The sequence below is a fragment of the Euphorbia lathyris genome, chromosome 4, assembly GCF_963576675.1.
Source record: "Euphorbia lathyris chromosome 4, ddEupLath1.1, whole genome shotgun sequence".
NCBI lineage: Eukaryota > Viridiplantae > Streptophyta > Magnoliopsida > Malpighiales > Euphorbiaceae > Euphorbia > Euphorbia lathyris.
Window position 1 is genome coordinate 29,006,088 of NC_088913.1, and position 72,089 is coordinate 29,078,176.

At 35.7% G+C, this 72,089-nt stretch overlaps 3 protein-coding genes across 9 annotated transcripts; all 3 read left to right on the top strand.

Annotated features, from left to right (window-relative positions):
• Positions 1-26,032: 26,032 nt before the first annotated feature.
• Positions 26,033-31,763, top strand: LOC136226823 (beta carbonic anhydrase 5, chloroplastic). The gene is made up of 9 exons (XM_066015481.1): positions 26,033-26,225; positions 26,320-26,387; positions 28,771-28,932; positions 29,021-29,069; positions 29,202-29,315; positions 29,406-29,459; positions 29,605-29,687; positions 29,777-29,882; positions 31,302-31,763. Exons 1-9 carry the CDS (start codon positions 26,121-26,123, stop codon positions 31,503-31,505), a joined length of 945 nt encoding a protein of 314 aa, XP_065871553.1. The 5' UTR covers positions 26,033-26,120; the 3' UTR covers positions 31,506-31,763.
• A 2,701-nt stretch (positions 31,764-34,464) lies between these two features.
• LOC136226434 (uncharacterized) lies at positions 34,465-36,457 on the top strand. Of its 6 annotated transcripts, none has more exons than XR_010687734.1 (6): positions 34,465-34,584; positions 34,678-34,769; positions 34,853-34,962; positions 35,216-35,503; positions 35,590-35,775; positions 35,956-36,457. XR_010687734.1 is itself a non-coding variant. In XM_066014913.1 (5 exons), the coding sequence occupies exons 2-5, from the start codon at positions 34,726-34,728 to the stop codon at positions 36,018-36,020; spliced, it is 468 nt and encodes a 155-aa protein (XP_065870985.1). In that variant the 5' UTR covers positions 34,465-34,584; positions 34,678-34,725; the 3' UTR covers positions 36,021-36,457. The 6 variants fall into 6 exon arrangements, 2 of the variants coding, with proteins under 2 accessions (XP_065870985.1, XP_065870986.1); XR_010687733.1 differs by having other exon boundaries at positions 34,892-34,962; positions 35,590-35,856; XR_010687732.1 differs by having other exon boundaries at positions 34,892-34,962.
• Positions 36,458-65,374: 28,917 nt separating this feature from the next.
• On the top strand, positions 65,375-67,449 carry LOC136226435 (uncharacterized). Of its 2 annotated transcripts, none has more exons than XM_066014915.1 (6): positions 65,375-65,492; positions 65,586-65,680; positions 65,803-65,872; positions 66,128-66,415; positions 66,502-66,687; positions 66,848-67,449. In XM_066014915.1, exons 2-5 carry the CDS (start codon positions 65,624-65,626, stop codon positions 66,504-66,506), a joined length of 420 nt encoding a protein of 139 aa, XP_065870987.1. In that variant the 5' UTR covers positions 65,375-65,492; positions 65,586-65,623; the 3' UTR covers positions 66,507-66,687; positions 66,848-67,449. The 2 variants fall into 2 exon arrangements, with proteins under 2 accessions (XP_065870987.1, XP_065870988.1); XM_066014916.1 differs by having other exon boundaries at positions 65,381-65,492; positions 65,583-65,680.
• The last annotated feature ends 4,640 nt before the right edge of the window (positions 67,450-72,089 follow it).

The following is a 72,089-nucleotide window of genomic DNA, read 5'->3' on the forward strand; positions in this document are numbered from 1 at the left end:
AGCAGTATCCTTGGCTTCAAGGTCTCGAGACCATCATTCCCGGGGAGGATAGAGGACCGGGCGACTACCTAAAGGGGTATTTCACCATTTTCGTCGCCTAGATTATCTGCGGTTTCACGTATCCGCTGGCGGATGAGATTGCTTCCGTCCTGGGCGGTTACGGAATCGCACCCGGTCAATTGCATCCCAATGGATGGGCCGACTTAACTCTGGATAAATTTCTGGCGGATTGTTTGGAGGTTCCCTTCTCGCTCAAAATTTTCTCCAAGCTTTATCATTTCAAGAGTTCGGTGGGGTATTTCACTTTCATCCGTCAGAGCGGTTACTATGGTTTTGACGAGAAGCTGAACAAGATCCGCGAGTGGGACCGATCTTACTTCTTTATCAAGTTTAATGAAGGGAATCCAAACTTCCTTCGCTGCTGGGGCCGACCCAATGTAAAGAGTTTGAACTTCGGTTACCCCAGTGAGGAAGAATCCGCTGTTATAAAGTTCTTGAAGAGTACGCCTCCTTTTGTATGGACGTATGATCAGGCCTTCCACATGCTAAGAAGTCGAGTGGCGATTGCCTACCGCGAGGGAGATCGCGTTGTCTATATCCCTTATCGCGTTTTTGTTCAAGGTACTTTTCTTTTTTTTCATTTCCAAGTTGATGATTTCTTTTAACCCTTTGCAGGGGTGATCCTTTATCTCAACTCACTGCAGATCGGGAGGCGAAAGCTCTAGCAAGAAGGAAGAAGCGGATGGAGGGAACAACTTCTGTTGCCGGGGCGAATTCTCCTGGGGGTGCGGCTCCTTCTGTTGAGGCCTTCCAATCGATTCCGTTTCACAAGGTCCCACTTCTGTTTTTGAGGACATTCTTTTAACTAGGAAGCGAAAGAATAATGCAGATACGGAGTCTTCTCATCCCAGGAAGAAAAACACATCTGTATCTCCTACTGTTGGCGGTACACCCATATCTGCTTCATCAAAAGGAAAGAGCAGTACACCAATCCATGAGGTATCTTGATTTATTGTAATGTTTATTGTTCTTTATAAGCTATATGCTGTTCTTCTGATCTCTTTCCTTATGCGTTCTCAGCCTATTCCCGATATTAGCGGGTGGTGGACTAGGACCTTTGGCATGGCCGTGAGTTTCTCCTGTAAGGACATTGTTTCTTCCATATGCAATGTCCTTGGGCGACTCCCCTCTGCTTCCCGCGTGCGAGAACAAGTACCGCTTCCTACTGCTATGGCGGGGATCGAGAAGCGCGCCATAGAGGTATATTGTTGTTTTGGGGGTAGAAGCTTGTCATTCCCTTTCAAGGATTTTGTGTCCATAGTAATCGCATGTTTTTATTCGCCCTTTTTATTCGCGAGCCGTCTTATATGTAGATTATCAATTTCATGGAGGGCGCTCTCCGAAGGGATGCTGAACGAGCCAAAGAGTTGGAGAACCTTGGTACTGAATTGGCGACTCAGAAGTCGCTTTATGATGATGTCCAAGGGAAGGTAAAGGCTCTTGAAGGCGCTTGTCAGAAGGCTATGAGCGAGAAGGAGGAAGCTCTCAAATCCCTCCAGGCTAAGTCCGACGAGCTGCAAAAGGTCCTTGATGATCTAAATTCATCCAAGGAGGCTCTGGAGATGCAAAAGAAGAGGGCTGAGGAGATTCTAGCTGAAGATGGTGCTCGCATCTATTGGTATGGTGAGCGAATTCATGCCGCTTATGAGCATGGACATCCAGATCGAATACTTAACCGCCCCAAGGTTCCCATCCCTGAAAAGGATTTAACTGAGAAGTGGGACAAGCTGGAAGCCGAGGATGCTGATATGGATGAGGTACTCCTCTTAGATTGGCTGAGGGCGAGGAGGGCAATAGGGGTGAAGGAGAGGAAGCCGTAGCGTAGTTTGATTTATATTTTGAACTGTTGTATGTAACAAACTGCCCGCATATATTAATTTTCTTTTACTTGCCGCTTTACCTACATGTGCGATTGTCGTTTTATTCCCTGTTGCCCCTTATTTTCATATGTTACCCTTGTCTTTTGCCGACTTCATCCTTGTAATTCTTTGTAGTTAGTTTCGTTTTCGCTAGGGTGGCCAAACCCTTTTTGCAATTTTTTGAGTACTCGTTTATTCGCTTAATTTTATGCCTTATCTTATGATTTTTCTTTCGAAAATAATCATAAGGTTAATCATAAGGTTTTGCGAGTGATGCGTAATCATGCATCCGCCTTTCTTTAATAGGCAACACATTTATGTGTTTTTAAGATTAACCATAAGGTTTTGCGAGTGATGCGTAATCGTGCATCCGCCTTTCTTTAATAGGCAACACATTTATGTGTTTTTTATGATCATGTTGAAAAGGATCCGCATTTGGACGTAGTATATTGAATAAATGTAATAATTGAATACCTTTATTGATAAAGAAAAAAGGCTTCTTATTACATGGGTACATAAACTGCGTGGGATCAAAGCCTCATTAAAACCTTTTATCAGAAAACCCATTGGGAAAAACTCATAAAAGGAAAAAGAGTACTCGTCATTTTCTTGAACTACTCGGCCTGTTTATATAGGCGTAGATTCTCTAGATTCCAGGTGCGCGGGAGCTTTTTGCCGCTCATTTCTTCTATTTCAAAAGTTGATGGTCCTAGCTTCTTGGATACTTTGTATGGTCCGATCCAGTTGACGCCTAATTTGCCTTTGCCTTCTCTGGATTGTATTTTATCCGCTTTTTTCAAGACCAAGTCGTTCTCATTGATTATCACTTTTCGCACCCTTCTGTCATGATATTTCTTGATTCTATTGCGGTACACTGCCATTTTCATGTAAGCTTTTTCCCTTCGTTCTTCAACAGAATCCAATGCATCCCTAATATTGATAGGATTTTGTGTGTCGCAATAATAAATTATCCGATCTGTAGGCGACTTGATTTCAACAGGCAGGACCGCTTCGGCTCTATAAACCAGCGAGAAAGGTGTTTCGCCCGTTGCTGCTTTTACAGAAGTTCTGTATGCCCATAGCATATGGGGTATCTCATCTGCCCAACCTGTTTTTTTATCACCTAGCCGCTTCTTGATTCCCTGAATCATGACCCTGTTGGTAACCTCTGTCATACCATTCGATTGAGGATGATTTACAGAAGAAAAATGATCCTTGATTCTCATGCTTTCGCAGTATGTTTTGAATTTGACACAGTTGAACTGGGTGCCATTGTCGGTTATAAGCTTTTGTGGGATTCCAAATCGCATGATAATATTCTCTCGTAAGAACTCGATCATTCGCTCAGGTGTTTGAGCGGTTACTGCCTCTGCTTCTACCCATTTGCTGAAGTGGTCAACTGCGACTATCAAGTACTTCCTTTTCTTTGTCGTTTCTGGGAATGGGCCCACTATATCGATTCCCCATGTTGCGAATGGCCATGCCGTCATTATAGTGATTTGTTCGGCTCCGGGAACATGCTTTTCATTCGCATGGATTTGACAGCTGCGACATTTCGCAACCATCTTCTGGGAATCATCCACCACCTTGGGCCAGTAATATCCCATCAACTTAACCTTTCTTGCCAACGCCGCCGAGGCTTCATGTGCGCCACAAATTCCTTCATATAGTTCTCGCAGCACGTAGTCTCCTTCATTGCGGCTAATGCATTTCAACCATGGACATGTATATGATTTCCGATACAAAGTTCCATCTCGAATTGAGTATCTCGCTGACTGCCCAATTAGCTTTCTGGCTAAGCTTTTATCAACCGGCAAATCTCCCTGTTCCAAATATTGGCGAATGGGCATCCGCCAATCTTCATCATCTACCAGTTCTTCGATGACCATAATCTGATTGACTTCAAACGCTGGTGCCGATCTTATCTCCAAATCGCATGCTTTTTGACTCCATGGTTCTCTACTCGCCGCTGCTTTTGCCAATTCGTCAGCCTTTGTGTTTTGGCCCCGCGGAACATGCACCATTTCCCAAACGACTCCCTTGCGTGTTAACTCCTGCGTCAATCTGCCGACCTCTTTATGGTATTTTACTAGATCCTCCTGTTTCACCAGATAATTTTTTATGATCTGATTTATCATAAGTTTAGAATCGCTGTAGATTACCACTCTTTCTGGCGTAAGTTCATTAAGCAACTTCAATCCGCATATCATTGCCTCATACTCTGCGGCGTTATTGGTAGTTTCGAAAGTTAACTTTGCCGCATAGTACAGGCGAATAACCTCCGGGCCTTTGATGACGACTCCCAGTCCAGCTCCCTCTGTGGATAATGCCCCATCTGTGAACATGCTCCACTCTTCTTTTTGTGCCTTTGGACATTCATCATCATCCCACGTGAACTCATTCACGAAATCGGCGAGTACTTGACTCTTTAGTGCTGGTCTTCCTTCATAGCGAATATCGAATTCTCCTAAGCGAATTGACCATTCCATCAATCGGCCGGATGCGTCAGGTTTCTGCAGTACCTTTCGCATTGGAATACCAGTTCTCACAATGATAGTATGCGCCTGAAAGTATGGCTTTAATCTAGCCGCCGTGGTTATCACCGCGAGGGCCATTTTGTCTAACTTCGAATACCGGAGTTCTGCATCCTTCAAGACTTTGCTCACATAGTACACTGGATATTGTTGTCCTTCTTCTTCTCGCACCATCACAGTGCATATCACCATACTGGTGACGGATACATAAAGAAATAAATCTTCTCCATCCTCCGGCCTGCTCATTAAGGGCGGATAACATAGTAATCGTTTTATACCCTCAAATGCCTCTTGACAATCCGGCGTCCATTCAAAGGACTTAGATTTTTTAATGGCATTGTAGAAAGGTAGACATCTCCTAGCTGAGCATGATATGAATTGCCCTAATGCCACCAACCGCCCATTCAGTCTCTGTACTTCTCTTACGCTCCTCGGTGTTTTCATCTCCATCACCGCTTTTACTTTCTCCGGATTCGCCTCAACTCCCTTGCCGCTAATAATGAAACCCAGGAATTTTCCTGCTCTTGCTCCAAACGTGCATTTTTCTGGGTTCAATTTGAGGCCATATTTGATCAGCACTTCCAGGATTTCTTTAATATCCTGCGGGTGGTCTTGCATCTTCTTGCTTTTAATGATCATCATCTACGTAGATCGAGAAGTTCTCGCCTGACTTGTCTGAAAATATCTTGTTCATCATCCGCTGATATGTTGCTCCCGCGTTTTTCAGTCCAAAGGGCATCACCTTGAAGCAATAAGTTGCCTGATGAGTTATAAATGATGTCTTGATTTCATCCGCCTTCTCCATGGGTATCTGATGGTAACTGGATTTCACGTCGGTGAACGATAAAACTTCAAATCCGGCCGTCCCATCTACCAATATATCAATGTTAGGTAGCGGATACATATCCTTCGGACAAGCTTTATTCAGATCTTTGAAGTCGACGCACATTCGGTACGTTCCATTTGGCTTTTTGACTAGCACCACATTGGCTAGCCACTCCGGATAGGTGACTTCTCGAATTGCATCTGATTTTAGCAAATCCGCCTGTAGACACCAGGGTCGGAGGACCGATGAAGAAAAATTATAAAAGGGGGTCTAAATCAGTCGATTGGAATAAATGATGAGTCAATAAATAATAATAATAATAATAAAACATTATTCGAAGGAACCGTGGAGACCGGTTTGATCGAATTCGGAAATCGAATTGAGATGACGGGCGAATCGGTTCCACAAGTGAAATCTTAAATCGTCTCGCCGAGTTCGGGGTATTTCACGCCCTTTTCTTATTAATTTTATTATTAATAAAATCTCGGGATGATAGAGGATTTTATTTCGGTATTCAAGCAATCCAAAAAATATATATATGGTTTTGTAAAAAGATCAATTTTATAAAAGCTAATTTTATAAAATCGGTTTTGACGAAAATCAATCGTTATTGATTTTGGTTATTTTTAGATGTATATTATTTAGTTAAACATTTTTGTTTTTTTAGTATATATAAACGCGGCCCCGTCGGGGCCGGTATTTACGTCACGGGCCGTTGGACGGCCCGTGACAGGGCTGGGCCGCCCAGGCCCAACCCTCCCTGCACTTGGCATTTGGCCAAGTGCAGCAAATGCACTTGGCCGAATGCCAAGTGCACTTTTTACTCTTTATTTATAAAAAAAAAAAAAAAAAAAAAAAATTAAAGATACAAAATCACAAAATAAAAAGTAAAGTAACATCATGATAATAATAATAATAACAATAGCAATGATAACAATTAGCCATGGAAATTTCCATGAAATTGCCTAGGCTAATTTAGCTTGTCTTTAGCTCCAAGTTGGCTTGGAGCCAAAAATAAACTAAGTTTAGGGCTCCATTTGCCTATAAATAGGATGGAGCCCAAGACATGAAGGGAGGAGAAAAAAACCCGAACCCCTGGAGAAATTCGACGAGACCCGAACAAAGCCAAAAAACACAAAAACCAACTCAAAACACGATCAATCGACTTGATTTGGATTTTCATTACCGATTGAAGAGGTAATAATCTGAGGAACTAGACCCGTTTAATTTTTATTGCATTTTTTGTGGTTTAGATCTATTTATTTATTTGTTTTTTTTACACTTTTATGGTTTAGATTTGTTAATTTAATTTTTGTTTTGCATTTGAACAAGTATTTGGGTTTTGGTTTTGAAATAAAAACTTCGTTTGGATCCCAATACGAACCGTGACCCGATTTAAGGGGAGTTCGGGATCCAAACGTCGTAGATCCGTTATTTACGAATGTTTTTAAACTATTTTTGGGGATAAAACTTCGTTTTGGGGTTCTCCGTTGCGAACCATGACCCGATTTGGATAGTTCGGGGACTAAAACGATGAAATAGAGTAGATCTAATAGGTTTTGATAAATCCAAAAAAAGGAAGGACTGATCCGGAATTTTAACATTTTTTTGGTTGTATTATATATATATATATATATATATATATATATATATATATATATATGCATGCGGAAATGGGGTGATTTAAATGGCAAAATTTGGATTAGTAGGGGATTTAGTTGTAATAGTTTGGATTAGTTTCATTTTTCTGTTTTTTTTAAATAAAAACAGGAATTAACCCTGATATTTTCCATTTCTATTATACTGTTCATGTAGTTATACGTATATATAGGTGGTTGGTTTAGGTGATTTAATTTGTCTATGGGTATAGGGGTAGTATATATTTATTTCATATATGGGCTTAGTTATGGTTATTATTTTGGGTTTTTGGCTTCTTCATTAAAGTAGGGATTATTTTATACTTTTTGGGTCATTAGTATATTATTTATGCTTATAGGTATATTTGGGTTAAATTAGAGGTCATATATGTATATAGGGGTATATTAGGACATTAAATATAGTCTTTATGCTTTTTGTTTTCTTAACTGTTTTTAATAATAATCTACTTATTAGGTATAGTATAATAGCAATTTTTCTATTTACATCTCATTTATGCTAAGTTAGCTTTGTAAAATTATATGTATTTATATATATATATTTTTCCTTTAAGGCTATTTAAGCTATATTAGTCATTATTTTGGGGTGTTTATTTGGGTCTTTTGGGTAATTAATTAATAAATATTTTTGGATTCATTAAACACTATTTTGGGTGTTAATATTTTAATGTACATTAGGGGTGGGTTATTTTCTATATATTTATTATGCAAAAACTATTTTGGGTCAAATGTTATTTTTCTTATTTATGAATCTTATTCATTTTTTACATGTTATTAATTAAAATAAAAGTGTATTATATCTAGTATTATTTTCATTACTATCTTTACCTATTAATCATCATAATAATATATATATATATATATATTCTCTTTACCTCATTTTTAATATATAGGTATAATTACCATTTCTACTAAAAACGTATATATATGTACATATTTCTCCTTTTCTTTTTGAATTTCCTATATATATATATATATATATATATATATATATATATATATATATATATATATATATATGTTTTGAAAGTGTTTTGGTTGGATGAATTTGGGTTTAATTCATTAATTGTTGTAATTATGTTCAAATGAAGGTTAATTGAGTGAAAAGGGGAAAATAAAACACAAAAAGAGAGTTCAAGTTGCTTATTTAAATTAAAGCTTTTCTAGATATTCCTAAAGTGTAAATAAAAGGTTTTTTTTTATCATTTTAAACCATTTCTGAAATATCATGTTTTAAAACCTTAATTCGTTCCAACGGCGGATTAAACGAGCCTTGTAATTAAAATCGTTTTCTTTGTGAATAATTGAAATTTTGAATCATTTTCTTAAAGGATTTGTACAAAATAAAATTGACTTGTATGTTTAACCACGTTTTCTCATTAAAAGGTTTTTATCTCAAACGTTTTCAAATACTCGAGTCGTTCCAACGGCGATTCGGGTAAAACTTCATCAAACGGGGCTTTAAAACGCACCTAAATCGTTCCAACGGCGATTAAGGTGTGAACCATGTAAATAAACTCGTTTTGGGGGAATAAGTTAGTATAGAATAAACACACAACATGACTTTTAAATACGGTTGTAAATAAATCACTTCTTTCTCCCCCCTCTCTGTGTATGTATAACATAAATGGGTGATTCTTTACTAATATGGCTTTTCAATAATATATGCTCAAAACGGTTTCTAAAAAGAGAAAGAAAAGGGTTTCAAATGAATTTTAAACTTAAAGAAGTATACGATTAGTCCGTTATCGCCTAACATGCTGAGTAGGAGGCCGGTGGTTCATAACCGGGCGATGTCGGGGTGCCTAGTAGCCTTTCTCCGGAAAGGAGCTAGCCTTCTCGGCTCGTACCTAAGTTTCCCGAACCCACATCGGTCTCCCGCAAGGGATCGGTGTTCATTTTCCCATTCGTGGGTGGCGACTCTTCCATATCTCCGAGCTCCAGTCCTGCCGAGCAGCTTGATTCCACGATTGGTTGCTTTCGGCGCCAATCACCGCTTACGTCGCCATGAGGTTGTCCACCCCCCGGTCCGCCCGGGAGATTAGGCCGCGGCACCTCGTCTAACACCGCCACAGCTTTTTCAATCGCCTTCTGCCTCTCCGGAGCGTGTCCTCTCTTTTTTTGTCGCACTAGGGTTGCACCTTTGTCCACATTCAAACGATGGGTTGCTATGTCTGGACTTATTCCCTTCAGCACTTCATTTGGAGTTGCGAATGCCGACTCGCATTGGATCAACACCTCGGTAATGGCTTTCTTCGTTTCTTCTGGGAGTCCTGCCGCTATTCGTACGTTCTTGTCATTTGAGATGGCGAATAGTTCCGTTTCTCCCAATGCTTCCGCCGGCAACTTCTCATCAACTTTATCCTCTTCATCTGGTCTTGGTTCAAGTGACAATGTATAGGCTTGTTGAGACACAAGTTGATCACCTTCCACTATGACTCGCCATTGGTGTGTTGGCAAATGTAACGTCAAATGCTTCATTGATATGAGCGATTCCGTTTCCGATAGGAACGGACGCCCCAGAATTATGTTGTAGGCCAATGGGAGATCGATAATTGCGAATTCTAGATCACCTCGCCATTTTAGATTCTTATCACCCATTTCTGCCTCCAGTACCACCTGTCCACTTGTTTGAGATGATTGACCTCCAAAACCAGTTACATCCATGAACGTATGTTCCACTCGTTCGTCATTAATTCCCAGCTTGTTGAATGCAGTCCGAGTAATAACATTACAAGAACTGCCTGTATCAATAAGGACCCGCTTAACGTCCCATCCTTCTACGGCCATTGTAATCACCAAAGCATCCGCATGTGGCTCCGTGATTCGCGCAAATGAGTAATTGAGGGCATCCCCCCTATGTGTGTTGTTTTTTCGCTGTTCACGGTGAGCCCTTTTTGTTGGAGGCTCATAGATCCCGCCTGCTATCACGTTTATCACCCCTTTTTTCTGCTTCTTTTCTGGCCTTGCATCCACTTCATGCGGGAGCGTTGTTTTCTCGTCACTCGCCTCTTTTCTTACGAATTGACTCAGTTTGCCTCTCTCGATCAGCTTTTCAATCTCCTTCTTCAATTCATAGCAATCGTTTGTGTCATGGCCATTCTATCTGTGGAACCTGCAATATTTGTTAAGATATCTCCCCAAATTGGTTCGTCCCTTGGCCTCAGGAAACTGCACATCCTTTTTCAGGGGGCTTTTCTCAATCCAAAGTAGCACCTCATGACGAGTCGTGTTCAATGGTGTTTGGTATCCCCCCCCTTGAGAGGAACGATTGCCCTTTCGAACAAAATTATCCTTGTAATGTGTTTGGTTTTGATGTCGTCGACCATCTGAAGTGTATCTAGCCGCCTCCCTTTCTCGCCTTGTTTGAGCTCTATGCTCCCTGTTAACGTCGTCCACTTCCATGAATTCTTTTGCTATCTTCATGAGTTCAGCCACGGTGCGTGGCTTGTTCCGGATGATTTCCTCCCGCATGCTCCAATCCGTGGTTCCATCCGCCATGATGTTGCGAATGCTCACTATATCCGGGTTCTGTAACCGCACCAGAATATCATTAAATGCGACAACAAATTCCCTTAGGGAATTATAATTTCTCTGTTTGATCTCCTTCAGCTGCCTATCCGTCACATCCGCTGCTTTACAGCCCACGAACTTTGCACAGAAATCACGACTGTATTGATTCCAGTTGTGAATGGATTCAGTAGGTAAAGACCGAAACCAATCAGATGCCGCTCCGCCCAAAGTGGTCGAGAATAATCTGCAAATTATGCTTTCACTCGCTCCTGCAACATCCATTAATTCTCTATAGTTCCTGACATGTGCCTCAGGATCAGAATTTGGGTCCCCATAGTATTTAGGTATCGCCGGCGCTTTTATCCTGTGATCTGGAATAAATTCCCGCAACGATGGAGCGAAGGGCGAATCGCTCTGCACCTCTGCTCTCGCCCTTGGTGTGTACCCCATTCGCTCCATCATACTCCGCAGTTGATCTTCCAATTCAATATGGGGTATTCGCCGATCCACTTCCACCCGCTGCTGGTGAACTCTAGGTGGCATCCACCCGCCAATTGGTGTTGAAAGTTGTTCCCACTGTGGTTCTAGCCGCCGTCCAGTTATAGGATCAAAGTTCCAAGTGTGCTCCTGTCCAGACGTATTCGCCCCAGACATCATCAACTCTGAATATCCGTGAACAAAGGGCTCCGTTTGTCGTAGCGGAAGGATTCCTGGCATTCCCGACATCTGTTGGGATGTTTGCCAGGTCGGATGGATCGTCATACTAGGATCGTAATTCGAGTAGTTGCCTGGGTGGCTGTGTGGGTTCATGCGACTACTCTGACCTATCTGATTTGGCTCTCGAGATGGCTGTGGAAGCGCAGATATGGTGGCAGTAGTCGATGGTTGTGTGGAGATGACAACAGGTTGTTGAGGAGCAGCCGCCACGGCGGTATTGCGATCAGCGATTGCGGTTAGCAAACTAATCATTCGATCCCCCGCCGCTTGGCTCATATTTGAAGCCAAAACTTGTCCTGCCATTTGGACGAAATCGCTATTGGACATCTCCATCTCAGTTTGCACTTGGACTTCCAATAATGGACTCAATTGTCCCGAAGGGTTCGTCGAGCTAGGCACCATAGGTTGTGTACTCGCAGGCTGCGAATTCACAATCCGTGGACCCCTTGAGTTCATACTAGTTGATCTGGTTGTAACGCCGGTCGTTCGTGATGGTTCTGACATGTTCTTTGTGTACCTTTAACCAAATGTTGGTAAAAAAGGTCCACGTTCACCGCACCAATGATAACTTGCTGGATCCGATTAGATGATCTCCACCGTAGTTACCTGCAAAACAGAACCGGAGACAGGATCTCTGGGAAAACTCTCCGACGATCAAGTCAGTTTTTGTAGGAGGGTTGGTAAATTGATAATAGTATTGTTGGAAAAATATGAACATACCTCCCCCTCTGGCCTTATGTCTTTTTATAAGTGTTCTGAAGTAACCGCCGAGGGCGGTTACTCCTTCTAGGCCACGTCCCTTACGTGGCAACAAACGTGTTTGAGTGGGAGTTTTAATGCTCCGTTTAGGATGTCGGGGTGGTTATTCGCTTTACCCGCTTCCTTTATTCGGAGCCCGTTTGATCTTGGACCATGGGTCTAAGTGTAGATTGGGCCCGTGTTTATGATTCGGCCCGTTTTGGCTTCGCGGATCATCAATCATACCTTTTAATATTAATTACCAAAGGACCGAACGAAATACTTTTATCAAACAGATTTCATGATAGAGATTTCAAAATCAAACAAATAGTGTCATGAACCATAATTACCACTCACCTTGAACTCCAAATAATAGCCAAATCCAAATCTTAGCTATCAATCTTCCCAGTCCATCCGAACACCGTCAAATTTCCTATTCGATCAACATATCCAACTAAATTACTCTAAAATTTTTCTATCGGACTCAATGAAATCTACAATCCACATAAGATTGAGTCAAACTAAACTATTGGGAAATCGAAGTAAGTAAATTTAAATGGTATTTAAATACGAGTTTAATGAAAACTATGATACATAGAGAAAATATAATTTTCTAATACCATGAAAAACAAATACTATATATAAATATATGGTTTTATAAAAAGGACAAGAACTAACGAGTAAATTACCTTTTGTTGTTTGAAGAGTTAGATCAATGGCTTCTCAACTTGCTCAAAATCGATGAGTACGGCTAAAATAAAAGAAGTCTTGGTGCAAAAGAGAAGAACTCGATTTTTTTTTTGCAGAAAACGATACCCTTTAAAAACTGCTTTTATTTGATTATTTATTTGTTAAGAGTTTAAACTAAAATAGATAACTTAAATATAGGAGAAATAAAAAGGTATTATATTAACAAAAGAGTTATTGTTGACAAAATAAAGTAATTAACCCAAACCATGATTTTTAAAAAAAATCGAAACACTGTACCTTTTGTTTATTTTGTTTTTTTTTTTTTGTTTTTTTATTATATAGGAAGTGCATAGAAAAATATTAATATTAATTCCATAGTTGATAAATTATTATAATATGAAAAAACCCAAAATTACTAATTAACACATTATTTTCAAAGCCAAATAATTAAAATTATACATCTAATTAGATTTATGTTTAAAGAATCATTTCGAAAATTTGGGATATTACAGGTATACTGGAGTTCCTCTATAACTCTTGTTCTAATTAAATTAATTTGTTATAATTAGTTAAACTTAAAGATTTACTAGATTATGGATGTTAAATTTCATTTAAAAATGTTTACTTCAATATTTGTTTGTCTTCCTACCCTTTTTAAGGTCATAAGAGCGATCCTGCATACATCAGAAAAAACTTCAGTACATAAATGGTATCAGAGCCTTAAAAGGATGTCACATATAGTTAGAACTTGTTAAAATCACTATGTCATCATCATATACCAGTATATTCGCATCACAAATTAATATTCATAAGAAACCAGTCGATAAACTCATAAACAACATAATTGAATTAGACTTAAGCAGTAGTTTAGAAATTTCTATTCTCTTAGGCAAATTAATCTTATTATTAGAATATTACCAACATCTCCTTAGTATAGGAACTAATGATCTAAATAGGCATATACTGTTAACAAGAAAAATAGAAATGATTAAATGTCTAATTAATTTCACAATCATGATTTTTCAGGCTTACACACACTAGATAATGGATATACAGTTGAAAGTCTTAGGATTATTGCTGAAAAACCATTTGTTTATAGTCAGGATATTAATCAACATATTATAAGTTGTAGACGAGCATTACAAATCATGGAATTAAAAGATAGACAGTTAGAATTAGCACAAGGTGCTTTAGACGCTAAGCGTATTGAAAAGATAAAACTACAAAAATGAGTTTTAGACTTAGAAGATGAAGTAAAAAGATTAGAAGAAAAACTTAGGGAGCAAGAAGAGACAATAGAAATTCAAAAACAAATAATCATTGAATGTTACAGACATATTCAAGCTTTAATCAATGGAAGAGAATAAAGAAATAACAGAACAACCCCATACAGATAATACTAATATCTATTATCAAATGGATACTTATGAAGGTGGTATAACTCAAACTTCAAGTTTTAAACTAGATATTTATCAAAAAAAATACAGGATGAAACTGAAGAGATATCTCTAAATAAGACATTTAAAACTAAATGGTTTGATAGAAATAAAAATATAAGATATATTGTGCAGAAGCATGAGAATATTATAGATAGAACTACGATAAATGGTAGAGCAATGATAAATTTAATAACAAATGACGTAATAAAAAAAGAATTGTCAAAATTATCACATAAAAAATCGAAGAAATATAGGAATATTTACTTTGGAGGAATAGAATTCACTATAAAAGCATATTTTCAGAAAAATATCGATACTCCTATTCAAATATATGTATTAGATGATAGAATATTAGATAATATACAAGATGCCTTAATATCAGTAGTAAGAGGAAATTTAATTTATCAGAAACTTAAATTCACAATTCAACCAGATTTTAGTGTACCACTAGAAGATAAAACATAAAGATTTAGCTTTAACTCTATATTATAAATTAGAAGGAATAAGAATGCCCCTAGGAAGTAAAGTAATTAGTATAGAAACAAAAATGATATATGCCTGTTAGACGAGGTGCTGCGGCCTAATCTCCCAGGCGGACCGGGGGGGTGGACACCTCATGGCGACGTAAGCGGTGATTGGCGCCGAAAGCAACCAATCGTGGAATCAAGCTGCTCGGCAGGACCAGAGCCTGGAGTATGGAAGAGTCGCCACCCACGAATGGGAAAATGAACACCGATCCCTTGCGGGAGACCGATGAGGGTTCGGAAAACTTAGGTACGAGCCGAGAAGGCTAGCTCCTTTCCGGAGAAAGGCTACTAGGCACCCCGATATCGCCCGGTTATGAACCACCGGCCTCCTACTCAGCGTGTTAGGCGATAACGGACTAATCACATATTTCTTTAAGTTTAAAATTCATTTGAAACCTTTTCTTTCTCGCTTTGAAAACCGTTTTGAGCATGTCATTGAAAGCCACTTTAGTAAAGAATCACCCATTTTGTATGAATTTAAAGTATATAGGAGAGAGAGGGGGAGAAGAATTTGATTTATTCACAGTGCGATTTTATGCTTTAGACTATACACTAACTCTAAGCTAATCTCATTCCCCAAAAACAAGTTTATTTACATGGTTCGTACCTTAATCGCCGTTGGAACGATTTAGACACGTTTCAAAACCCCATTAATGACGTTCACTCGAATCGTCGTTGGAACGACTCGAGCGTTTGAAAACATTGAGCAAACATTTTTAATCTAAAAGCGTGATTAAGCATACAAGTCAATTTATTTTGTACAAAACCATTTAGTTAGGAAAGCAATTCAAAACTTCATTATTTACAACGAAACAATTTACAATGTTCGCTTAATCCGTCGTTGGAACGGATTAAGGTTTCAACACGTGATGTTTTGGAAACGGTTTAAAAATGACAAAAAAGTTATTTACACTTTAGGAATATCTAGAAAAACTTTTAATTTAAACAAACAACTTGAAATCTCTTTTTGTCTTTTATTTTCCCCTTTTCACTCAATTAACCTTCACTTGAACATAATTACCACACTTACTAATTAAACCCAAATTCACCCAACCCAAATACTTTTTAAAACATATATATATATAGGAAATTCAAAAAAGAGGAAATAAATATACTTATTTATATGAATATACACTATGACAAAATAATAATAATATTTATATAAAAAAGGTAAAATAATAATGTATATATAAATTAATAAGTAAAAATGGTAGTAAGTATAATACTAGATATGATACACATTTTATTTTAACTTGAGAATATGTAAAAAGTAATGGATAAAGTTTATAAATAAGAAAACCATATTTAAACTAAAATAGTTTTTATACATAATAAATATATGGAGGATAACCCACCCAAAACAATAAAAGGAAAATATACATATATACATATAGCCTTTATAAAACTAAATTAATGAAAATCATACCCAAATATACAAAATAGGTATTCAATAGTAAGTTATTACTAGTCATATACTTTGAAAATAATTTTAATAATCCTATTACATATTTATACATATACCTATACAAGAATAAATGTAAAAAAAGATGAGAAAAAGGTTGGGAAAATGGATTTTTTAAGTTCCAGCAGCTTTACGACGGAAAATCCGTCGGTAACCCGCTTTTAGTGACAGAAAACGGCAATTTACAGAAATAGTCCAACAGTTTCCAGATTTTATAAAAAACATTAGATCTACTCTATTTTGTCATTTTAGCCTCCAAACTACCCCAAATCGGGTCATGGTTTGTAACGGAGGATTCTAAAACGACGTTTTATTGAAAATAACGGTTCAAAACATTTATAAAACAACGGATCTACGACGTTTGGATCCCGAACTACCCTTGAATCGGGTCACGGTTCGTATTGGGATTTGAAACGAAGTTTTATTTCAAAATCAAAACCAAATACTTATTCAAGTGCAAAATGAAAAATTAATTTAACAAATCCAAACAATAAAAGTGCAAAAACAAATAAATAAATAGATCTAAACAACAAAAAAATGAAATAAAGATTAAACGGGTCTAGTTCCTCGGATTATTACCTTTCAATCGGTAATAGGAATGCCAAATCAAGTCGATTGATAGTGTTTTGAGTCGGATTTTTTTGTGTTTTTGCTTTGTTCGGGTCTCGGGGAATTTTCCCAGGGGTTCGGGTTTTTTTTTCTTCCTCTAAATGCATTAGGCTCCATCCTATTTATAGGCATGGAGCCTTAACAATTAAGATTGCTTTGGCTTGGAGCCTAAGGGTAGGCTCCAAGCAAAGCTAAATTAGCTTACTCTTGTCTTGGAGCCAAGGGTAAGCTAATTTGGCTTAATATATATCATTATAATTATTATTATTATTAATGTTATCATTATTATTTTTTATTGTTATTTTTTTTTAAATAGTAGTGCACTTGGCATTCGGCCAAGTGCAGCAAAATGCACTTGGCCGAAGCCAAGTGCCATGGGGCTGGGCCTTGGGCGGCCCAGCCCCCGTCACGGGCCGTCCAACGGCCCGTGACGAAAATGGCAGCCCGAGTCGTATATATAAAAAATAAAAATATTTAAATAAATAAAAATACACTTAAACTTAACTAAAATCCAAAAATGATTTTTTATCAAAAATGATTTTCGTCAACACCGATTTTATAAAATTAGCTTTTACCACATCGATCTTTTTACAAAACTAAGTTTTTATTGTTCGAATTCTAAAACAAAACCCCTATCGACCCGAGATTTTATTAATAATGAAATACTCTGAATTTGGCGAAATGATTTAAGATTTCATTTGCGGAACCGATTCGCCCGTCATCTCAATTCGATTTCCGAATTTGATCAAACCGGTCTCCACGGTTCCTTTGAACAACGTTTTTTATTTGTTATTTTTACCGACTTATCGTTTATTTCAATCGACTGATTTGGATCCTTTTTTATAATTTTTCTTCATCGGTCCTCCGACCCCGGTGTCTACAATGCCCTTACAGGTAATCATCATATAAGAAAACAAAATGATAGGGATATATTAGTACCAAAATTATACCAGGAAATATTAGAACCACTAGAACATAAAGAAAACTCAATAATAACAATCCCAGACGAAATATGTATAGATTTTAATTCTAGAAAAATACAACCAATCCATAAATTATTACCTAAGATAGAAGGAGGAAGGTTAAGTTTTAAGAAAGAATTAATAAGACAACCGAGAACCTTAGATTTATTACATACATATTATGAAGATAAGTTACGAATAAAAGTAATATTATTTAATGAGCTACTAGCAACTGAATGTATAGCTGAAATTAATACTGAAACCAAAAGTTTATTACATATTAGCAAAATAAATGAGAATAAATGTGAACTAATAGAACCACAAACTTATAATTGTCCGAATAGTACTAGAGAAATAATCATAACTAGAAGCATAAGAATTAGATTTAAGATTCAAGATCTAGAATATTAGATAATTGTAGGAGTAACAGAATATGATAGTACATATGCACTATTATTAGGATAGGACTTTTTTTTTAAAATTTGCGCACAATGCGCTTACATTAAAGAAGAAATATTAGGATATGACTTTTTAAATAAAATAAAATATAAGATAAATAATGAAGGAATTACGATAGAAGACCAAAACAAAATACGGTATATAAATAAAATATGAACATACGACAATAACTTGATAAAAAAGAGAGAAAATTACAAATAATAAAAACTATTATGGCGGAAACAATAATTGAATCTCAACTAAAATATTTAGAAATTGAATCTAAACAGCAAAGATTAGAATGTGAGATTAAACAATTAAAATCTTTATTAGAGAAGCCTAAAAAAGAATGGATCAAACTTGAAGACGGATAGATAAAAAGAATTTACAAAGATGAGTGATCCAAACCAAAAATTGGACCAAATATGGACTGAAATTGTAGTAAAAGAACAATTGAAAGAATACTCTTAGTTTAATACAAGAAAATCAGATTCAAATCCAAGAAATGATAACACAGGAATTAACAAAACTATGGAATACATCGGAAATACCAACATTTAAGTTGCTAGTAGGGCTTATGAATGTGTGTTTATTGGGTATGTTATGAATAGCAAATCATATAGGTTCTATGATTTGAATGCACATGTTATTTTGGAATCAAATGATGCTGAATTTTATGAAGATAGATTTCCCTTTAAATCGAGAAATAGTGGGGGTGCATCGTCTAGTAACATGCCTGCTATTAGACCTATAGTGCAAAAGGAGAGTGAGGAATCTGAACCTAGGAGAAGTAAGAGACCTAGAGTCTCTAAAGACTTTGGTTCTGACTTTTATGCATTCACAGTAGAAGAGGATCCACTTACTATTCAAGAAGCCTTAACCTCCTTAGGTGCTTATTTATGGCAAGAAGCCATTAATGATGAAATGTACTCACTTGAGTCAAACCAAACTTGGCAATTAGTAGACTTACCACCAGGTTGCAAACCAATAGGTTATAAATGGATCCTCAAAAAGAAACTGAAACCTAATGGTTCATTTGATAAGTATAAGGCTCGCCTTGTAGCTAAAGGCTTTAGACAAAGAGAAAATGTTGATTTCTTTGACACATATTCACCAGTTACAAGAATTACATCAATTCGTGTTTGGATTGCTATTGCTTTTGTACACAATCTTATGGTGCACCAAATGGATGTTAAAACTGCGTTTTTGAATGGTGAATTAGAAGAAGAGGTTTATATGGATCAACCTGAGGGCTTTGTAGTTTTTGATCAAGCTGATAAGGTATGTAAGTTAGATAAGTCTTTATATGGCCTAAAATAAGCACCTAAGCAATGTCATGCAAAATTTGATAATCTGATTATCTCAAATGGCTTTAAGGTGAATGAAAGTGATAAATGCATCTACTACAAATATGAAAATGGTGTTTGCACCATTATATGCTTATATGTTGATGACTTGCTTATTTTTGGATCTAATATCCATGTAGTGAATTCTGTTAAGTCGATGCTATTGAAAACTTTGATATGAAAGATCTAGGAGAAGCAAACGTCATTCTTAGCATCAAGATAACTAGGTCTGAAAATGGAATTTCTTTAGATCAATCACTCTACATTGAGAAGATTCTAAAGAATTATAATTACTTTGAATGTAAACCTACAAGTACACCTTATGACCCTAGTTTAAAACTTTTTAAGAACACTGGAGATAGTGTAAGACAATCAGAGTATGCTAGCATAATTGACAGCCCTCGTTATGCCACTGATTATACTAGACCCGACATCGTGTTTGTCATGGGATTGCTATGCAGATTTACTAGTAGACCTAGTGTGGAGCATTGGAATGCTATAGAAAGGGTCATGAGATACCTTAAAAGAACCATGAAACTTGGATTACATTATCAAAGGTTTCCAGCAGTCCTTGAAGGATATAGTGATGCTGACTGGAATACCTTATCAGATGATTCCAAGGCTACTAGTGGCTATATTTTCAATATAGCTGGTGGTGCTGTTTCATGGAAGTCTAAGAAACAGACTATTCTAGCTCAATCAACTATGGAATCAGAACTTATTGCACTAGTTGTGGCTAGTGAAGAAGCAAGTTGGTTGAGAAGTCTGTTAGCTGAGATTCCCTTATGGGAAAAACTGATTCTAGAAGTATTGATCCACTGCGATAGTACCGTGGCTATTGCTAAGATTCAGAATCGTTATTACAACGATAAGAAACGACAGATACATCGTAAGCACAACACTGTAAGAGAGCTACTCACTAAAGGAGCTGTTAGAGTGGATCACATACGCTCAAAAGAGATTTTAGCCGATCCTTTGACGAAAGGATTAACTAGAGAGAAAGTCCAAAATACGACAAAGAGTATGAGACTTATGCCCCTGCAGTAATGAGTTACACACAATGGTAACCCAACCTATAGACTGTAGATCCCAAGAAATAGGTTCAATGGGTAATAACAAGTTGTGATGTAATATGTGTTAGATCATGCATTTTGAAGCATGAATATCCTGAAGCGATGTTAAGTTGAGATAATAGAAACTCTTAATGAAGTCGATACTCCGTTTGGAGTGAAGTACATAGCTACATGAGTACTTTTGATAGACTCACCTCTATGACTGTGGAAGTGAGGCCGCTTCCTATGAGTTTAGGGCAAAACTTTAGAACATTCATTATACCGGGATAGACGTGCATGGCCATAAACGCACGGGCTACGAGAACTACACTCTGAAAAGGTTATAACATGGTACAATGTCAGAGATAGAGTTCAAGACTACGAGTCACTCTAGTAAAATATGAATTGTACTCACTAGGCAAGGGTTCAAATCGAAAGATACATTTGTCTATGCTTGACCTTATGTTTCTACTCAATAAACAAAATTTTAAAAATTCAAGTGGGGGATTGTTGGGCTAGGCCCTTATATGAATTTTCCTTTTGAGACTAAAAATATTCTCTAAGTCACTTTGAGTCCCTCAAAAGTTTTGAAAAGTGTCAAAAGATCCACACAATTGATATGGTATATGGACACTTACATATTTTAGAATATTTGATTTTCATTTAATTAAATAATCCTTTTATTAAATAGCTTATTTAATTATTTTGGATTATATTAGGAAATGACCATGGCATGTTTTTATTTGTTGGAGTGTTGTTGGAGTAAATTAATTATTTAATTCAAGGTTGATTTGGTCTTAATTGTGATCTCCCTTTACTTCTCCTATTCTTCAGTCTATACTCCTATTATTTCTCCAGTTGACCTCTTCTCTTTGTATCAAAACAGATTTTAGTGACGTTGCACTTTCATTTTTTCTTCTTCTTTCTTTTGGAGCAGCTCCTCCACTATAAATAAATGAGCTTTTGGTCGAATTAAAGACAAAAAACGAACAAATCTTGGTTCTTATTATTTTGTTCATTCTTTTGATATCAATTTCTTTTTCTTTCAAAAACTATCGAAATTGAGCAATTAATTTGAGTTTAGAGAGACCGGGTTCGTACTGTGCAATACGAACTTGTATTACGAGTGGGCTGTTTTATCCTGGAGGTGATCGGAATTTAATCTTCTTGCACTTTCTGGCAGTTCCACGAATGTCTTAAAGAAAGCGACATAGTCCGCGACTCTACCCATTATTTTGTTCGGTCAATTTCTGCGTTTCCTTGTTCCGGTTCTAACAGTTTCTACGAATGATTCAGAGCATACCCAACTAAACCCATACTTGACATTTACTCACAGGTCTATTAGGTGATTAATCTAAGCATATAGTGTCTCATCTAGGATCCATGGCGACTTCGGGTCTATGGTGTCGACTATAAGTATTACATGAGTGACACCTTTGACACATGACCATATGGTGTTCTGATAAGCAGTTTGATCCAATGCTTATTATTTCATAAGCACATATACCATTGGCTGACCTCTAATGTCCATGACCGGTGAAACACCATCAACAACTAAAACACATACTAGTCTTTTGTTTATTATCGTTCCCATGATATAATAGACTATTGATGTTTTAGAATAGTATTTTATTATCTCACATGTTCACTTGCCAAAGTCCTCAACCCATCAAACATGAGCAGATAACTAGAATTGGATACTCTATAAAGTAAAATTGCACAAGATAAATGAACCGAATAGATTGAGCCTTATTTATGAATAGAACTAACAAGTTACAATGTCTTAAGACTGGCATACACTAACATGATCACCTCACTAAGTGGTTTCATAAGTATCAGACATCAAACGATTTATGGACTTCTTTGAGGATTTGATATGGGTGAAAAACCCTTATCTTTTAGTACAGTTTTTGGGGTGTTTTTATGTTAATTCCAATAAATTAATGTCAACTTTCCATGCTTTATTTCACTTTTAACAAATATTTAGTTTTTAGTTCACTTTTATGTAGTTTTTATATCATTTTGAATAAAATAATGCCAAGTTAAGCACTCACCTAAATTTTCCTTTCATATTTTGGGCTAATTGATTCACCAAATATCACTGTAAATTAATTTGGTACTTAAAGCCTAAGTTTGGTGAATCAATTTAGCCTGATATTTTTGGAGTTTTAGTGTGATGTTGCAGATCAAATGCGGAAAGGGCAAGATCATCCAAGACATGAAAGAGGAAAAATTTGCATTTGGGACCCCTATGGGCCAGCTAGGCAAGCTAGCCCGTCCTTCTCGGCGAGCTTGGCCCATCCTTCTGCTGGTAAAGCCCTCCCGGAGGCCAGTTCGGTGAGCTGGACATGCGAATCAATCTTTTAAGACTGATTCCTCTCCCATATTTAGTGGGATTTTACATGTGTATTCCTATTTTGGATTGTAATGTTAACTTGGGCTTTCAGGATCTATTTTGGCCTATAAATTGGTTTGTATTTCAATTTGTAAATCATCCATTGTCAATTGCAAAAAGCCCTGTAAGCCTTGAGAATTCATCATCCAATCCACCATCTACCATTGAAGCTCCATGAAGTTTCTTCCATCTCCGCTCAAAGATTCTCAAGTTTCATCCTCCAATCTTAGAAAGACGGCTGCTTGAGTCGATATGTTCCAAAAAGAGATTTATAACTTTTTAGTATCTGTTAGCTTTGAGATCCTTCCTATGAATTCTGAGTTGGTCGTATCTGTGACATATTGATTTCCATCTTTAATATAATTTCAGTATTGATTTCAATTGTGTTACCTATCTGTTTATGCTTCTGCTTAAATTGAATTAAATCATTAACTATCAAGTTCGATGCTTATAAGAAACGGCTTAATTTTACCATGAAAAACCATCTCAGTCAGATCATAATCAGTGAGCTTAGTGTTGCAGGTCACAAGTTGACCGATTAGCAACAACTTTAAGCTATTATCCGCTCTCTGTCTAATTTTTGGAGCATATGAAGATGCACCTAACTCATTTTACAATAGTTAAAACTTTTGAAGAAGCCTGAAACCACCTTGAGCTTGATGAGGACCATTTAGCAGCATCTAAAATAAATGTTAAAGCTAATTTTTCTGGTTCACCCTCAATTAGAAATCAATCCAACAACTAAGCTATGAACGTAAAAGTTTCTACAAAAAAGGCAAGGGACAAGACAAAGAGGCTAAGAATTCTGAAGAGAAAGGGAATAAGAAACCCAAGAACGGAGAAAAGGCTAACATCACTAAGGTGAAATGTATCATTGCCAAATTAAAGGGCATTATGCAAAAGACTACAAAGCCCCAAAGGTACATTCTATTAACTCAAACATAGTGAATTATGTGTATTTACTATTTTTTTTCCCTTAGGGCATGATTCATAAGGTGGTAATTCAACTTTACTTAAACTACCTAATAAACCTTCTTTGGCCAATCGACTAATTCAATTTTGACCTATGTAGTTTAACCTAGCATGCCATAAATTAACATCTGTATCTTTCATTAAAGAGGAATAAGAATTAAGGAAAAAAAATTCATTACCGTTATCTAAAAATACATCCAAAATTGTTACACCATTGGAAATGTATCCAAAATCATAATAAACATCATTCAAACACAATTCTAAACTATTATTGTTAAAATGAAAACCGAAGCCTATCCTTAACAATGAGGTAACAGAAATAAGATTCCATCGAATCTTGGGAGCAAAGAGGATGTCTTATAAGAGAAGAGTTTGACCGCCTTGCAGATTCAATCTACACGTGGCAATCCCTTGGACATTAACTCTTGAGTTGTCTCTTACATAGATCCACCTTGTTCCGACAGGTATTCATCGAAACTCAACAAAGGCTTCTCTTTCCTTCATCAAGTGGTTTGTTGTACCTGAATTAATAATCCACAAAAGATCAAATTCTGTTATAAGAACAATACTTGATACATTTATCTCACTCTCATTTGAGTTAGGGAGCAACCTTGCTTTATGAGTAGTGGAGGAGAGTAGTTAGAGGGTATCCTTATTAGGACGTGGGAACATTCTTATTAGGAAGTTACCTGCAGAATATTTACAGTATAAAAGGAAGAATCAACAATAGAAAGGGGACAACAACCAAATCAACTTAAAAAATCAGACTCAACAACTCAAGTCTTTGCCAATTTCTTTCATTTCTAATTTTCAATACTTAGTTCAACACTTTCCTTTACAATTTCAATTTCTAACTTTATAATCCTTCGATTTCAACTTCAGTTTCAAGTACTCAAGATTTTATTTCTCAATTCGGCATCGTTTATTCTAATTAAGTCATCTTCTTTACGGTTCTAATTTCGAACCTTTAATATTTTTGTCCTTTTAGCTTTACATAATCTTTTGATTAGAAGTCAGAAGTCAGATTTCATATTTTTGTAATTTTTTGACATAATTACTGGCACACTCGCACTAATTGCAAAAAGGTGGAAACAAATAGTTTTCTATTTATAGCCTTTAGTTAGGTATAAAACCCTAACTGTAATCCTCAATCTTTTAAATGGACTTGACTTATTTCTATCTCGGGTGAATTAATTATTATTTCCATTAATCAAATAATTCTAACAATTTTCTTAATATGCGTAGCTGGGTAAAAATCTGATAAATAATATAAACAGAATGAAATATACTTCAAACTTAAGTGACTATCTGTATAATTAATACGAGAGAAACAAAATAAATAGGGTTAAGGTGCAAAAATATCTCAACGTTTTGGGTCAGGAGCAATTTTACCCATAACGTCTAAAATTGTGCAATTTTACCTCTAACGTTTGTAGCCAGTAGCAATTTTACTCATAACGTTGATAATCTGGGTCAATTTCAGAAATTATTATAAAACACAGATATTTTTTTCTTTATTTTGCACCAATTGCATATCAATTTGTTCTAAAAAAAAGAATTTCATGTTTTTTGTAATTTAATAATAGAATTGGAGATTAATATTTATAAATTCAGTGAATTTTTTGAATTTTTTTTTATCTAATTCGTACAAAAAGTCAATATTTTTTTTACATTCCAATATATGTTTGTGATTTGTTACTGATAAAATGACGCACGTGTGATACGATTCATGATCGGAAAAAATAGTTTGATGAAATTGACTCAATTTATATTGCACAATTTTAAATATCAGAAATAAAATTACTTCTCACCTAAAAGTTAAAAGTATTTTTACACTTTAACTCAAATAAATAAATAGATGGAGAGGAAAAAAGAAGCTTTTATCCTTTTATTATTTATCTATTATTATTATTTTTTTTTTTGAAAAGCTTCACTACCTTATCCAGGAATTCGGGAATGATTAAAGATTGCAACAAATTTTTTATCAAAATTTTCGGTCAGTTATAATTTACCAATAGATTTTTAATTGCTATTTTTGGGCTTTCTCTAAAATATATTATAAAAACCCCCCCCAAAAGTTTGAACATCTGGAACCCAACAGACAAGAGTAGATCAAGCTTAGTTGGCCTCGCCATTAATTAAAAACACATAGTTTTCTCCGTCTATATTGGACTCTTTCACCATCCAACCAGACATAATACCCCTCTCTCTCTCTCTTCTTTTTTAAAAGCACCACACTCCCAATGATGGCTTCCTTAATACTTGTACTCATCTCTTCCACATTTTCTGAATCAAGACCGCATCTTTTCCTTTCCTCACCCTTCTCATGGCTTCTCTTTCCCCTTCTTCCTCCGTTTCCAAGGAACCCTTTTCCTCCCCGTCCCCGATTCGAGCTCCCAATTCTAAGTCTTCGTCTTTGACGAGGCCAAATGTATTGTGTTAATTTCTCCCAATCGCTTCAAATTAATGTTAATTTATTTGGTTCCCGCTTTTTGATTGTGTGTTTTTTATGTGTGTTGTTGCAGATCTTGGATTCTAGAGGGAAATTGAGTGGAAATGAGCGTACCCAATTGAAATTGGGGGCTGTCTCAAAGTAAGTTAAGTCTTGTTTGTGTCAGCTTACTGTTCTTTTGAATTGGTTTCTGTATTTGGTTAAAAAGTAAGATTTTTTTTTATGTTATGTTGCTTAATTTATCAATTTAGTTCAGCTACTGCTCTTTTAAGCTGCTTCAGTGCTTTATTGTTTCCTCTGCTGCTTTCCCCCCTAAGTTAGTTAATATCTTGGTGTCTTTTTATGTGATATCCAGGGGTTTTGTGATTAGAAGTTAGCATATTCTCAGAATGTTACAATTATCAATTACCTCAAATATCATGTTTTACTTTTAGCAGATTTATGGTGATTTGCTACTCTTGTTAATTTGGCTTTCTACCTAGTTTGATAGCTAGAGTATGATTTTCTGTAAGATTTTATTCACGTCTTGATGCCTGCTAGTGTTCTGTCTTTATTTTCTCAATTATAAGAACTCTACATCCAGGGGCGGATCTAGGGGGGGTAAGGGAGGGTCTCCCGACCCTCCGGAACACCCTTGACGAATAGTGGTTCAGTCTCGAGAAGCCCCCCCAAAATAGTTAAAATTAATACATATAATGTAGAATGTAATTATATAGCATGAAACTAAGTTTGCATAGTTGGTTGTAGTGATAATTAAAGGCATCTCTACATCCAAGTGGTCTTGTGTTCAAATCTCCCTCTCTTCACTTTTTATCTCATTTTAATTTTTTCCCTTAAACCTCATTCTCCTTTAAAAATATCAATATTAAATATCATTATTAACCTCATTCTCCTTTATTATTTTTAATTATATTTTTTAGTTACAAAATTCATGACCGAAAAAACAATTTGATGAATAATTTCTCCAATTGACCAAACTTGTCAACGTTAGGGATAAAATTGCTCTTGGCTGCCAATATTAAGGGTAAAATTGCACCATTTTATACGTTAGAGGTAAAATTATTCTTAGGTGTAAACATTAGAGTATTTTTGCACCTTATCATTACTTCATATTGAATCTCAGTTGTTTTGTACCTTAATTTTTCCAATATGATCAAATTTACCCTTATATTATCAAAAATTTGAAAATTTCGATTTGACTACTATGAATCAAAGCCTTAAGTCGTTATTAAAAAAAAATCTTCATACAATTGAGCCCCTCCGGACCTTGAGCTCTGGCTCCGCCACTGTCTACATCCATAGTTATCAATGGTGACCTCATGCTCAAAAGGCTCAAGACTCCAAATATGTCACCTGAGAAGTCGAAAAGGTGCCTCTGTTCGAGAGGTGTGCTCTGAGTGCGCCTTTCTGGAGGCGTGCCTAGGCGCAATTTTAAAAGAAAAATAGTTTTTTTAGGATTCAAGTTATAAAGTGGTTGTTTCAATCTCAACCCTTCCTTATCTATATCATTTTCAGTTGAAGGAAGTGCTTATCCTACTAGAGTAGGAATTTTTTTTTATCATGAATACCTCTACTTTCAGTATTAGGCCTAGGCCAAAGGAGAAGGCTAAAGCACCATCTTCTAGTGTTCGTGAAAGAACTCCTACAGTTCTTAGAGATTAGGAGGAAGAAGAATTAGGCTTTGTAAAAGAGTACCTTGAAGATGAATTTGATATTGGAGATGATGATTAATGGAGGATCTAAATATAAATCCCCCAAATCAGATTCGCAACAATACTCGCACTAACACACAGACACAGAATTGAGAAATACTGATATTCATTGAAGATGAAATACAGAAACTAGGAAAGGAAGAACATACAATATAAACGAATTGAGCTAAAACCCAATCCCCTTCTCTACCAAGGGCAGAGCCTCTGCTCAAAGACAGCCAAACGGAAATTACCCAAAAATATTCCACCTCTAAAACATAACAACTAATTCCTACTTATACTCAACCTATTTCCCAAACTACCCTCCAACTCATCTTTCCAAATAACCAACCTCTGTCGGACAGCTCATTCCCTGCAGCTCACCCCTTCCACAACGTTCCTACCAATGGCCAGGCCATTCTCTATCAATGATAGTGGTGGTAATGACTTTGATGAGTGATGAATATGGACTATAGAGACTTTAGTCTTGATGAAAAGTAGTTATTAGACTATTAATTAATTAAGTTACGATCATGGAAGAGTTAATAGTTACTTTAGAATTAAGATGATCGTTAATTGGATATAATTTATTTGGCTATTTATTGCATTTAGAAATGTGAATTGTTTTTTTTTTATGATTTTATATATTATTTTTCTTTAGTGTGCCTTGTGTCGCTTGCACCTAGGCTCATGATCCCGGGTGCCTTAGTGTGCCTTGTGCCTTAAATACTATCTGTACATCTGATTTTAATAACAAGCAACGTGCTTCTTTGAAATTGAGATTAGTGAAACATTTGAATATGCTGTTACAATTGTCTTCTTCTGCATTTCAGTGATTTCAATGATGCCAGTCTGAAATTGAAGGCTCAGCCTCCAGTGCTGGTCAGGGAATGTAAAAGTGCCAAAATGGATAGCCCTGCATTAACAAAAAACGAACGTGATCTGTTTGATGAGATGAAACAACGGTTTATGAGCTTCAAAAAGCAGAAATACATGTAAGAAGTGAAAAAGATTGTGATACAATGCCGTTTACCTTTATGATAAATTATTCAGGCTATGAAATTCAACTTCCATTTTGAGCAGGGAGAATCTGGAACATTTTGAAAGTCTTGCCAAGGGTCAAGCACCAAAGGTAAAAATGGCTTATCTTAGTTCATCTATCAGCATTCTATTGTTGTGTATCCACATGTTAACTGCAACATTTACGGTAATTGGCTACCAAGGTCTCAGAGAATATAAATTTAACTAACAATTTTATGGACAGTTTATGGTGATTGCTTGTGCAGACTCTAGGGTTTGTCCCTCGAATATCCTGGGATTCCAACCAGGTGAAGCGTTTGTGGTGCGCAATGTTGCAAATATGGTGCCCTCATATGAGGTATAAGATATGCAGAAATACTTATTTTGTGACATTTTTCCGTTGCTGTGTTCGCCCTTTTTGTCATATAATATGTTTTTCTCAATGCAGAGTGGACCCTCAGAAACTAATGCTGCACTAGAATTTGCTGTAAATTCTCTCAAGGTAAGTTATGTTACAATTTGGAAGCGTTTCCTTTCGAAAAATTTTGCAATTATTTATTGGAGTAAGAATGCTCTAGTTTTGCTTTTGGAATGATGTCTCATCTTCTCTAAGAAATTCGGAATGATTTTTTTTTTTTTTTCTGTAGGTTGAAAACATTTTAGTCATTGGACACAGTTGCTGTGGAGGCATTCGTGCTCTAATGAGCATGCACGATGACGTAGAAACGAGGTTCTGTTTTGATGACATTTGCTTTGTTTCTTTTGATAATTGCTTTCGGTAGTTTCTCACTTTGATTTTTCTTTTCATGCCATTTTCAGTAGTTTCATTGGAAGTTGGGTGTCTGTCGGGATGAATGCAAGGTTAAGAACAAAGGCTTCTGCTTCTAATCTCAGCTTTGATCGGCAGTGTAGACACTGTGAGAAGGTGATTCATCTTCTTTTCTTTTCTTAATAGGAATAGAAAATCATATCTTTTTAAATTTATTTCTTCCCTGAAAGAATTAGGGTGGCTTTCGAGCCATAATAAAAGTCTTCGACGATAAATAATGCAATAAGATTACAAAAGTATAAAGTTTCGCTAAATAACACATTGTTCCTCAACTTTCATTTTATAGTAGAATTTCTATAAAACGTCAATTTGAATCTGTAAAATCCATGAACTTCAATTTAGTGTCAGTAAATGACATGTCAACCAAAATCCGGCCAATCTGATGAACACACCAAATGTATGACCGGTAAACTTTATTTAATATGATTGTATGTCATCTAAGTTTGGGCATGTATTATATGGAGCGAAAGTCTATGTGTATGTGGCCTATAATTTTATTGATGATTCATGTCAAATTTAGCTTGTGTTCTGACAATCATATCCAATAAAAGCTTACCTTGGTATACATATGCTCATTGAAGGAGTGGCCAAATTATGCTTAACCTCAGATTTTTTTGAGACAAAGTTGGAACTTGAGGGGTTTAATTGTTACAAATTGAAGTTTTATGACGTTTTTTTTTTTTTTTTTTTTTTTTTTTTTTTTTTTTTTTTTTTATAAAGTGGATATGATTCACCTCAGAAAGTTTTAAGGGTAAAGTACAACGATTTTTTTTTGTTTTCGCATTTTTGCAAAGATGTTCCCATAGTTTAGAAGTTTGCAAACACGGGTCTGAGGTTACTTCCCTTTGTAAAGATAATTTATTTTAACTAAAATTGTCCAAATTTGCCTACGTTTGCCACGCTCAAAACAAAAGTAAACAGTTTTTCTTACCCCTCCTAACATATAAAAACATTCAAAACAGAAAAAAAAAAATGATGCATGACTAAAATTCCCTTGTTTATTAATGAATTTTTTTTCTCTCTGCAAATACATGTAAGTTTTCTTATATTTGCGACTTTTAAATCGTTGAAAGGTCTTTGGAAATGCGTGAAATCGCAAGTTTTATTTTGGTTTAATACATTTCTAGCCCGGTATCTGTCCTGAAAGTCAATTGCCTCCTATATTTTGAAATCGCTCTATTTAACTTCTAAAACTCGCTTAAAGCGACCTATTGACTCTCTAAAAATGACCTACTGGCCCCCTGGACTCGCACTGATCTATTGGTCCCTTTAACTTGCTTAAATTGTATGCATTTTAACTTGTCAAAAGTCTCCTTTCTTCGCCATGTGGATTCTAAGAGTCAATAGGTCACTTCAAAGGTAAATAGGACGTTTTTTTTTTTACTTTCCTGTACTCGTATATGGCTAAGGATGTATTACGCTCTCTTTTTTTTGTACTTATCCCAAGTTCTAATTTAATTATTGTGGGTTTTCCTTAGAAGTTGCTGATTATTTAGGGAAATAATATTTGAACAGGAATCAGTGAACTGGTCATTGAGAAACCTTGTTAGTTATCCATGGATAGAAGAAAAATTGAAAAATGAAGAACTCTCTATTCATGGTGGCTACTACAATTTCGTTGACTGTACATTTGAGAAATGGACACTGGATTACAAGACAAGCAATTTGAAGCATGAAAGTGGCACAGTTGCAGTCAAAGACCAAATGTTATGGTGCTGAATCGATCTCAATGTGGTCGTGTAATTGAGTCGTGTGGTCGTGTAATTGGGTCGTGTGTAATATTGCCATCTCTAGTTTTTGTATTGTTGATAGATAGATATCAGGGCAGTTGATAAATGTTGTTGAATCATGAAAATACCTGCATCTTGTTGTATGTATGTGTTATAATTTATTTGTTTCATATGTTAGAAACCATGTAATGTAATACTCTGATGAAAAAAAGAAAATACCTATGTAATAATGATGTCTATTCTGATATGTTGGATTAATACACCATTTGTCATCTAAACTTGTTCAAAAACTTGATTGCTTTCGCTGGTTGTCTCAACTTGTTTAAATGTAATCAATTAATCACTCGGTTTTTTTTATTGGTTTCCTGAACTTTTAATGTATTTCGATAGTTCTCTCAATTTGTTTAAAATGTAATCAATTAATCTTTGGTTTTTGAAAAAGTAAGTTGCATGTGGAAGGTGTTTCTTGAAATGTTATTAAATAATTCACAATATAATTTTAGGTGTTTTTTTGAAATGTTATTAAATAATTCATAATATAATTTAAAACATAAGTTTTTACTTGTTCAACTGTAAAACTTGTTCTCTATGATATTAGAATTTCAGACTTTGATTTTGGCCGTTTTACTTTTCAAGCCACGTGCAACACATTCTTTCGCATATAACTTTTTTTTTACAACCGATTGGTTAATTAATTACATTTTCCTGTCAGAATATTTTGAAAGCTCAGGGATCAATCAAATTTTTTTTTTTTTGAAAAAGTTAGTGAATGATGTATTACGCCCGATGTTTTAAAGAGGTAGTACATCAACTTTTATTATAGGGCAAAGTACGAAAAAAATGCCCGTGGATTTGCCTTATTTGCAAATAGAGGTCCGTGGTTGAAAAATTTGCAAATAGAGGTATGTGGTATAATTTTTTTACAAAACAAAGTATTTAAAATTAAATTTTTAAGTAATTGATGATAATAAGAACATTTTTTTATTTTTTTTTCAATTACATTTATATATTGACAAAAGACATATCCCAAAATCAAATTGCAACCGTGTAAATGAACTTAAATATCAATTTAGTTCATAAACTGTCAGATTAGTAAAAAATGTAAAATTCCATCATATTATTTATTGTTTCGATTTAGGAAGTTGTTTTTTTCGGGTGTTGTGTTTTGCTGATATGTAAGAATAATTTTTTTTTAAGATAAAAATATCTTTAGTTGTATTAGAACTTAACTGTGTAATTGCAATACTTTGTTTTGTAACTAAAACATACCACAGACTTTTATTTGTAAACTTTTAAATCACATGCCTCTGTTTGCAAATTGGGCAAACCGCACATTTTTTTTTTGTACTTTTCCCTTTATTATAAGATAGCAAACGGGTGGATTTCTCATTCGGGGACTTAACCAAATTAAGCGGGTGTTTGTTTCAGTTTTTGGAGTAGATTTTAACGTTTTATTTAAAATTACATAAAATATAATGTTTGATTAGGTTTATAAAACATCAATTTTTAGTTATTTTGATAAAACAGTAGCATCTTGAAGTTTTTTTAAGATTTTTTTTGTTTTGATCTTTTTCTATGATAACTGTTTACATTTAATTATTTTTTGATAAAATGATTCTTCTTATTTCTACAAATTCTCTCTATTATAATATTATTATTCTCTCAATAATAGTATTGAGGAAAGAATAAGGTTTTATTTCGTTTAATAAATTATTATTTTTATTTTTTATATAGTTATTTAGGTTATTTTTATTAGTTTGTGTATTATATTTTTTTTTATATAATTTATTCGTTCATTAATTTAAAACATATCCATATTAGACATTACACAATGTATTACAATTTTATACTGAATATTAATAATTAATCCGCTAACAGAGAATAATAGTCTTTCTTTAACTCTATGAAAGCTTCCATTTATGAGCATCGAGAAGATTGCAACAAACTAACATTTGTTTCTGTAGAAGCTAATGTTTTTTTTACCATTGTGTTTCGAAACATTGAACTGCGAAACAACTTATTTTGTCGAAGTAGGCTTTGTAGGGAAGTGTTGTACCTAGGGCTATAAATGAGTCGAGTCGCTTATGAGCGGCTCGATATTCGGTTCGATAAAAACTTAATCGTGTTCAGTACAATTTATAAATGCCCGAGCTTAAGCACGACGAAATTCAGTTTGAAAGCTCGCGAGTAGACTCAATTATAAGTTTATGAATAAGCTAATAAACAAGTTCGATTATAATGTTAATGAACATGCTCGTGAGCAAAGTTGGTCTGATTAAATTGTTACTCATAGCATTTCTATAAAGGGAAATATGTAAAACTACGTAATTTTATGTGAAACTTAGTTTTGTACGTTTCAAAGCAACGCAGTTATGTGCTACAAAAATTTCAGATAACCATAATTAATAATCTGTTCGAGAGCAAAGTTCACAAACAGAACTAACGAGCTGTTTACAAGTAAAGCACATGAACAAATAAACGAGCTGCTCACGAGCATGATGTGGAGGTCGAGCTCGCCCTTTTTTTTATCGAGTCAGGTATAAGCAGGTCAAAGTTCGGTTCGACCCAACTTGATTACAACTCTAGTTATCATTGGTTGTTTATGGAGAAATACTAGCTAGGGGTGACAATTTCAGACACGAAAACACGATTTACCGAAATAATTCGACTGACATGGCATAAATAACATCAGCATTTATCTCATATATGACTATATAAAACATGTATACGAGATAACACGATTTTCACACAAAACGCGAAATTGCTACCGAAAATAAGGCTCATGTTCAATTACGTGGTTTTCCTTGCCATATTCTTTAAACTATTGGGCCATTTTAAGAGTGACAGGTCCTTAATGGGCTATTTATATTTTGTAATGGGCTTTTACCTTCTTTTGACCTATCTGTGTCAATAAGTAGTATTTAAGACTTCGGTTGTTCCATTTGTTCATTGTGCCGCCTCCTCTTTTCTGTCTCATATTTCCTCTCTTCATCAACGATCTGCCTTTCGTTCTCGTTTTTCATTTTCCAGCATTTCTTTGCTGTTGTTCTACAGATCTGAACATCAAGGTTTGTTCTTTCTCCTGTTTTAGTTTGAAATTTTAATCTCTTTACTCTATTTTTTTATGTGGCGCATAGATCTGAACATTCATTTTGTAGCAGGAAGGAGAAAATCGAATTGAAAAGGGGAAAATAGATGAATGAAATCAAATGGAGAAGGGAAAAGAGATGAAAAAATCAATCGAATGGAGAAGGTGAAAAGAGATCTATCTATCTATATTGTTAAAACCCAGTTTTGAATTTACTTTTGAATTAATTTCAATCCAATTGAAAACAGTCGGTGACTTTTCTATCCTCTGAAATCTATGCACACCAGGAACAGGACCCCGTTGCCAATCAAACTATTGGGTTTCAAAGCACTGGATAATATTTCAAGCCGTTATGAAAGTAAGTCGAAATTATGCTTTTACTTCTTTTTGCTGAATTTTAACTTTCTTTTGCCATGAAAAAATTTACTTCTTTTTCAATTGTTTTTATCAATTTGTTCAGTCTATTTGAATGGCTTAGATCTAGGTTTAGTTTGGGTTGATTTCTCTATGTGGTTTTGGGTTCATATATGTTATCTCTGATCAAATATACTAATTAATCTACAACATACGACTTACAGTATTTAATTAAAGATTTGATATTTGCTATGTAGTTCACATCAATTGTATTTTGAAAATGCCCGAAGTGGAGCAGGGGTTTCATCCTAGTATAGTTAAAAGAGAGATCGACCATTCTCAGATGCACATTAAGTTGGATAAGAAGATGCATTTTGTTTCGGTGAAGATACTGAAAAAAAATCAGTGTCAAGATATGAGTACTACATGTTTTTTCTTTGGAGCATCTACACACAGTCAGGGATCAAAGTCATGTTACTCAACCTGCTATTGCACAATGTTACCGGCGAATAAAACTGAAAGAGGACAAGAATACCACTCTAAAGGTATACAAACTTGTTCTCAAGATTATCACTCTAAATCATCTCTTGGCTTCTTAACGTTTGATGATTTGATTTTAAAATTGGTGCAGGACAAATGATGATAAACAACTCTAATTTGAATACAAATTAGAGTTCTTTAAGAGTTGAAATCATGATCATCTTCCTTCTGGGACTTTCTAATATAAGCCTAAGTTTATCAACGAGAATTTCATGATTGGGATAAAATATCTGGCAGATTCTGACCAAAAACTTTGTCCAGAAATCTCAGCGCGAAGGTATACAAACTTTGTTCTCAAGATTATTACTCTAAATCATCTCTTGGCTTCTTAACATTTGATGATTTGTTTTTAAAATTGGTACAGAACCACAAACTATGATGAACAACTCTAATTTACATCAATTTTATTTATGATGAATGATTAAAACTAATGAGCAAAAGATTTTTTTAATGACAGGGAATCAGAATTGTATACTTGCTAAGAGGAAATTCAAGGCTCCAGTCATCTTGAATTACAATTGACAATGCAGAGGATAGTCATCCTCATTCATCTTGTTTGATGAATTCCTATCCGAAGTTTTAGTCTTTGATGGAAGTCTCCTTCTTTGATGGAAGTCTCCTTCTTCGCGTCCCGCATAAGTTTCTCTAGGAGTGAAGCTGAGTTAGCCTGTCTTTTTGTGTATGGTGTGCTTGTACACTGCGAGACACAATCATTTGTAAGGACTGCATCAACTGATCAAAATTTATGATCAGGCTAAGATTGGACAAAGTCGCCGGCGATGGAATATATTTATAGAGGAAACCAACCCTCATTTTTTTAATGTTTTTGTGTTGATTATATAGAATATGGTTTTAGGAATTTATTTTGATGTGATTAGTTTTAATCAATCTTTCATTTATTATTGGGTACTTAAAAGGATATTTTGCGAAGTTCTGATTCTATGTTTTTTTTTATATTTCTTTCCAATTCTTGGATGGAATTTACATTTTTAATAACATACCTGTTGATTTGAAATTAAATATAAAAGTACAAGTGTGCAAGGGCATTTGGATTCCGAGCACCGTGTACACCCACATCTATGCCTGAAAATGACAAAGTCACTGATAATATCCGAAGTTATGAGTAAGGCATATTTATAGTTTTGGAGACTACGAGATGCAAAAGAGAGTAGGAAGAATTTTGGGTATGGGAGAAATGGAGACTTGTGTTGAAGTATATAATATAGATTCAACTGAATAATCCCTTTTCTTTTTCTTTTTTTTTCTGGATCTTTTGCTTATATAAAAAACTACTTTTCAAGTTACTTTTTCTTTTCACCTATAAAAAAGCAAATTGTTTTGTATTTGTTTTATAAGGGTTCTGTTTGGGAATTAGCTGTTAGCTGATTATATTAGCGGTTTGTGCAAAAAAACGAATAAGAGCATTTCTTTTTTTAATTTTAGGACCTACAAATTAAAAGTAGGGTTAAAGAAGTCTATTAATTTTAATATTGTAAAACGCTAATTGAAAAAACTCCTTAGCTCCTAAAAGGAGCTTTTTCTTTTTTTGATAAAAAAAATGAGATTTTTCTAAATTAGCGTTTTCATCCCAAACCTCTCTCCCAAACTTCTCTTCACCAAACACTCCAATCAGCGGTTTCAGTGGTCAAACCGTTAAAGTTGGTCAAAAACGCTCTTTTTATCCCAAAACGCTCTTTACCAAACAGGGCCAAGATGTTATACGTTGTTTACTGATCTAATTCGCTACCTTTGCATATGACAAAGCTATTTGATCGTTGCTTAATGCTGAAACAAATTGGAGAATGATCTATCATACTCTTTTTTCTTCGTTGCCTATCATACTCTTCATTTTCAATTTGAAACTGCTCATAATTTCTCGTTGCTTCAGCCATTCACCTTGAAGTGCCATTTCCATTTCCAAAAAAGAAAGGTTGATAAGAAAAGAATTGGACTGGCTGTATATTCCATTCCATGGATGATGAGAAAAGAATTGTATTGGTAGTGTGCTGAAAATTATATCATTTACAGTTCGAAATAAGATTTTTTGGTTTTTTATGGTTACATCATACGTAAAAAAAAAACTTATTATCATTGGTTTAATGTGATAAAAAAAAGAATATTTTTTTAAAAGAAAAATTAGATACAAGTCGCAACTAATTCACACTATGAAAAGAAAATAGAACTATTAATATTTGCAATACTGAACCATCACTTGCATAATTATTCCCGTGTTTTGCTTGCTCGTTCAATGGAAAATATAACTAGATGTGTACATCAACAATTAACTAAAAACTAGTGTTTCTTATGGCACAAACAACATAGCCAGACTTGATCAAAGTCGAATACTCGTTCATTACCCAATAACCGTTATCTCCAACTTCCCCATCTGCGATTTCAAAAACAAGCAATTTGTTGAATCCAATAAGCCGCTTTTCTCTGTCATAAATTAGTTTAACATTTTGGTCAGTCTATGTTTATGTTTCTGACCCAGCAGTCTTTCATTCTGTCTTCTATCTTTACTCTTCAACTCCAACCAATACATAATGAATCTTTGTCACATGTTCGTCGAAAAAATGTTATCTCCATAAACATCACAATCATCAGGCAGCAGTACCTTTTCCCCTTTCATCTTCTTCAAAAGATAATCATTGATAATTTCTTCGTCTGCCATGTTTTCGATTTTGCTTGAATGGTAAACTCTAGCCTTTTTCAGGAGCAAAATTAAGTTGCGTGGGTTAGGGTCCGTTTGTTTTACCTGCGGTTTATTGTTGCTGTTATGGTTTGTTGTTTGAAAAGACTGTATTTACTAAAAGCAGTAATTCCCTACTTTTAGAAAAAGCTAATTTTCAGCTACAAAAGGCAAACATGAGATGTCAAACCAAACACTTAAAACTCTCATTTTCAAAGTGAAAAGGCAAACAAGAGATCAAAAAGCAGCAACCAAACACCCCTTAATATTATTGATGACTTATTTATACTTCGGATTTGGCCAAGATTCTTGGAAGTCAAGATAGCTAGTCCTAATCTAATCGAACTAGGAGATGTCATTAAACAATATGGAGATTCTATTCTACAATATCTCTATTTTGTACGATTAAATTTTTCAATTTATCCCAAACACATGACATTAATCTAAAGCTAATTAATCCCTTCAATCACAAATTGCTCATTTATTTTCACCGTCAAACAATTGCCTAATATATTGTTTAATCTACGTATTTTAAATAACAAGATCCTTAATTTTTATTATATTCAAATGTTTTCTCTCTCAATCCATTTAAATGATTGATTTTTCCTTTACGCATCAAAGATAATTGCATCTTTAATACCTAAATTTTGATATCTGAAATTTAATTTTACACTTAACTATTATTTTAAATATTAAATATACACTTTTATGTATTTAGTTTTTTCAAAAAGAAAAAATGTTATCGACATGTCTTTCTTTCTCTTAACTAATTTTAATAAAAAAATATAATTCAAATATTTTAATTATATAAAAATAAAAATATTAAAATACTATTATCTTAAAAATATTATTCTCGATATCAATTTGTATCTAAATTTTAATTTTACATTTAATAATAGTATTATTTTAAATATTAAAAATATAATTTGATGTATTTAATAATTTTATTTTTATATTTCTTGAAAAAATATTTTTATTTTTATATAATAAGATATTTGAATTATATATTTTTTTATTAAAATTAGATAAGAGATAAGAGAGGAAAGGGGAGGGGAGAGAAAAAGATTCCATAACATTTTTTTAAAAAGAAAAATATAAAAGTATATTTTAATATTTAAAATAATAATGTTAGTGAAAAATAAATTTTAAGTACCAAATGTAAATTTATTAAAATTCAGGTACTAAAAATATCATTTACCCTTAGTGAGTATTAATAAATTATATACCCTTTATCACTATCATATAAAATTACAATTCATATGTATTGTATAAATAAAGGTTTGTTTTTTTTTTTAAGAAAGAAATCGATATATTTTTTTTTGAAAGAGAAATTCATTAATACTGAGAGTCATTACAGAAATTCAAAACAGAAAGCGAAACAAAACTCAGAAGAACATCATAATAAAAAGGGCTAACATGTTGGGCGGCTGCTCTTGCCAAGACATGAGCTAAACCATTTGCTAGCCTTCGGATAAAACGGATAGAGAAGCCGTTGTGAGTTGATAATAAGAGCCGAATTTGACCAATAAGATCCCTGAATTCGGATACATCAGGAAGATTTGAATTGATGGCATGAACAATAACCTGTGAGTCAGATTCAAAGATTACTGCATTTTCTCCTCTACTACAGATCCACTTCATCGCTTGGAGGATAGCCCATGCTTCACTTTCGCGGGAGTCCATCAAGCCATCCGTAGTCCCAGTTCGAGCAGCCACAAAAGAACCATCGGGTCTTCATAACACCGCACTATTACCAGATTTTCCAAGGATAGTGAAAGTGTTGTAATCAGTGCAGCAAGAGAGGGAATGAGGGGGCGGATGGTGCCATTTATTCGCACACAGGGCCGAATATGACTCGGCACTTGAGAGATTCCGTTGCCTCTGTGCGGCCTGCCAATCCAGTAGGGTTCTTCGGCCTCCGTCAACCACAATCGCTGGTGGACTGGTGGTCTGCTTCCAAAATTTATCATTTCTTGCGAGCCAACAGCACCAAAGCAGGACCATAAAAAGCTGCACATTCCAAGGATTATTTGACCTGCAGAAATCAAAAAAATAGGATGCAAAGTTTGCAGCATCAGTAGCTTTCAGTTCTAGATTTCCATGAAGACCCGCCTCCCGCCATATTAGTTGTGCTTTTGGGCACAACCAGAAAAGGTGCCAAACGTCTTCAATGTCCAGGCCACACATCACACACTCGTTAGGTATGTCAATCCCTCGTCTCCTTAATTTGACCCTAGTTGGAATACAATCCCGAACCAGCTTCCAACAAAAGTAGCGCACCTTATACGGTACAGCAGCAGACCATATCAGACGCCAATCCCCTTCGATTTGAAAACCCTGAGCAACCTCATCCTCTCTCATTGCGGTGCGATAGGCACTTTTAACTGTATAGAGACCAGAATTTGTGTTGGTCCCGTATAACGTGCCAAGGTTAGTTCTAAGGGGGGGATAGGAACTAATTAAAATTTTGTCTGTTAAGGCTGACTTCTTTTCTCAAGAAAAGGTTTACACAGCGGCGCTAAGTAGTTTTAAGACACAAGCTTAGTCAACTGGTGACTAAGACTGTTTCTTTCTTTGAGTCAGGAGATAGCACTTTGAGTCTATTCCTGAACTCAGCTTCTTAGTGCACTCAACTCAACGTGAGTTCGTTACTTAGTCAGTTTTATAGCAAGCAATATATAAAGGAGTTTAAGGGTTAGAAATATGTTACTCAGCAGACATATCCTGGTTCGGCCTCTCCGCCTACGTCCAGTCCCCGGAACGCGTTCCGAGCTTTTTGAATTCTCTACTGAGCTCTTTAAAGGTAGAGCACGAAACCTTTTACAATAGAATCTGAGTATACAAGAGTACCTTCCTCTATACCTCTACTCACTCCTATAACTACCGCTGAGTACTATAACCGAGTACTCAGCTTCTCCTTTCTATTCTTCTAGAAATGATAAAGTGTTTGTCCTAAACAACAATTGTTAAGACACTTTAGATGAATGAAATCACTCTAGACTTTTACACAATGATTGGAAATTGGTGTAAGATTTTGCTTTGCTTTTCTCATAGAACTTCAAGTATGAATTTGGTCAGCGTTTCGACTAATTGAAGATCTGCATCAAATGAAGCAATTGAGAGGCCTTTATATAGTGACACTTCAAGCACCGGTAATTTCGAATTTCGAAATAACCGTTGGAGGCTAACGGCTTCCTGTCGTTGTCACTCAGGACGTGCTCAGTGTCGTTGGCCAATGAGATTCTTGCATCTTCTGTCTACGGCAGCGCTCATTAGCTTTTCATCAGAAAAACAGAATGTTTCGACATTTATGGCAACGTCTTCCAGACAGCTTCCTGCGCCTTCTAAACTTTACCCAAAGTAGAAATACTTTGTCTATAAGTTGGTTCTGTTCTGCCGCTGACCAGACTGCATTGTCGCTTAACTCAGCAGCTTCCTCTTGAAGTTTTTGTTAGAAGGCTTCTCGATCCTTCTTCATGCTGAGTCGTCGTTTCACTTGATACGACTGCGTTTTATCTTCTTGGGCCGTGAGGTCTTGATCTGTTGACTTGGGCTTGACTTACACTTATGGGCCTTTAGGCTTTTTATCTTAATGTCTTATAAATCAATAAACTCAACATTGAACAAACACATTAGTGTGAATCAATCAAAGCATTTAAAATTTAATGTGTTAGAATATTTTGTATCATTTACTTAAATAATTTTGTCAAATCAAAATCATGTGGAAAGGTGTTTCAACAAACTCCCCCATTTTGATGTTGGCAAAAATATTCAGTGAAGAACTCAGTGTTGAGCTCCCCCATGATAGTTGACCTTATTTTACTCAAGATACTCCCCCGTAAGGGTTGAGCTACTGACTTAGTTTTACTTTAAACATTTCAAGGTTTAATCAAGTAAGTCTAAGGTCATTTTTCAGAAATAGGTCAGCTCATGGAACATATTCTTTTTAACTCAGTTTATGCGGAAGATTTAGATATCAGAGAGCGCTGAGTATATCTTTGTTCAATGTGTTTTAGTTAAGAGGACATATAAAAAGAGGTCAACTTATAGATCAACACAGCAGACAATCATAAAGCAATGTAGACAATTAACACAGGTGATTTAATCAAGATATGTTAACTATTCAGCACAAAACATAAGTAAGCATCACATAAATTTAGTCAGTTTTGAAAAAGGTAGATGCATGCATAGTTTTGTATTAAGGGTCAGCACAACAAAATACATAAGGGAAAGACTACAAGTTTAACAAAACTAAATCTAGCAATCCTAGTCAAGCTATTTTTTCTTGTAGTTAATTTGGACATCATGCTCTTTAGCTTTTCCCTTTCCCTTGGATTTCTGCCGACTTCCTGATGCTTCTCCTGATTGTTGAGTTCTTTAAGCTTGTTCTTTCTCCCCCATTTTGTCAGCATCGGGAGGAGGAGGAATGAAAGTGTCTTTGATGGTAGCACGAGTTAATCTTACAGAGAATGCCTTAAGCCTGCGCGTGCTTTCATTTATGCCATCAAAAATAAGAACACCATCATCCAAGACAGAACGTGGAACCCTGATACCGAGGCACTAAGCATACTCAGGATGTATTCTTGAGACTTCCCAACCCAGGTTATACTGTCAGTCAGCATGGCATAGGCTTGATGAAACATCTTTAGCAAAGCCGAGTCATAATACTGATGTTGAACATTTGAGTGGCGCACATGGTTGAAAGTGACTTGAGAGTACCTCAGAATTTCATTCGTCTTGAGTTGGTCAGTTTCCATCTCTTCCTTACTCAATTTTAGTAGACGGACAACCTCACTAATTTGCTCAATAGAGCATTGGGAGGAGGAAGAGAGTTGCTCGTTGGTTCTGGCTTGCTCAGTGTGAAGCTGGTTGAAGAGTTGATGAACTTCAGCAGAAGTTGCATACATTGTGTTCACAGCTGACAGATTATGAAGTTGACTATTGTCAGCTGGAGTTCGGCCAGCTTTGTTATTGATTCCTGTCCGGGCTGTTGAGACTGAAGTGAAGTCATGACACTCAGAAAATCCTTAAGACCTTTGATTTATGTGAGAAGCTGAGTGACAGACGAAAGCTGAGTTGGCTCAACAGGAACTGACCCAGCGGCGTCGGCGTTGGTTTGATGGATGTCCTAGAGTAGAGCTTGAGCTGAGTCAATGATTCTTCGACCAGACTCAGAGGCATTCAGATAAGAGTAGGTGTTAAGCCCAAAATATACCTAAAATATCATCGTTAATTACATCAATATTGCTATGAATTTATGCTATTTATAACTGTTAGGAAGCTTTTACTCTCGAATATGTTTCTTTCTTGTAAGGTACATAGATATTTGGTAAAATCCAAATAGGAACGAAAAGAGCTCGAAAACAGAAGAAAAACCCTACAAAAGGAGTCGAAGACGACAGAAATTAATAACGCCAAATCGAGGACGCGAACGCAAGCAGAAGAGCCGAAAAACGCTCCGTGCCGCGACCGTGGCCCCCAAATTCACGGTCACGACACGCGTTCCCCAGCTTTTCCTTCCTTCGTTTGAAGACCAATTGATGCTCCCCCATTCTCGGTAGAGAATTTAAGATTCTCGGTACGAGCAGGAGATTTTAGAAGCCTAGTTACACACTTTCGTTTTTGACGAAACGCTATCGTTCGGGTGGATAAAGACGTCCTTTCACAACGGATACGACTCTCCATAATGGATACGTCTCTTCACAACGGACACGATACTTCAATCACGACTCTTCAACATCTATAAATAAAGAGTTGATGGAGAGTTGAAATGAATAATGATGAGAGAGTTAGATTTTTAGATTAGTGCAGAGTTTATGCAGAAACTCTGACTCAGAAATGAGTCAGAGATTAGAAAGTTCGACTCTGTTCAAAACAATATGATGTACACACATTGTTTATTCAATAATAACAAGTTTAGTAGCATTTAGACATTGTTCCTGTTTAGTTTTCATTTTGGTAGTAGACCGACCCAGTCTCTATTACGAAGATTCAACGAGAAGATTGAGTAGAGGATCCGCCTCTGAGCCTGACAAACTCTAACGAAACCCAAGGAAAGGATTGATCAACCCGTTCACTTGCAAGTCGTCGAATGTTTCCATGCTCCATGTTCTCTGTAAACTTGTATCAATTTATATTTCATCTAATAAAGTCCGTTCTATTCGATAGATTTTTATGCAGCCCTTATGGTAACCAATCCACTAAAGTGACTGCTGGTGTTTTCATTAAAACGTAGTTTAATTCAAAATCTTTATAAGGAAACTTTGTTGAACACTTAGGCAAATTATTATCTCGGTAGAATTTTAATTTGGTTAAGGGCAATTATCCCGAATAAGGGTTTTGTCGCGTTCAAAGCCAATTAATTAGAGGTTCCGTCATTTATTTCATCTTTATAATTCGTACAAAGTTTAAAGTTGTTTTCTTTGCTTAATGCAAACAAATATACTTGTTTACTTTTCTAAAGTACTAAAACATTCCTGATTTGCAAATTCATTCTTAAATCAGATATTTTCTAACATCTTCATACTCTAATCTAATTCTTATTCTAGCAATTTCAAAACCAAAACCGATTAAACAATTTTCCATATTATAAACCTTAAAAGTAAATTTAACCGATTCAGAATAAGTTTTTGTTGCAAAACGTTCCCTGTAGGATCAATATCTTTTATTACTACAAGCGTATACCGTGCACTTGCGGAAATCGCTCAACAAGTTTTTGGCGCCGTTGCCGGGGAACGCCAAATTTTTAATAAAAATTTATGTTTTTCGTGTTATTTCGAACCTTGGTTTATAATATATATATTTATTTATTTTATAGTTTTATTTTATTTATTGAGGATGGTCACTAGGACTAAATCCTCGTTGTTATTTAACGTTTGCATTTAAATGTTTGTAGATAAAAAAAAATCCAAGTTTTTTTCAAAGATAAACTGGAGATTTGATCATCAATATAAATGCACAGAAGAAGTCTACCGAAAAGAAATTCAGTATACAGATACATCAGGAGGGAAAGCAAATTTTTGAAACAGGATGTCAGACGTGACAGATGACTTTTTCCACCAAAATTTACCTCTTCCCAAACACCTTTACCTCTTTTCTATAAACTTAACCCTTCACCAAAATATCATATCTCTTTGTTAAGAATTTATTCAATTCCTACACTAAATCCAAATAATTTCCATTTTTATCATTTCCTTAAAACACCTACATTTATCTCTCTAAGAAATAGCCGATCAACTCTTCTAAGACAGATATATCAGAAGTAGGATGAAATTATCTTATCCGCCAGGAAGGAATTATATACTTTTAATTTAGTTTTGAAACTTTCAGTTTATGTGCGTAGTTTTTGTTCGAGGCCAGAACCAGAAGTTCGGACATTTAACTGAAATCACTAGATCCTTAAATTGAGAAAACGCTAAATAAAGAAAGCGCTTAAAAAATGTAAAAAAAAAAGAAAAAAAAACATCTTGTTCCAGGTAAGTTAAATGGACAGGACCATTATTTAAAACCGGTCTAAGTAATTGATTATGTCCATGATTTTGATTCTCCTTGAGAATTCTTAAGGTTTATCACATTTTTTAGTTTTTAGTTTTTCATATTTTTAATTCTTACATGTCATTTTAGTTCAGTTTATACATTAGTCTTTAGTTTAGTAATAATGGTGAGATTAGAAATAAAAATTTTGCGATCATTAAACGATATTGAATTAAACGTTACACAAAATTTAAGTTTCATAATTAAAATCTCTACTCTAACTTTTGTTTGATGTTTTGAAAATTTCTGAACTTACTGAGAATGTGAATTCTCAGTAGAGAATTCAGGATTTTCAAAAATTTCAAGGGAAAGGAAGAAAAAAATAATTTTTGAACTTACCGAGAATCGAAATTCTCTGTCGAGAATCGAAATTCTCTGTCGAGAATCGAAATTCTCTGTCGAGAATTTAAAATTCTCGGTAACTTCAGCGAGTTAAAAAAAAAAACTTTGCCGCGACCGCGAATCGCTATTCACGGTCGCGACACGGGTCATTTTTTGATCTGTATTCTTCTTTCTTCTTCAGTTCATGCACCATTGCTGAAAGTTTTGAAAAATTAAGTTTCTTCATATTCAAATGGTGTGAATTTACACCTTTTTAATCCCAACAGACACTTTGAATTGTCCTGGATTGATTATAAAGTAATTGATAAAGTTCAGACTTCTGTTCTTACATTTTTTATTCATCTCTATCAGACAGAATCTGATTTCTCTTTATTTCATCCTAACATCATTATAAATAATTAGAGAACATCAGATTTCAATACTTTTCATCTCTTTCAGACAAAATCTGATATTCTTCTCCAATTATTCAACCTTTCAAAAAAATTACAGAAACTTTTTCTTCTAAACCCAAACACATGACTACCAAGCATCAATCTTCCAAGAAGATTACTGCTGCACACAACAAGCGTCCTGATTTTTCAGAATGCTATGATGCACCATTTCCCATTTACACACATAATGAAGAACGAATATATTATAAAACTGTTTGTTGTGTATAGTTTGTAAATAGGTTTATTTTCATTTTTATATGTATGTTCTTTGTGTTCTTATGTACATGTGTTCTTCTAATTTTAATAGAAGTATCAAGTTTGATTCTTTGATTCTTTTTGTTTAAATATATGTTAACCATACAAGTTATACGGATACATCTAAATCTAAGTTTAAATGAAATAGTTTAACTTTTAGTCTGAATCCAAGTTTAAATGAAACAGTATAACTTTTACAATGACTCTGTAATTGTTTTGAATCTGTATCCATTTCAGGAATGTTTCTGAACATCTGACTTTTCATATATATTACACGCTCATAAATTATAAATCATTAATAACTATTTCATGAACATTCATTTTATATGATAATTCTAAGTTTTGTTCTGTATATGTGTTTTTCAATTTTGATAACATATCAACTTTGATTCCTTTTGATTCGTATGTGTTAAACTATGCAAATTATTAAAATGAATCTGTATATAATATTAAAATGTATCAGTATAAACTTCAAACATAAATGTGTATATGATGTTTAAGTGAATCTGTATATCATTTCATTAATCTGCATAAGTTTCAATGTTTCAGATTTAATATGAATACATGATTAATAATTTGATTTGTTTAATATTCATTTGATTTGTTTAATTTTCATTTGTTTGTTTTTGTATATAGGATTGTTTTTAATTTTTCTAGTACATATGTTCTTGTTCATTTATGTACACATGTGTTATGCAATACAAATTCAATTCATTTCATACTTCAATGCTAATAAGTTATGATCATTATTAACTATTGAACATGATAATAAATTTTCATTTTCATGCAACCATTGAGTTTAATTTTAATTATGAAATTATGAACTTATATCGTGTTGATTATTATATATATCCGTATGAATTTCTTAAAATAAAACATACAATTTTTCATATGAATCTGTATCAATTCGAATAAGGTTAATGATTAAGGTTAAATGTTTCATTATCCGAATGCTTATTTAATTTGAATAAAGATCATGTTTAAGTTTTAAGCATGAATAAATACCTACATAAATTTATATTCATTATCGTTTAGAAGATTAATTTACCTTATGTGAATTAATGAAGATTGATTCTACATTAACTTTGTTTAAGACATTTATTGTTTCATTACTTCAAATTTAATAAGGATAAACCTTTGGTTTTCCTTGTATTTAATGTTTTAAATTTGTGTTCTTAAGTGCAGGTACAGTTTACATTAAATTCAGGACACATTTAACCAACTAAATTACACAAACCAAGTCAACATGGACATAAACAGCCACTTTGGACCTATCCGCGGCCGAGAATTATATATTCTCAGTAAGTCCAGCGACAACAGGCCGAAATCAGAGTGAAAAATTCTCTGAATTTCGCATGCCGCGACCGCGGCTAGGCAATTCTCGGTTGCGACACGCGACCTGTAGGCGGGGTTTGGCTCGAATTTGAACAAATTTTTACCTTTTTCTATTCTTAACCCCTAAATTCATACCTCTATTAGCATATCCCTTATACACACATTCCATAAACTCTATTTCAAACACATTTTCTTTTTCACAACTCAATTCCACACCATATCACCTTTACTTTTTACGAATTTTTACTTCTCCAAAATACATCTTTCCCAAACACCACATCCATAACCTAACCCTTTTTCCACACCATGCCTAAACATAAGAAGGTTACTCATCAGGTTTCCCCTACCTCCATTCAGCCTTATTTCAGATAGGGGTTGGGCACATGGTACAAGCACTATTATGGACATAGTGCATAGTGAAACATACGTTATTGTATTGGTTACTCTTTCCTATTCTAAAGCGAGTGAGCGGATTACATTTAGGGATTTAGGTTAATTTTATGAAGTTCGGGATGACGCGATGAATACATGGTTTGGATATCATACAAAATGATTTATTGTTAAGCCATCAATTTTCAAACCAATCCGGTTTGGACATATTTTGCCTAGTTTAGATGAATTTACTTCCAAGTACACTTTTAGCAAGCTCATTAAGGATAATAGTCATTTCTATTTTCAATAACTTTTTATCCTATTTTCTTTTTGGGCATATTAAAAAGGGTAAAGGATTTGAAGTCAAGATTTATTTGTTTATTCTGGATTACATCTTCAAGGATTTCGTGTCCTTTGATTATGGGTATTGTTTTGGATGCTACGAGTATTATGGAATTCGATGTTGGTACATCAAGTTCACATGGTAATAGTATTAAAGAGGATAGTAATGCGAAGACACATTTTTGTGAGGATGACGATATGCATTATGATGATGAAGAAGAAGGTGAGAAAGATAAGCATGTTGATGCCTAAACACAGGCCCAAGGGCATGTTAGTAATGAGCACAATGTCAATGATCACGTTAATTTGCAACAAATTTTGAACCACATGCATGCACAGAATCGGCAAATGAATTTGCGGTTTGATGATATTATGGAGAACAATCAAGAGATGAGTTCACAATTAAACGCGGTGGATGCAAATATACATACTTTGCGGAGCGAGCACACGTCAACCATGACGCCAGTTATTATCATTTTTCCGTCGTCAAAACGTAGTGACCGCACCGTCTCCACCGAGTTCACTTTCACAAGAATAGGTTTTATCTTATCTTTTCTCCACTCATTTTTCTCTTATGTTGTTTTTAATTATGTTTGGTTCAATTTTCATTTCTATTTCTGTTGGATAAAATCCATTTCATATTTATCTATTTTCTTTTCGTATGCTTTATTTCGTACAATTTTTCGTGTTTTATCAATTTTTGCACCAATGAGGATATGGTCCAATTTAAGTGTGGGAGGAGATATTGCATATATCATTTTATTTTTCGTACGAATAAACACAATTTATTTAACATTATTTTTCATAACGTTACATTTTTATATGTTTAAACTATATTTAACATATGATTATTTTAGGTTATCATTATCGTTAGAAATGATATTTCTATACGGGTAATATTTTCAAATTTTTCACAAATCTCTGATACGATTTTAAGTAAAAATTGTCTCGAGTGAATGTATTTAAGTAATAAATTCTTTATTTTCAATCTCTATTTTATATCATGCAATTCATGATACAATAAATCTTATTTTAAATTTTCAATTAGGTTTATAGGCATTAAATTGAACTAACAATTTTAGCTCGGTTTGATTTCGTCTTACATTAACACCAATTGAAGTTTTTAAGGAAACTTTAGCCATAATACATGTTGAATTTTAAGTCAATAGAGAATGAATGTGCTATCTTTCTTTTTCCCAATTTACAATTATATTTCATATTAATTAATCAATTAGTTGAATTCTTAACTTTTGGCCACGATTGAGACCAACCTTATCACAATTGAGGTATGAAAGGGAAGAAAATTAAGTACCGTTTACTTTTGGCCACGGTTGCGACCACCCTTATCACAATCGAGGTATGGAAGGAACGTTTAAAGCAAAAATTATAAGCGTGTATAAGTTTAAAGTAACGATTACGTCCACCCATGGCATAGTCGGTACCTCTTAAGCAAACACAAAGCAATAAAATACGTATAAAGTTACGATCAAGACCACCCTTATCTTGGGCGTAACTAAGCAAATAAATTAATCCTAAGTACTTATTTTAATTTAATATATCTCATATATTAGTTTAGGTTTGGGAAAGAAATTTTGTGCTTTGAAGTGCCTTGAGACGAAAGACTCAATAACATGCGTGCTTATATCATCCCGAATGCTTCAATTCAAAATTGGAAATACAAGACGAATGATATATCGTATATTATAATAAGTTAGTTTGATATTTTGCGTATAAATTTTCCATGTGAAGTTAGTCTTTTCGGCTTAACTAATTCAAAAGGTAATACAGAGATATATGTTTTATTTTCATAAAGAGATTAGTTAAAGAATAAATTCAGAGAAATTTTGCTCGGGACTAGCAAAAGATTAAGTGTGGAGATTTGTTAAGCCCAAAATACACCTAAAATATCATCGTTAATTACATCAATATTGCTACGAATTTATGCTATTTATAACTGTTAGGAAGCTTTTACTCTCGAATATGTTTCTTTCTTGTAAGGTACATAAATATTTGGTAAAATCCAAATAGGAACGAAAAGAGCTCGAAAACAGAAGAAAAACCCTACAAAAGGAGTCGAAGACGACAGAAATTAATAACGCCAAATCGAGGACGCGAACGTAAGCAGAAGAGCCGAAAAACGCTCCGTGCCGCGACCGTGGCCCCCAAATTCACGGTCGCGACACGCGTTCCCCAGCTTTTCCTTCCTTCGTTTGAAGACCAATTGATGCTCCCCCATTCTCGGTAGAGAATTTAAGATTCTCGATACGAGCAGGAGATTTTAGAAGCCTAGTTACACACTTTCATTTTCGACGAAACGCGATCGTTCGGGTGGATAAAGACGTCATTTCACAACGGATACGACTCTCCACAATGGATATGTCTCTTCACAACGGACACGACACTTCAATCACGACTCTTCAACATCTATAAATAAAGAGTTGATGGAGAGTTGAAATGAATAATGATGAGAGAGTTAGATTTTTAGATTAGTGCAGAGTTTATGCAGAAACTCTGACTCAGAAATGAGTCAGAGATTAGAAAGTTCGACTCTGTTCAAAACAATATGATGTACACACATTGTTTATTCAATCATAACAAGTTTAGTCTCGTTTAGACATTATTCCAGTTTAGTTTTCATTTTGGTAGTAGACCGACCCAGTCTCTATTACGAAGATTCAACGAGAAGATTGAGTAGAGGATCCGCCTCTGAGCCTGACAAACTCTAACGAAACCCAAGGAAAGGATTGATCAACCCGTTCACTTGCAAGTCGTCGAATGTTTCCATGCTCCATGTTCTCTGTAAACTTGTATCAATTTATATTTCATCTAATAAAGTCTGTTCTATTCGATAGATTTTTATGCAGCACTTATGGTAACCAATCCACTAAAGTGACTGCTGGTGTTTTCATTAAAACGTAGTTTAATTCAAAATCTTTACAAGGAAACTTTGTTGAACACTTAGGTAAATTATTATCTCGGTAGAGTTTTAATTTGGTTAAGGGCAATTATCCCGGATAAGGGTTTTGTCGCGTTCAAAGCCAATTAATTAGAGGTTCCGTCATTTATTTCATCTTTATAATTCGTACAAAGTTTAAAGTTGTTTTCTTTGCTTAATGCAAACAAATATACTTGTTTACTTTTCTAAAGTACTAAAACGTTCCTGATTTGCAAATTCATTCTTAAATCAGATATTTTCTAACATCTTCATACTCTAATCTAATTCTTATTCTAGAAATTTCAAAACCAAAACCGATTAAACGATTTTCCATATTATAAACCTTAAAAGTAAATTTAACCGATTCAGAATAAGTTTTTGTTGAAAAACGTTCCCTGTGGGATCGATATCTTTTATTACTACAAGCGTATACCGTGTACTTGCGGAAATCGCTCAACAGTAGGATCCATCATTATTTGGCTCAGTTGCCGGAGTACGAGTAGAACTGGATGGTGGAGGTGTTTGGTTCTACTCAATATTAGAAGTGCCAGCATGATCAGCGGCTGGTCTTGAGTTGATATTGCCAGCAGGAGCTGACTGGTTGATATTCTGCACTTGTGTTTGTGGAAGAGGATGATCGGCAGAATTATCTACTTGCTCAGAGTTAGGCTGAAGCTGACTGGTTTGAGGAGGTTGAGGTGTTTTAGCACTGACCTGAGCAGGTATTTCCTTAGCTAGCTTAACATGTTGAGGAGCAGGAACTTCGAGCACTTGCTCGGGATCACCTTGGCTTAGAGGAGCAGTTGAGTCGGCATGTTCCTTAGGTTGAGAAACAGATGCTTGCTTTTCCTGTTGCTCTGGTGGAGACTCAGTTGGATTTGAGAAGAACTTAAACTGCATATCTGAAAGGTCAGTGATCGGATCTCGCAGAGGTGAGTCACCCATAAGGTCAATGACATGGGATTTATGTGCCTTCTTCTTAAGTCTCCTTAATCTCTTAGTCTTTTAAGGAGAGGGGTCAGCGGGAATGGACTCAATTGAGTCAGTGGGTGAAGTTGCCCCTTGATCAGTGTGATCCTTTGTTGTTGGCTCAGCTTCTTCTTCAACCTGCTCAGTGTAGGTTGTTTCATGTTGGTCAACATCCGATGGCTCATGTTGCTAAACATTTGCTGTCTCCTCAGCATCAAACTGACCACCCAATTCTTCTTGATCTTGGTCAGTGGGATTTTTTTCAAGAACAATGCCCTGACTTCGCACATAATGAGAGTCTTCAGAAATGACGACTCCAAGTGGGGCTACGTTGATATGACTTAACTCATAAGAGATTTTCTTCTTCTTCCTCAGGCTCAGCTTGCCTTTTGAGGTTTTCTGTTGACTTAGGCTCAGCCTGTCCTTGTGCCACTTGAGGCTTTGTTCCTTTGGATACAAACCGAACCTTCTTCGGTGGAGAAACATTATCTTTTGAAGAGCTTTGAACAGATTTCCTCTTTCTGTCCTGCTTGTCAGCTTGATCTTTCCTTACTTTCTTTCCCTTTCTGGTCAGCATCCCCTCTGTTTCTTGAACAGCGGCCCCTTTTCCTTTCTTAGGCATAATTGGTTGATCATAGACCAAACCAAACAATGCAGCTGCAGTAATTTCTGTACCCCATGTGTGGATTTCCTCTATTAAACTCACCTGGTGATCTTTGAGGATCCTAGTGATTAGGGAGCCTAATCTAAGAGTTCCAGTACTGCGTTGAAAGGCACCAATGAGGAACACTGGCATGTTGAGCGACTGGTAGGTCAGCATATGCCAAATGAAGCATTGCTCGAAGTTCGACGCAGAGGAAGTAGCGTTGATCTTGGGGAAGAGAAAGTTTGTCAGGATATAATGGGCCATCTTTTGATTCTGACCCATGGAAGTGCTGGATATCTCTCCTATGTGACCGGCTGGCTTACAGAACTCAACGGTGTAGTTAGTTTTATCTTGGTCACCTGATTTTCTGAGTTGAGCTCCTTCGTTTTTCAGCTTGACCAGTGAGGCAAGGTAAGCAGGGTTGATGAAGATATCCTTCCCTTGAACCTTGGTGACCATGTAGTCCCGATTATCATCAGCGTCTCTTAGGTTAGCGTAGAATTCCTTCACTAACTCAGGATAGGTAGCTTCTCGAGTCGAGAACAGCTCGATCCAGCCGTTCTTTGAGATCCACTCACATAAGGGTTTCTCAGCTTCCACAAATCCCTTCGAGAACCAGCGGGAGTGGTCAACCTTATACCCCCTTACGCTCTCGTAGACTAGGGAGTAGGTGCGTTCCACGGGTTTCTTTGCCTTATCCTGCTTTTGCTTCCCTTTCGAGGAGGTAGCTTGGTCAGCCTTGGTTTTCTTCCTCGGTGTAGTGACCTTAGAGTGGTCACGCTAATTGGTTTCTTGAGACTTGGTGGGAGTCTTGCTATATTCTTGCTGAGCAGGAGATGGAGGGATTTCATCGGAGCGGTTATCGTCGTTGTAACAGCGTCTGGAGAGATTCTGAGAATCCAACATGATTTTCAGAGAAATTTGAGAAGTTTGGGAATTTTAGAGAGAAAAGGATTTGAATACCAGAAATTTCTAAGCGTAAAGAGGTAAAAGTGGGAAATCGTCCACTATTTATAGAGGTGTCGAGTGGATCTGAAGCGTTGAGGTGGCCGTTTGACCTCAAGATACTCAATCGACAAAGATTCTGGCATTTATGACACATTCGGCGAATGTATTTTCTAATTATTGCGCATACGTCATCCTATGTGGCTATTTAATTTGCGTGTTTTCGCATTAAATTTTGCAACGGATCTTTACTCAGTGTTAAGGATTCCAAACGTTTAAAGTTTCGAGTAGTTAGTGTTACGCAAAGGAATAATTCGTATGCTTAGTAGCTCAGCTTAAGATAACCACTCAGCGTGTATATCTACTCAGCATGTAATAGTTATTGATTTAGCACAAATCATTTAGCATGGTAATTCACTCGGCATGCATATATCACATATTATACTTGGAATTTATTGAAGAGGATTAAACATACCAATGGCTTCTCTAAGTATGTTGAATTGCTCACGAGCCAGTGGCTTTGTGAAGATATCAGCAAGCTGCTCATCCGTTGGGACATAGGTCAGCTTGATCTCTCCCTTGAGTACATAATCTCTGATGAAGTGATGTCTTATGCTGACCTGCTTCATCCTGCTGTGCTGGATTGGGTTCTTTGATAAGTTAATGGCACTTTTGTTGTCACATTTGACTTCAATTGTTTTAGTCTGAACACCATAATCTTCTAGTTGTTGCTTAATCCAGAGGACTTGAGCAACACAGCTTCCAGCAGTAATGTACTCAGCTTCAGTGGTTGACAGTGCTACTGACACCTGCTTCTTACTGAACCAGGACACAAGACAGCTTCCAAGGAAGTGGCATCCTCCTGAGGTGCTTTTTCGTTCAAGCTTGTCTCGTCCGTAGTCAGCATTAGTGTATCCAATGAGTGTGAAATCATGAGTATTGGGATACCATAAACCTGCATTCATTGAGCCTTGCAAATATCTAAGGATTCATTTTACAGCTATGTAATGAGATTCCTTAGGATTAGATTGATATCTAGCACAATAACATACTGAGAACTGAATGTCCGGTCTACTAGCAGTTAAGTAGAGTAGAGAACCGATCATACCTCGGTACAATTTGCTGTCTACTGACTTACCATTCTCGTCAGCGCAGAGGACAGTGTCAGTGCCCATAGGGGTAAATATTGGCTTGCAATTATCAAGTTCATACTTCTTCAATATCTCCTTAGCATATTTAGTTTGACTGATGAAGATGCCATTTTTCCCTTGTTTGATTTGAAGTCCGAGGAAGAAGTTGAGTTCTCCCATCATTGACATTTCAAACTCAGTCTGCATCTGCTTACTAAATTCCTTGCACATTGACTCGTTAGTGGCACCAAAAATAATGTCATCAACATATATCTGAGCCAGTAGGGTATCTTTACCCTTTCTCTTAATGAATAAGGTTGTATCAGCTTTACCTCTGACATAATTTCTAGTCAGCAGGAAACTGGTCAGCCTCTCATACCAAGCACGTGGTGCTTGCTTGACACCATACAGACCCTTTTTGAGTTTATAAACGTGGTTTGGGAACTTGGGATCCTCAAACCCTGGAGGCTGATTAACATACACTTCCTCGTTTATAACTCCATTAAGGAATGCACTCTTAACACCCATTTGGAATAATTTAAAATTCATATAACTTGCATATGCACATAAAATTCTTATAGCCTCTAGCCTTGCCACTGGGGCGAAGGTCTCACCGTAGTCAATACCTTCTTGCTGACTGTAGCCTTGAGCTACAAGTCTTGCTTTGTTCCTGACCACGTTCCCTTGTTCATCCAGCTTGTTGCAGAAGACCCATCTTGTTCCTATGGTCTTCTGGCTTCTTGGATTTGGCACTAAGTCCCATACTTCATTTCTTCTGAATTGATCAAGTTCTTCTTGCATTGCACTCATCCAGAACTCATCGTGCTCAGCTTCAGCGAAGTTCTTTGGTTCCTGAACTGAGACGAATGCTACATTGCTGAGGTATCTCCTGAGTTGATTTCTTATCATCAGGGTGTTTTCAGCAGCATCAAGAATGGCACTCTCTAAGTGACCTCTTGGTATTCTGATCTCTTTTGGTAGAGTGTTGTCTTGAGCTGGTTGTGTTTCAACAATCTCTGCAGGTATAGATTGGTCAGTGAAAACTATTTGAGTTTCGCTTTTACCTTTCGTCAGCCCTTAAGGTAGTGACTCAGCGGCTGTTTCTTGGTCAGCGGGTGCTGAGTATAGTCAGCTGCTTGTCTTTTCCTGCAGGGTTAGTTTCATCGAACTCAACATGTACTGACTCTTCTAAGACCTGAGTTCGTTTATTGAAAACTCTATATGCTTTGCTGTTTGTTGAGTAGCATAAAAAGATAGCTTCATCAGCTTTTGAATCAAACTTAGCAAGGCTGTCTTTAGTATTTAGAATGAAACATTTACAGCCGAAGGCACGAAAGTATCCAATGTTGGGCTTTCGTCCTTTCCAAAGTTCGTAGGGAGTCTTCTTTAATATGGGTCTGACTAGAGCCCTATTAAGTATGTAACAAGCTGTGTTGACAGCTTCTCCCCAAAAGTACTTTGGAAGCCTATGCTCACTCAGCATTGTCCTGGCTATTTCAACCAATGTTCTGTTTTTCCTTTCAACAACCCCATTCTATTGAGGCGTTCTAGGAGCAGAAAAATTATGGTCAATACCGTTGGCTTCACAGAATTCAACAAACTGTTGGTTTTTGAATTCTCCACCATTATCACTTCGAATGTGAGCTAACTTTAGGTCTTTACCATTTTCAAGTTTTCTTACTAAAGTTGAAAATGTCTCAAAGGTTTCATCCTTGCTACTCAGCAAGATGATCCAAGTGTACCGAGAAAAGTCATCTACAATGACCAAGGAAAATCTCCTACCACCTAAGCTCAGCGGCTAGACTGGTCCGAAGAGATCCAAGTGTAACAACTCTAATGGACGCTTAGTTGAGACGATGTTTTTACTATGAAAAGATTGTTTGGTTTGTTTTCCAGCTTGACAAGCGTTGCATAATTGATCTTTTTCGAACTTAAGTTCTGGCTGTCCCTCAACTAATTGCTTTCTTGCTAATTTGGCCAGGAGGTCCATGCTTACATGACTAAGTCTCCTGTGCTATAGCTAGGAATTTTCTTCCTTTGACACTAAGCATACAGTTTTTGAAAATTTCTTTTCTAAATTCAGCATAAAGACATTATCAATACGAGGGGCAGTTAAAATCAACTCATTTGTTTTACCCTCGAATATTTTACATCTAGTGTCATCTAATATAACTTTTCTCCTATTATCACGTAGCTGAGCTACGCTGAGTAAGTTATATTTGAGTCCGCTGACTAGGGAGACTGACTCAATAGTAGGATTACCACCAACGGTACCTGACCCTACTATCTTACCCTTTTTGTTGTCTCTGAAACTTATGCTTCCACCTCGTTTACGCACAAATGTGATGAATTGAGTTTCATCACCAGTCACATGCCTCGAGCATGCACTGTCAATGTACCACATCTTTGACTTCTCAACACACCTCAGGCTTACCTGCAATATAGCTAGTTATCTTTAGGTACCCAAGTCTTTTTGGGTCCTTGTTTGTTAGGCTCAGTAGGTAAAGCATCATATTTAATCTTATGACGACACACTTGGACAGTGTGTCCATTTTTCCCACAGAAGTCACAGCTGACCTTCCGTTTAGGATATCTCACTGACTGGTCAGCACCCCAGTGCTGAGCATGCTAGCACACCTTTGTGGTGTGTCCTTTCTTCCCACAGAAGTCACACTGGATATTCCGCTGAGGATTCCATCTCTGCTGACTAGTATTTCGGTACTGAGTGTTTAGAGGAATATTTCTTTTATTTGGAACTTTGAGTTGGTTCTGAATAGATGTGACGTCCTTTTTCAGTTTCTTAGAATCTGATTGGACCTCAGAGACAACCTTATGCATAATTTCTACGTTGCTATGCAAAGTTGAGTTGTCTTGGAGAAGATATCGAAGGTCACTCAGTTTGACCTCTTCAATCTCGTCACATCGCCTGCTGAGTGCTCTAACCTTCTTGTTACACTTTTTGACAAGTGTGTAGAGGTCACTCAGGGCATTAATCATTTCATTTCTGAGCAAGGGTAGTGATATTACCTCAGTTGAGTGTACCTCATCGTCAGATGCAATAGAGGGGTCAGCGTGCTCAGAAATACACGGCTCAGCAAGCTCATCCGCCATGAAGCAGATCTTTGCTGACTCAGTGGCATCAGCTTCTGATGATGATGACTCATCACTATCACTCAAGGTTTCCACCATTGCCTTCTTGTCGTTCTTCTTTTCCTTCCTCAAGGTAGGATAGCTTGATTTGATATAGCCAGTTTGATGACATTCAAAGCATGTTATGGGCTTTGAGCTGTCCTTCTTGTACTTGCTGTCGCTGGACTCGGCTTTGTACTTGTCAAACTTCTTGGAATATTTATCATTCTTTCTGAATAGCCTTTTCATCTTTCTAGTGAACATTGCCATTTCTTCATTGTTTGTTGAGCTCCCATCTGTGGAGTCAGCTTTCATGACAAGAGACTTTTGCTTATTGTCTTCAGACTTCTCCTTCACCTCAAAGTTCTTCATTGAGATCTCATGGGTCAGCAGCGAGCCAATGAGTTCATCATACTTGTAGGTGGTTAAGTCTTGAGCTTCCTCAACAGTAGTTTTCTTGGCTTACTAGCTTTTAGGAAGACTCCTCAGTATCTTCTTGACTTGCTCTTCCTCAGTAAAGATCTTGCCAAGTCTCTTGAGCTCATTGATTATGTTTGTGAATCTTGAGTTCATGTTAGAGATTCCTTCATCATCATTCATTTCAAACAGCTCGTACAACCTCATGTGCTGGTTCACCTTGGACTCCTTAACTTTGTTGGTTCCTTCGTAGGTGACCTCCAGTTTCTTCCAAATCTCCTGCGCTGACTCACAACCTGAAATCTTGTTGTACTCTGCAGCATCTAACGCACAGTGAAGAATGTTTATAGCCGAAGCATGATTTTGTAGCTTCTTGAGATCATCTTCTGTCCACTTAGTCTCAGCTTTAACAACCGTTTGGCCGTCAATAGTTTCAACAGGAACAAATGGGCCTTGGACTATAGAAAGCCATGCACTCATATTTGTTGTTTGAATGAAATTTTTCATTCTGTTCTTCCAAAAGGTATAGTTAGACCCGAAGAACAGAGGAGGCCGAGTAATGGACAGTCCCTCAGGTAAAATCTGAGTTGTCTGATTTCCTGGGAGGAAACGAGTGCTGTTCTCAGCCATTGTGGGGATCAGCTCAAGATAGTTATATCTTGCTTAGTGAGCTTTTAAGCTCTGATACCACTTGTTGGTCCCGTATAACGTGACAAGGTTAGTTCTAAGGGGGGGATAGGAACTAATTAAAATTTTGTCCGTTAAGGCTGACTTCTTTTCTCAAGAAAAGGTTTATACAGTGGCGCTAAGTAGTTTTAAGACACAAGCTTAGTCAACTGGTGACTAAGACTGTTTCTTTCTTTAAGTCAGGAGATAGCACTTTGAGTCTATTCCTGAACTCAGCTTCTTAGTGCACTCAACTCAGCGTGAGTTCGTTACTTAGTCAGTTTTATAGCAAGCAATATATAAAGGAGTTTAAGGGTTAGAAATATGTTACTCAGCAGACATATCCTGGTTCGGCCTCTCCGCCTATGTCGAGTCCCCGAAACGCGTTCCGAGCTTTTTGAATTCTCTACTGAGCTCTTTAAAGGTAGAGCACAAAACCTTTTACAATAGAAGCTGAGTATACTAGAGTACCTTCCTCTATACCTCTACTCACTCCTATAACTACCGCTGAGTACTATAATCGAGTACTCAGCTTCTCCTTTCTATTCTTCTAGAAATGATAAAGTGTTTGCCCTAAACAACAATTGCTGAGACACTTTAGATGAATGAAATTACTCTAGACTTTTACACAATGATTGGAAATTGGTGTAAGATTTTGCTTTGCTTTTCTCACAGAACTTCAAGTATGAATTTGGTCAGCGTTTCGACTAATTGAAGATCTGCATCGAATGAAGCAATTGAGAGGCCTTTGTATAGTGACACTTCAAGCATCGGTAATTTCGAATTTCAAAATAACCGTTGGAGGCTAACGGCTTCCTATCGTTGTCACTCAGGACGTGCTCAGTGTCGTTGGCCAATGAGATTCTTGCATCTTCTGTCTACGGCAGTGCTCAGCAGCTTTTCATCAGAGAAACAGAATGTTTCGACATTTATGGCAACATCTTCTAGACAGCTTCCTGCGCCTTCTGAACTTTACCTAAAGTAGAAATACTTTGTCTATAAGTTGGTTCTGTTCTGCCGTTGACCTGACTGCATTGTCGCTTAACTCAGCAGCTTCCTCTTGAAGCTTTTGTTAGATGGCTTCTCGATCCTTCTTCATGTTGAGTCGTCGTTTCACTTGATACGACTGCGTTTTATCTTCTTGGATCGTGAGGTCTTGATCTGTTGACTTGGGCTTGACTTACACTTATGGGCCTTTAGGATTTTTATCTTAATGTCTTATAAATCAATAAACTCAACATTGAACAAACACATTAGTGTAAATAAATCAAAGCATTTAAAATTTAATGTGTTAGAATATTTTTTATCATTTACTTAAATAATTTTGTCAAATCAAAATCATGTGGAAAGGTGTTTCAACACTTTGAACCATCCCAAATTAATTCATCCTGACGCCCCTCCACTATGACAACAGTACGATAGATATCCGTAATGTCTGACTCAGTAAAGAGTTCCTCAAGCAACTCGATATCCTAGTCATGTGAATTCAGAATGAATAAGTCACTAACCCTTAAATCTTCCAGACCATCCACCCTAGGGGAGGTGATCTTCTGACTGTAATCATTTCTCAACCACTTATCATTCCGCACATTGATCGATTGGCCATTTCCTATCTTCCATCTACTTCCTTTATTAAGTAATAATTGAGAGCTCCAAATACTCCGCCAAATGAAGCTAGGATAATGTCCTAACCGGGCTTCGATAAACTCCCCATTTGGGTAATATTTGGCTTTGAAAACTTGACTGACAAGAGAATCTGGAGATGACTGAAGTCGCCACCCTTGTTTTCCCAATAAAGCTAAATTAAAAGCAGTGAAATCCCCGAATCCCAATCCTCCCTCATCCTTTGTAGTGCACAACTTATCCCAAACCATCCAGTTAATTCCACGAGAGCCATCCTTCTTGTTTCCCCACCAGAAGGAGTTTAACATCCGTTGGAGCTCCTTAGTCGTGGAGATAGGAAGCAAAAAGACACTCATATAGTAAATGGGTATGGCCTGTCCCACAGCACGTATCAATGTTGCTCGACCCGCCTTAGATAGAGGCTTATTTGACCAGCTCTGTATCTTTTTCGACAGTCTGTCCATCAGCTAAGCAAATATGGCCCTGTTTTTCTTTCCAACCAATGATGGTAAGCCCAGGTAACGGCCAGTATCAAGGGGTTGACTAACACCCAGAATGCTGGAGACTCCCTCAATAAGAAGAGGATCCACATTACTACTGCACATAATGCCGGATTTAGCAAAATTGACTGCCTGGCCCGAAGCCACTCCATACACGGATAAGATACTCTTCATCTCCCTACTTTCCTCGAGATTTTCTCGAAAGAACATGAATGCATCATCAGCAAATAATAAGTGAGAGATTGGGGGGCCCTTCTACACACACGAACCCCATGCAATTTTCCAAACCTCTCCGAGTGTGAAATCAGAGCTGATAAACCTTCCACACACAACAGAAAGAGATATGGAGATAACGGGTCGCCCTGTCTAAGCCCCCGTTTCGGAGAAATAGGTCCCATCAATCTATCATTAACTTTTACTGAGTATTTCACTGTTCTGACACAAAGCATGATGTATTTAATCCACCCAGGGTCAAACCCAATTTAAGGAGCATGGCAGCAAGGTAATCCCAATTCACTCTATCATAGGCCTTGTTAATATCAATCTTAAGGGTAGCGTCCCCATTTTTCCTATGCATGTTCCTTTTCATACTATGAATAACCTCAAAAGCAATAAGAATATTATCATGAATTGATCTTCCTTTGATAAAAGCAGATTGGTTTTCAGAGATAAGCCGAGGAAGAATCTTCTTGAGGCGATTAGCAAGCACTTTTGAGATTATTTTATAGATTACATTACACAAGGCAATAGGCCGAAGGTCCTTCATAGAGCAAGGTTGTTCACATTTTAGGATCAACGCAATAATAGTATCATTTAAGCCGGGAGGAAACATACCAGAATGAAGCCAGCTGCAACTTGCCTGAAAGATATCAGCTCCAAGTAGTGTCCAAAATCTTTGAAAAAACCCCGGATTAAACCCGTCAGGCCCAGGGGCTTTGTCAGGGTGCATCTCAAACATGGCAGATTTGAATTCCTCAATCGTGAAATCCCTTAGCAGTTGTTCATTATCCTCCCTAGATACTTTGGTTGTAATCAGGTCAGTGACAGGAGTAAAATCCCCCGATCCGCCGTCGAACAGGTTAGAGAAATAGTCCTGCGCAATCTGACAAAGTTTGTCAGGGTCAGATGTCCAGCTTCCGCTCCCATTTTGCAGTCTGTTGATTTTATTTCTCTTCTGAAAGAAATCGATATATTAAACATTGAGAATCAACTAATCCTAAATAGACAATGGAGATTAGAAGGAATTTTTTTACAGTAGGAGATGACTAATACTGGTTCCGTCTACTATCCATGAAATCGGTGTAGCCAATATTATATAAGCCCAACAATGGAAAATGCCCATTAGTTAAGTATTTGGGTCTCCCTCCATTATCCATTAAAGACAACCAATATCAAAAGTATGGGTACACATGATCGATTGACCAGTCTATTAAAAATAATCTGTCCATTTAATTCGGTTAACCATATTTTGATTAACATATTATTTCGATCAGTTAACTTATATTTCAGTCGGTTAACCATTAGTGATTTTTCATAGAAAAAATCACTTTAAATCTATAATTATTTAAATACTAAATAAAAATATTTAAATTCAAATTCAATAAACAAAATCATCTAAACAAATAAATTTTATGTTATTTAAATACTTTTAACTTAAAATTTAAATATAAATATTTATAATGATATATTGAAAATTAAAGTTATACATATATTTATACGAGTTTTATGTGTATCAATACATAATTGATTTGTTTTTCACTTTTGGTTAACCATCAGTTTTAGCTAATCTATTTTTCCGTTCAATTTCGACTTCGAAGATCAGTTTTTCGATTTTCTGATTAGTTTTGTGCAACCCTAATAAGAGGCATAACCAGACTTAACTTGGAAGAGATGCTCTAAGAGCTACGTACCATATACTGAATGCCTATGTAAACCTCACATGAATTCTTTTTAGAATAAGACATAAAGTAAGGATAATATAACCATCCAACACTCCAGCTTCTGAAAATTAACAACTAGCCTCCTAAAACCAAACTCCACAAATCCAAACCGATCCTACAAATGAAAATATGACCTCTGATCAACGAGATCAAACCTTTTGGCAAATATGTACTGGCCTCTGCTTCGTCTGAGCAAGCCTCTGGGTCAAAGGTTGCTTAACCTTCAACTATTCCCAAGCACGTGTCTCCTCTTAAAGAGCAAACCATTTTCATATCTGAAAAACCCAAATCACCCAGAGATGCTACCACCACTGACAAACCCTAAATCTTTGGGCATATCACTTATCTTCAGAAGGATATTCTTAGCACTTCTGGGGACACAGCCTCTCCATACTGATAAAAACATCAGTACTTATGAGACTTCATACTTGGATGGATTGAAGTTTCTTTATGCTTATGTTCAGTGAATAGAAAACATGTATGCTGAAGACCTCATTGGGCTTGCCCAAGCTTCTAATACTCCGATCAGAACTGGAGCCAAACTAAATTAGCAGCTCAAGGATCACATTGTTTCTATATCCACTTCTCTTCCGGCTGATGCCCTCCGAAATCTTTACATGCCTTCAATGCCTTCATTTCTATCTTCCCATTCAATGGTTGACACAATTGTTACTAAATGAGCTTACTAACATAAAAAGCTTACTTCATATAGTAGATGTTCTTGTTTCCCAGCAGGGCATCCACAACCATACTGATAGGCTTTCAGCTATTCAAATGGGCATTAACCAACATTTGGCATCCATTAAAGCGTCAATCAAACATATCTTTTATGACTCTACCAAAGCCAAAGAAGCCTTCTCACTTATCTCTCCTGAGTTTAATAAGATTACTTTATATCTTGCGGAAATAAAAAAATCTGGTAGATCTTATTTCTGATGACTCCCCTACTAAGTCACTCAGTGAAACGCTCCGCTGCCTGGACTTAAACAAGAAATCCCTTAATACTATTGACAACAAGGTCTCTGATATCCACTCTTTTCTTCAAAATCAGAACCAGTCCATAGAGCAATTTGGTTCCCAGAATCGGAACTTTGATTGTACACTACTTAATGTGCACTCCAAGTATTCAGCAACTATTGCTGATACTACCCATTGGAATGCAAAAGCATTGCAGCCGATTCTGGTTGAAATGAGCACGAATGGCTATCTCCTTCCTCCTGGCCAAGATGAAGTTCAGACCATGCCTTATCATCTCCACCTTTCTCAAAGTTCAGTTCGACTCAACTTGATTACAACTTTAGTTATCATTGAGTGTTTCTCGAGAAATACTAGCTAGGAGTGATAATTTCAGACACGAAAACATGATTTACAGAAACAATTCGACTGATATGACATAAATAACATTAACATTTGTCTCATATATGACTATATAGAACATGTATATGAGATAACACGATGTTCACACAAAACGCGAAATTGCTACCGAAAATACTGTCATGTTCAATTACGTGCTTTTCCTTGCTACGAGAATAGCCACGTTCTTTAAACTATTGGGCCATTTTAAGGGTGACAGGTCCTTAATGGGCTATTTATATTTTGTAATGGGCTTTTACCTTCTTTTGACCTATCTGTGTCAATAAGTAGTATTTAAGATTTCTGTTGTTCTATTTGTTCATTGTACCGCCTCCTCTTTTCTGTCTTATATTTCCTCTCTTCATCAACGATCTGCCTTTTCGTTCTCGTTTTTCATTTTTCAGCATTTCTTTGCTGTTGTTCTACAGATCTGAACATCAAGGTTTGTTCTTTCTCCTGTTTTAGTTTGAAATTTTAATCTCTTTACTCTATTTTTTTATGTGGCGCATAGATCTGAACATTCGTTTTGTAGCAGGAAGGGAAAAATCGAATTTAAAAGTGGAAGATAGATGAATGAATCAATCAAATGGAGAAGGGAAAAGAGATGAAAAAATCAATCGAATGGAGAAGGTGAAAAGAGATCTATCTATCTATATTGTTAAAACCCAGTTTTGAATTTACTTTTGAATTAATTTCAATCCAATTGAAAACAGTCGGTGACTTATCTATACTCTGAAATATATGAACACCAGGAACAGGAACCCGTTGCCGATCAACTATTGGGTTTCAAAGCAGTGGATAATATTTTAACCCTTTATGAAAGTAAGTCGCAATTGTGCCTTTTCTTCTTTTTGGTGAATTTTAATCTTTCTTTTGCCATGAAATTTTTTACTTCTTTTTCAGTTGTTTTTATCAAATTGTTCAGTCTATTTGTATGGCTTAGATCTAGGTTTAGTTTGGGTTGATTTGTCTATGTGGTTTTGGATTGCATGTATGTTATCTCTGATCAAATATACTAATTAATCTGCAACATACGACTTACAGTATTTAATTAAAGATTTTATATTTGCTATGCAGTTCACATCAATTGTATTTTGAAAATGCCCGAAGTGGAGCAGGGGTTTCATCCTAGTATAGTTAAAAGAGAGATCGACCATTCTCAGATTCACATTAAGTTGGATAAGAAGATGCATTTTGTTTCGATGAAGATACTGAAAAAAAATCAGTGTCAAGATATGAGTACTACATGTTTTTTCTTTGGAGCATCTACACACAGTCAGGGATCAAAGTCATGTTACTCAACCTGCTATTGCACAATGTTACCGGCGAATAAAACTGAAAGAGGACAAGAATATCACTCTAAACGTATACAAACTTGTTCTCAGGATTATAACTCTAAATCATCTATTGGCTTCTTAACATTTGATGATTTGATTTTAAAATTGGTGCAGGTTAAATGATGATAAACAACTCTAATTTGAATACAAATTAGAGTTCTTTAAGAGTTAAAGATCGTGATCATCTTCCTTCTGGGACTTGCTAATATAAGCCTAAGTTTATCAACGAGGATTTCAGGATTGGGATAAAATATCTGGCAGATTCTTACCAAAAACCTGTCCAGAAATCTCAGTGCAAAGGTATACAAACTTGTTCTCAAGATTATAACTCTAAATTATCTTTTGGCTTTTTAACATTTGATGATTTGTTAATAATTTACATCAATTTTACGAGCTGTTTGTTTATTTATCTTGGTTGCAATATGATTAAAACTAATGCACATGATTTTTTTAATGACAGGGAATCAGAATTGTATACATGTTAAGAGGAAATTCATGTCTCCCATCATCTTCAATAGTCATTTGCAATTCTGTCCTCATTCATCTTGACTTGATGAATTCTGATGAATTCCGATCCGGAGTCTTAATTTTCATCAAACTCCCCTTCTTCCTCTTGGCAGACGGCTTAGTTTTTGATCAAAGTCTCCTTCTTCCTCTTGGCAGACGGCCTAGTTTTGATCAAAGTCTCCTTCTTTCTCTTGGCAGCCCTCTCAAGTTTCTCTAGGAGTGAAGCTGAGTTAGCCTGTCTTTTGGTGTATGGTATGCTTGTACCTACGAGACAATCATTGTAGACATACTTCTATTCCGCTTTGATGCACTGGCAGTTCCAGTTTCTGGTCTTGATTCAAGAAAAGGACTGCATCAACTGATCAAAATTTATGATCTGGCTAAGATTGGACAAAGTCGCCGGCGATTCCATCCACCGATATATTTATAGAGGAAACTAACCCTCAATTCCTATTTTTTTTTTTTGTTTAACGTTTTTGTTGATTAAATAGATTGTGGTTTTAGGAACTTATTATTATTAGTTTTGATTACTTCAAATGATATTTTGCGAAACCATATTTCTGCTGGCTTCTAATTGAAAATAAAATAAAATTGAAAGCATTACATGTGATGTCATACACTCATAATGGGAATTGTCAATAATAAGTTTATAAGTAAATCCGAATAATGATACCATGTCAACTTCTCATTGGTATAAAATTCGTTCACACGAATATATGATTACATATTTATTGAATAAAACCAAATATTTCAGACAAAAAAAAGCACAAAAACACTATAGAGCAGTAGAACATATGAATATAGGTAGAAAAATAAATGATTCTGAAGGCAAGATAAAATGGTTAAGAGATAAGAGAGTCTTCAAGGGGTAGAAGGTGGAGAAAAGAATGGGATTGAAGGAATTGTAGTTGGAAGTGTTGGCATTGAAGGCATTGGAGGCAAAGTTAGTTTGGGGAGAGTAGGCAGAGCAGCTGGCTTCGGCAGAGATGGTAATGTTGGCATTGTGGGTTGAGGAAGTGTTGGAATACCAGTTGGCAATGGTAAGTTTGGAATGGGAGGCAGAGGTGGCATTTGAAGAAGATTCCGAGCACCTAACACACCAACATCCATGCCTGAAAATGACAAAGCCACGAAAAGGGATAAAACTAAAAGTTTTGAGTAAGCCATTGAGGTTTGGATCGGAGAGAAAGATAAAAAGGTATATGGATTTTGAATATTGGGGAAACGAAGAGGCGTCTTGATGTATATATAGATATGGAAATGGTTTTTGTAGGTAAGAAATTAAACTTAGAAAAGCTGATAACTTCTTCATCAATATTCCATTCATTCAAATAGTTGTTGGATTGTGTATGCTGTTATGACCAATCTTAGTAAGAACTTAAGCCGTTCATGATGTATATTCATGATGTATATTCGTTTGGTTATCTAAATACTTCATTGTTATAAGTTAATGAACAAAATTTGACGCACAATTATAATCTTAAGATTGTCCATCCTAGTTCTGATTGGGTATATAATTGCTATACAGAAGTGTTCTTATCATGAAGAATACTACAAGACAATTAGTTACTGTGTGATGTAGAGGCAGAAGATGATAGGTTGAGAGAGAGAAAATAGCGGAAGGTTTTGACCTTAAGTTAATAAAAAATTATAAACGGAGTTCAAAATCCATAATTTCACAAGCTAAAACTTACGGGTAATGATATATACAGCCCTTAGGGCTGTATATTAGCATTTAATATGATAGTATATTTATATTTATTAGTGTATTATTTACATTTATTATTACATTGAAATTTTAAATACAATAAAACCTATTAATGTAAATATTGGAAATATACAATTGTATTTAATTTATTCAAAAGTTCAATACAATAATATATACAAATATTAGAAATACACATAAATATACTACCTATTAAATGCTAATATACAACCCTAAGGGCTGTATATATCATTACCCAAAACTTAAATGAATAGCGAAATTTCCATTTTAGATATAAACCCTAATTCTCCGAGAGAGAAACTTGAAATTGATTTGATGATGATAGAAGGTTGCTACATCATTCAAAGAGAAATTCATAGCAGCTCTAACCTAAAGTGTAAAATTACATAAAACACAACTAAAGGTAACAATACAAAATAATAAAAGAGGGTTAAAATAGTTAAAAACATAAAGTAAATGAAAAAGGGGAAACTAAACAATAAATTTAACCAAAGGGAAGGAATGTGTAGAGCTAGAAAACCACCTGCCCATGCCTAAGCTGAAACGGATTATTTCATCTTAATCCGAGATGAGACATGCCCACACCTTAACAGAAATTGACTACTGAAACTTTTATCCTAAAATGTTCATCCATTGTTTCGCTTTGAGCTCCATTGACTCGAATTCTCCCTATTATCCGTTTTTATCGATTTTTTTGATTAACTTGATGCCCTCTTCACACACTCTCCCTTGACAAGAACTTGACCCTAATTTGTTGAGTATGGAAGCTCATTAGTCTAGAGCGAACACAAACCTTTCATAACAAAAGTGTTGTTGTTTGCAATGCAGTCGAGAGGACCACTCCACAAGCTTCCCGATTCACAATCCCGAATGGATTGTTTTGTTGAGTTCGAAGCTTGATACTCAGTGTGCTTGAAAAATTCTCAATGCTTGAATATACAAGAACTTCATCCCCAATCTCAAATTGTAACTTTCTCCCATGCTCATCCTCCTTGGTATATATTCATCTTAGCACTCTTCTTCCACTTTTCCCCAACCTCCTCCTTGTATATATTCGTCTTACTACTCTTCCACTTTTCCTCAATCTCAAATTGTAACTTTCTCCCATGCTCATCCTCCTTGGTATATATTCATCTTAGCGAAACATGTCAAACCACTCCTTAGCAATTCCATGAATGCTCTTCAAAGCCCTATATTATTTGAGTGGACCAATCTCAGACTTTTCTATTCTCCTAAGTGGGATGTTATGCATAACCTTCTTCCGCTCATAACCGACATAAAATGGAATGTATCCACGATAGTTGTCAACCCACTTTGTAATGGTCCCATAAACACTTTTCTTTGAGTTAATCATTTTCGGACTTCTCAACCGAAACAATATGTTACAGGAACTAATTCACTTCCCAATCTGAACTAGCAATTCTGTGACTATTTTGATTTCTTATATACTGATCCACATTTATTATTTATAAAATTATTAATGAATTGATTTTCTTTTTGCCATTGAAAAACAAAAAAGAACGAATTCATATATTTGAGCAACTTGTTTTTTCTTCAATCAATAACCAAGGGTTTTCTTGTTAAATTAAGTGTTATACTTTTGCAGCCTTGACCAAAGAAAGATGAACATGTTGAGTACATTACTATAACATATTTTCTGCAATTAGTTAACCAACAGCAATAACAAAAGTCAAATTAATATATAAGTGATATTTTTCAAGGGAAGATAGATATTAGGTAACTAAGATCTGATTTAGTTTTTCTCACATCTATATAAACAATTACAAACCCTTCATTTTATCTCATCCAAATCATAAACAACAATCTCCTGAGCCCTCTAATTAAGCATACATCGGAGATGGCTAAATCAAACTATTTTGTAATCTTGTCTCTTTTCATTGCTATGTCATTCTCAATCACGGATCTCGGATTAGCTGCTCGTAACCTTTTACAAATGCCGCCATTGCCAAATCTGCCTAAACCAGCAGCAATGCCACCACTGCCTAGTTTTCCCACACTTCCACAGCCCGCGTTGCCAACATTACCATCACTGCCTAAGCCGACTACTCTACCTCCTCTTCCAAGCATGCCTGCTCTTCCAAAGTTCACTCTCCCTCCATTTCCGATGCCAAACATGCCTTCTATCCCCACGATCCCGACTACAATTCCTTCTTTCCCGTTCTTTTCTCCCCCACCTTCCCCATGATCTGCCCCTTGAATTTGCTTTTCATTTTTTTCAGCTTCTTGTTTCCTGTTTGTATGTGTGCCTAATTCTATTATGGCTTCGTTTCTTTTTTTAGATAAGGGTGTGTTAAAGGATCATTTGTTTATTATATATATATAAAAGATTCGTGATTTGTTTCATCATTTTGGTTGGTGCAATTTTATTTTAATAGTTTTTCTGACGTTTTGTCATTTTTCAAATAATACGGATAAAACTTATAGATGAATTTAGGTTTGTCAGTAATTTCCGATAAATTTACTTACAGAATTCATGTATACCTTAAATTTAGGATTGTATTTCATTGTGTATAATTTATTTATTTATGTTAAATCAAACTATTTATTTTTTCAGCTTTAAAAATGAACTTGGTGAATAAGCTGATTCCGATTTATTTACGTTTTGTTATTTTTGGATTGGTGCATAGATTTTGTAATGAAAATCCCAAAAGAGCGATTTGACTTCTAAATGAGATTGTGGAAAAGCTAAAAGGACGAAAACCTTAAAAGTTCGCAATTAAATGTACGAAATGAGATTAACTGAAAGATTACAAACTTAGAAATTGAAAGATTACAAACCTCTTATGCATTTCAAACTAAATCCAAGACTAATCTTACACGATTAATTAAATAATTACTGATTAATTAATGTAATGAATCAGAAAATAATTTAATTAATTATGAATTAACTAAATTTTCATAATTATAAATTTAAATCAGAATTTTGGTAATTTACCTATTCTACCCGATTCTCTACATTTTACATAATTTAAGCAGAAAAAAGAAATTAATTACAAAAAATTGGTCCAAATAAAAATAAGGGGTATAGAAGTAAATGTTAAGCATAAACGTTAAGAATAAGAAGATCCATACCTCATCATGCAGACACAACACAATAATGAATCAGTTATGAAATAAGGAGAACTTCTACGGTGTGGTGAAGCTTTTAGTCTAGTGGTTGAGAGCTTACCTATGCCTTGGGAGGTCATGGGTTCGAATCACATCCGGGTCATATTACCTCATTAAGATATGGTTGATGTAAAGAAAGAAAGTATACATGTATTATATTTCTATTGGTAAGGTCTAATAAATCGGAACCATAATAGAATTTTTTGTGAAAACGAGAGATTATTGGAAGAGATCAATTAGTGGTGAAAAGAGACATTAGAGAGAAAAATAGGAAATGAAGGAAAAAAAAAAGAAGCTTTTCCCATTAAGTTTTTGGGACAATTTATAGATCCGTCCTAAA

Coding starts and splice junctions, on each gene's coding strand:
- LOC136226435 (XM_066014915.1), top strand. CDS start 65,624: ATGAATCAATCAAATGGAGAAGGGAAAAGAGATGAAAAAATCAATCGA. Junction 65,681..65,802: donor AAATCAATCGAATGGAGAAG/GTGAAAAGAGAT, acceptor TATGAACACCAG/GAACAGGAACCCGTTGCCGA. Junction 65,873..66,127: donor TATTTTAACCCTTTATGAAA/GTAAGTCGCAAT, acceptor TTTGCTATGCAG/TTCACATCAATTGTATTTTG.
- LOC136226823 (XM_066015481.1), top strand. CDS start 26,121: ATGGCTTCTCTTTCCCCTTCTTCCTCCGTTTCCAAGGAACCCTTTTCC. Junction 26,388..28,770: donor AAATTGGGGGCTGTCTCAAA/GTAAGTTAAGTC, acceptor TCTGCATTTCAG/TGATTTCAATGATGCCAGTC. Junction 29,070..29,201: donor CCAAGGGTCAAGCACCAAAG/GTAAAAATGGCT, acceptor TTTTATGGACAG/TTTATGGTGATTGCTTGTGC.
- LOC136226434 (XM_066014913.1), top strand. CDS start 34,726: ATGGAGAAGGGAAAAGAGATGAAAAAATCAATCGAATGGAGAAG. Junction 34,770..34,891: donor AAATCAATCGAATGGAGAAG/GTGAAAAGAGAT, acceptor TATGCACACCAG/GAACAGGACCCCGTTGCCAA. Junction 35,504..35,955: donor ACAAGAATACCACTCTAAAG/GTATACAAACTT, acceptor TTTTAATGACAG/GGAATCAGAATTGTATACTT.